The 60,000-nt window shown below is 46.1% G+C and overlaps 6 protein-coding genes across 7 annotated transcripts in view; 2 read left to right on the top strand and 4 right to left on the bottom strand.

The window, feature by feature from the left end:
• LOC310821358 (prostaglandin D2 receptor 2) overlaps positions 1 to 6,550 on the bottom strand; it is a 7,408-nt gene extending 858 nt beyond the window's left edge. The window contains exons 1-2 of one of the 2 annotated variants that reach the window (XM_083693373.1): positions 6,351 to 6,550; positions 1 to 1,373 (exon numbers count right to left, since the gene is read on the bottom strand). The exon at positions 1 to 1,373 is cut by the window's left edge and continues 858 nt beyond it. In XM_083693373.1, the coding sequence (XP_083549499.1) occupies positions 80 to 1,366 (1,287 nt within the window). In that variant the 5' untranslated portion in view covers positions 1,367 to 1,373; positions 6,351 to 6,550 and the 3' untranslated portion in view covers positions 1 to 79. Of the gene's footprint in view, positions 1,374 to 2,084; positions 2,838 to 6,350 lie in introns of those variants that run through there. The other variant, XM_083693374.1, reaches the window with a different exon arrangement.
• Positions 6,551 to 19,423: 12,873 nt separating this feature from the next.
• LOC310821274 (uncharacterized protein) lies at positions 19,424 to 24,658 on the bottom strand (the record flags this gene model as incomplete). The annotated part of the gene is made up of 4 exons (XM_083693248.1): positions 19,424 to 22,765; positions 23,305 to 23,404; positions 23,896 to 24,065; positions 24,382 to 24,658. The coding sequence occupies 4 exons, from the start codon at positions 24,656 to 24,658 to the stop codon at positions 20,481 to 20,483; spliced, it is 2,832 nt and encodes a 943-aa protein (XP_083549374.1). The 3' UTR covers positions 19,424 to 20,480.
• Positions 24,659 to 25,334: 676 nt separating this feature from the next.
• LOC310820938 (uncharacterized protein) lies at positions 25,335 to 33,104 on the top strand (the record flags this gene model as incomplete). Its single annotated transcript, XM_083692779.1, has 8 exons — positions 25,335 to 25,623; positions 26,282 to 26,418; positions 26,700 to 26,808; positions 26,966 to 28,129; positions 29,792 to 30,133; positions 30,646 to 30,782; positions 31,076 to 31,208; positions 31,350 to 33,104. The coding sequence occupies 8 exons, from the start codon at positions 25,335 to 25,337 to the stop codon at positions 32,507 to 32,509; spliced, it is 3,471 nt and encodes a 1,156-aa protein (XP_083548905.1). The 3' UTR covers positions 32,510 to 33,104.
• A 197-nt stretch (positions 33,105 to 33,301) lies between these two features.
• On the bottom strand, positions 33,302 to 35,578 carry LOC310821275 (uncharacterized protein). The gene is made up of 4 exons (XM_083693249.1): positions 35,496 to 35,578; positions 35,188 to 35,289; positions 34,815 to 35,090; positions 33,302 to 34,255 (listed from the first exon to the last, which is right to left on the bottom strand). The coding sequence occupies exons 1-4, from the start codon at positions 35,569 to 35,571 to the stop codon at positions 34,236 to 34,238; spliced, it is 474 nt and encodes a 157-aa protein (XP_083549375.1). The 5' UTR covers positions 35,572 to 35,578; the 3' UTR covers positions 33,302 to 34,235.
• An 889-nt stretch (positions 35,579 to 36,467) lies between these two features.
• LOC310820937 (uncharacterized protein) lies at positions 36,468 to 49,369 on the top strand (the record flags this gene model as incomplete). The annotated part of the gene is made up of 6 exons (XM_083692778.1): positions 36,468 to 36,494; positions 46,257 to 46,375; positions 46,545 to 46,593; positions 46,856 to 46,957; positions 47,246 to 47,398; positions 49,316 to 49,369. 6 exons carry the CDS (start codon positions 36,468 to 36,470, stop codon positions 49,367 to 49,369), a joined length of 504 nt encoding a protein of 167 aa, XP_083548904.1.
• Positions 49,370 to 53,515: 4,146 nt separating this feature from the next.
• LOC310820936 (uncharacterized protein) lies at positions 53,516 to 57,424 on the bottom strand (the record flags this gene model as incomplete). The annotated part of the gene is made up of 7 exons (XM_083692777.1): positions 57,249 to 57,424; positions 56,479 to 56,580; positions 56,020 to 56,202; positions 55,059 to 55,201; positions 54,771 to 54,871; positions 54,562 to 54,638; positions 53,516 to 53,595 (listed from the first exon to the last, which is right to left on the bottom strand). Exons 1-7 carry the CDS (start codon positions 57,394 to 57,396, stop codon positions 53,516 to 53,518), a joined length of 834 nt encoding a protein of 277 aa, XP_083548903.1. The 5' UTR covers positions 57,397 to 57,424.
• Between the last annotated feature and the right edge of the window lie 2,576 nt (positions 57,425 to 60,000).

Here is a 60,000-nt window from a genome sequence, read left to right as displayed (position 1 = left end):
GATGTGACGGTATCAAGTAATGCATTAGTTTTCATAGTGCGTAGCCAGGTGAGGCGGCTCAGCCAGGTCTCTCCTGGCCTCACCCCTCTGGAGGACAAGCCTTGAGGCTGCGGTCGGGGGAGGCCGCTGGTGACAGGGGGAGGCGTGGCGAGCTGGGGCAGTTCTGGGAGACCGGCGAGTTTACGACCGGCTGACTCCTCCTCCTCCCGGGGCCGAAGCTGAGCCCTCCTCCGCCCTCCTCCACCAGGCCCTCCATCAGCGCCCCCAGGCTCTGCCGTATCCTGACGAAGAAGTGGGGGCAGCTGAAGGCGTACAGCACCGGGTTCAGCACCGGGTTGAGGAAGGCGAAGGTGGTGGCGAACGGCAGGCCCACCTCCACCAGCGCCACGCCGCGCTGCCAGTACTGCGACGCCACCTCCAGGAGGCAGAACACGTGATACGGCGCCCAGCAGAGGGCGAACGCGGCGATCACCGATGCCACCATCCTGGTGAAGCCGCGGGAAAGGCCGGACTCGGCCCGTTTGGGGGCAGGGAGGAGGGACGTGGGGGTGGAGCTCTGAGGCTTGGCCTTGGCCTTCTCAGCCCCGCCCACGTTTGTCAGGATCAAAGCTCCCCTCGGCATGCGGCTGCTGCTCTCCTTCCTCCTCTTCCTCCTCTTCATCAGGCTGAAGCCGAAGAAGCCGTAGCTCCCCGCGATCACCCCTAGGGGGAGCAGGAAGGCCAGCAGGAACTTGGACACGGCCGTCGCCGCCTGTCTGACCTTACAGTCCCTCTCCAGCGCCCCCGCCGAGGAGTACAGCGCAAAATGGTGGTAGCACAGCTTCCTGCTGTCGTGCTTCACCGTCACCGCCCGGAACAGGAAGTAAGGGAAGGCGTTGGCCGCCGCCCAGAGCCACCCCAGCGCGCACACCTTCCACGCCGCCGCCACGGAGCGGTGGTTCTGGCTCCACACCGGCCTGGCCACCAGGAGGCAGCGGTCCAGGGAGATGGCCGCCAGGAGGAAGGCCGACACGAACATGTTCAGGAAGAAGACGGAGGACTGGGCGGAGCACAGGGGCGCGCCCAGCTCCCAGCTGTGGGCGGAGTGGAGGTAGTGGGTGAAGAGGGGGAGGGTCAGCGTGGCCAGGAAGTCAGACATGGCCAGGTTCAGGACCCAGACCGAGGCCACGGTTCGCCGCCGGAGCCGGAAACCCACCACCCACAGGATCAGGGCGTTCTCCACGATGCCCAGGCAGGAGACCAGGCCGTGCACCCACACCACCGCCAGGTTGGCCCGGGTGTTGTTGTTCAGGGAGTGGCCCAGCATGGTGTGGAGGAGAGGGCAGAAGAGCTCAGGGGAGGAGGAGGTGTTGGTGTGAGGTGACATCTTGGATCTGGAGGGAGGGAGGGAGGGAAGAGAGAGAAGAGAGAGGACCAGAGATGAGTGGGGGTACACTTGGACAGGATCAATGAATAATGTGGGAGGGAATCAAGTTGTAATCTTCTCCAGTGGATTATATAAATCCACTTTCATCTTTTAAATGGGGACATGACATCCACATAAATCTAATTAATCTAGTAATTGAGGGCTGACTAAGATAAACAGTTTCAACATGCCTATTACAGAAACACTGTGGAGACTGTACTCTTAAACACTGCGGTATTGTAGTCATCCGTGTGTGTGTGTGTGTGTGTGGGAAATAGTAGTGAGCAGTGTTGATGTCAGCATGGCTAACTGTCGGTAAATGAACCCATCATCACTGACTCAGTGTGTGTGTTAGAGAGAGAGAGAGAGGACCAGACTATGTTCATCCTGATGATAAGATATCTCTGGTCCGGGGTGAACGTGTGGCATGCTAATGTACAAATCTTGATTGGCTCACGTCGGCCAGTCTGTTTTAGATTAGATTACATTAGATTACATTAGATTAAAATTATTGTCATTGTCATTGTGCAGAGTACAAGTACAAAGACAACGAAATGCAGTTAGCGTCTAACCAGAAGTGCAAAAAAGCAGAAAAGTGCAGTGTGAACAATATATACAGGTAGGGCAGTATTTGGTTGTTTAGTGACGGGCTTCCATATACTGTATGTCTGTTACTCACCAAAGTTCTCCTCCTGTTCTCCTCCTGTTCTCCTCCAGCGCAGGGGAGTCGAAACAAACCCGAAATAAAAGACAACCTGAGCCCTTTTACCTCATTTTACTGAAATTATTTGAGTTAAGAAATATGTCAGGGGTCGTTTGGTGTCTGTGCCGACCCCGTAACGCCTCCCATCTCGTACGACGGTTGCGTTCAACTAAAGTGCCTAGATTGCCTTCGAAAGTGTTGCCAGTCACCAATCAATCAGTCTTGTTCCCAGACACCTCCCAAATGCGCGAAAGGTCTGGTGAACCAAAGCATCAACACTTGGCCGATCATTAAGCCAATAGAAAGACAGTCGAAAACGGACGCCGCACAGCCATTGGCTTTACTTGGCATCAGTCACCTCCCACAGCGTGGTACCGGCGGTGGCGGTGAGTGTACAGGTGGTACGGGTCACATCCTGTTTCTGAGATGTCTCTCTGACACGCATTGCCACTGAACGTACTCCCTACGCCGTCATGCATGAGTGTTCCACTTCCAACGAGTCGGTCGGGACGCCGTCATTGTCCTGCCCACAACTCCGGATGATTACATCGCAAAATGGAACACAACCACCTTTTGTTGAACCGACAGTATTAAAGAAAGCCTTGATTGAATGGTGGTTGATGACAACAAGAGGAGCATCAGCTAAAACACAAACAACGACAGACGCTGAAGTGATATTAAGTATTCGTATCATATTACGAGCTTACTTCAAGGAACATTTGTCTAACATGCTCAGTGCTCTCCCCCCCCCCCCCCGGCTATGACCTGTTACCTCATAACAGAGCAGCTCGGAGCAACTGTAATGTCCAATTCGTCATCAGCTTGGAGCCACTTGGTGTGAGAGGGAGTTGTGGAAGCTATGATGCTAATGCTACTCTTTATGTCTCCTTTTCTATACCCCTTCACTGTTTTCAAATAAAAATGTTTTAAATAAAAACATTATCTGTTATCAAAAACAAAAACGTATATCTCTTCTTTCTTTGGGGCTTCCGTAAATGTTTCGTTGCCCTTGGGGGGGACGGCCTGTCAGAACCTGTTCTTATGACCTAGCCGCATACCAGGTCTTAAGCAACTGCACACTTGTGAAATTCCCAGAGGGTGTGGAAGAAAGACACCGGCGTACCAAAGTCAGGGCGTGTGATGCAGCATTTAACTGCCATTACAATGACAGACTATGAATCTCCTTCATCATGCCTAGTTCATTGTAGGGGGGTTTCTCTGTCTTTACGGTTGGATACCACAGCCACACGGGCATATTCACATGGACCCATACGTAGATGGAGACACACACACCCAACCACCCACACACGCACGCATGCACCCACACACGCATGCAAACACACGCACATGTACACACACACCCACACTACCACCCACGCACACACACACGCACCCACACGCACACGTACCCACACCTCTACGCACACATACACATACACACACACACCCACACACACACACACACACACACACACACACACACACGTACACACTCAGTGCCCAGACTAAACAGAACAAAAACATTAGTTAGAAAGTGTCAAGCCTGTGCATGAACAGCCAGACTTCCCAGTTGTGTCAATACACCCACTCTGGCTCCCTGCATCACCACACGGGCCACTTCCCTCACCATCACCTGATTGCTCTGAAAACTGATGAAGGGATGAAGAGATAAACACTGTTTTCTATGAAGGGCCTGGGTGCAGAAACCGTCCAAAGTACTGGTTTCGAAAGAGGCCAAGAGATGTACCTGGTTCTGTTTGATGAGAGTGGGGCGCAATGGAAGATAACCTGTATGTAATCTGCTGCTGTCATTTATATGACAGGTCTTAAGGTGAACCCTTTTAACTTTGAGCCTGTTTCTTATGCTGAGGACTTTAAAAGACAGCTTGTATTATTGATGAGCCTGTGGCTCACATGTTTAAAATAAGTCTATTAACCAACTCCAGACCGAACATTTGGAAATCAGCATGTGTCCTCCCTCTACTAAAGTGGAGACCCTTCAGATGTGAATAACTATTGCCCTATTTCCAAGCTCCCTGTCCTGGCTAAAGTCTGTGAATCCCTAGTGAACTACCAGCTAAGGAAATTCCTACTTGAAAACAACATCCTGAGTGAGGTTCAGTCTGGCTTTAGGTCAGGGTACACCACCAACACTGCAGATATGGCGGTGGCAAATGACATCATAAAAGCACTTGATAAAAAAACAACATTCTTCTGCATTATTTATTGATTGATCAAAGGCGTTTGATTCAGTTCACCACAAGCTGTTGCTAGCCAGACTTAGCATTGGGCTCAGTGAAGGGCCTGTCAATCGGTTTAGAAGATATCTTGTCGACACAACACAATGTTTCTAGGCTGAGAAGTCTAGCTTCCTTGAGATGCTGAAGAGCTCCAGACTGGCTTTCAGTCTCTACAGACCTCCCTGTGTGGTCTCAAACTAGTCTCTACAGACCTCCCTGTCTGGTCTCAAACTAGTCTCTACAGACCACCTTGTCTGGCCTCAAACTAGTCTCTACAGACCTCCCTGTCTGGTCTCAAACTAGTCTCTACAGACCTCCCTGTCTGGTCTCAAACTAGTCTCTACAGACCTCCCTGTCTGGCCTCAAACGAGTCTCTACAGACCTCCCTGTCTGGAATCAAACTAGTCTTGAATGGAACTTAAACTTAAATTGGGTTTTTATTTTCTTAACAAGGCTTGCTTTCCGTTTGAGGCCAGAAAGAAGCTTGTCCAAGCCAAGCAACTGATGATGGTGACTTATTGTACATGCATCCATGCAGCCTCTTCAGAGATTGGACTCAGTTTACCATGCATCCATGCAGCCTCTTCAGAGATTGGACTCAGTTTACCATGCATCCATGCAGCCTCTTCAGAGATTGGACTCAGTTTACCATGCATCCATGCAGCCTCTTCTGTGTTACAGAGATTGGACTCTCTTTATCATGCATCCTTGCTACAAATGTACTTGTTACAAATGCCACGTCACCCACCCACCATTACACCTCATGCAACGGTGGGGGAGCGTGCCGGACCTCGCATTACAGGCCTCGACAGCTACATTGGTATGTGTATATAAACATACCATATATGTAAACATATGTATACAAAGGCCTTCTGGGTAAACTCCCCTGATACTGTATATCTGTAGCCTACTCTTCTTCACCACCAGCAGTGACCAGATGCAGTCAACTCGACGATTGCTACTTGAAGTCCCCGGGGCCGTAACCGAATTAGGCAAGACTGCCTTTTCATGTTGTGCATCAGGGGCATGGAATAGTCTGCCAGGTGTGCTTAACCTTGATGTACTGGTGCCCCTCAATGAGTTTAAAACTCTGATGCAGGGGCGCTCAGTGGCGTAGCACACTAAGGCGCATACCATATCATCGCAAGGTCCCTGGTTCGATTCCGGCCATTGACATATCCTGCATGTCATCCCTCCTCTCTCTCACCCATCCTTCCTGTCAATCTCTACTATCTCTATCCCAATAAAGCAGAAATGCCCTAAAAACATGTATTTAAAAAAACTAAAAAAAAACTGATGCAAACTGTTCAGGAGGAGAGTAAATGTTCTCTGAGGGCCGGATCATGTTGTTGATGCTGATTGTATTGTATGTTTTACATGTTGTGAATACTGAGAAACACGACAACGGCAGCAGAAATCAGGCATTCTGTGGTTTGTGTTTTGTTTGGACAGAGAACAGGCTTCCACTGTTGAAAAGATCACTCATGTATCTTATCAACAGTGCAATGTGTTGTTCGAATTAAGCATGACATCAGTGGTGCCATTCAGACTGATAGTAGCTGCTGATGGCGATTAACATCCACTGCTACTGTTCTCTGGAAGCAGTTAAATAATTTAGTGCCGAGGGTGAATAAAGTCGCCCAAACTGTCACCATTCTAGAGTGCCAAGGGTGACTTTATTCACCAGAAATGCATAAATTATGATGCTTCATTTTGTAGCCAATCAAAGTGTTGTTGCTAGGTAAACTCCACATAGAACACTTGGCACTCTAGCAGGTGAGTGTTCCAGAATTCTTTGGCAGTTGGTGAGTTACAGTAATCCCTCATACAGTACATACCACCACTGTCGTCAAATATCCAGCTCATGTTACAGCTTTAATAACAACTGTCAAATAGTCATTACTACTACAATCACGGCAGTTCCGACCACTGCTGCTACTGGGACTCTTCTCTTTGACAACAGTTTAACTGCCGTCTATAAATCAGTTCTGGTCATACTCACCAAGTTGTGGTACTCTTATCCTTCTAGTCTTTGAGGCTGGATCAAATTCTTCCTCAGGGCGTGCTGATCCTGCTCCTTCTCTCACTCACTCATCCTTGCTGCTCTGTCGCTTTCTACTCCTGTCTTTCTCCTCATCCCCCTGCTACTTTCTCACACACATATGTTCAGACACACACACACACACACACACACACGCACACACACACGCACACACACTGCTCATCTCACAGCTCATCTCCATAGAGGGTGGAGCAAAAGAGGTAGGGAGAGCACAAAGAGGTGCTGTGTGGTGTGTGCATGTTTGTGCGTGCGTGCGTGCGTGCGTGCGTCCGAGCAAATGTATTTGTTGTAAGTCGCTTTGGATAAATGCCATAAATGTAAATGTTCAAAAAAATGTAATTTTCACTTAAAAGTTCAAGTTTGCAAATGCATGTGTGACAGACAGGTTCTCCTTATTGTCTCCTTAATGTCTTTGATGGAATGGGAGATACGGATGCGTGAAATGAGTGATTTGGTTGCTTTCCATGATGTCCGTTAAGCAGAACTGTGAAACGTCCCAAATCCTTTTGTTGTTGTGTGAACACTTCACCCTGGTCATGTGACTTGGTTGTGTTGTTTTTGGATGTGAAGCGTAAACACAACAACAGTGTAGTTTCCTGTGATTGAACCTTCTCCCTCTCAGTGGTAGTCTGGTCCACATCTACTAGTCTGGTCCTACATCTACTAGTCTGGTCCTACATCTACTAGTCTGGTCCACATCTACTAGTCTGGTCCACACCTACTAGTCTGGTCCTACATCTACTAGTCTGGTCCACATCTACTAGTCTGGTCCACATCTACTAGTCTGGCCCACATCTACTAGTCTGAGAAACAGGACAGAATATTAGAAGTGACAGTATTGTTATGGCAAAGACGAACCAACTCTCTGCCTCCATCTAGTGGTAAATACAGTGGTCTGCAGTCACTCAAGGGACAAGGCTGCTGATGACACTGTCCCACCGTCCTAAACCCGCTTGTGTTGTTTCCGTGACAACGGCACAGGCCCACCTCATCAAACGGCAAAACGGACATTCTGTTTGGACATTCTGCTGTGTCAAACAACCAGGTGTCTGCTCCGTCCCTTTTTTGAAGATTTGAAGTTCATTGGTGTTCAGAATTGATCAAAGGGCCAGTCTAAACTGACAGGGCTGGTGTCCTAGCTGTCAGAGGGATGGCCTAGATTGACAGGTGGGCCAGATAATAATAAGCCTGTCTTAAGGAGTTACTTGCAAGCAATGGTCAGCCCCCAAACCCCTGCACCATCACTCCGCTCTTCCACCTCGACTACCCGCCTGGCACCACCACCTCTACGTGGATGCAGCGGCCGCGCCACTCGGTCACGGCTTTTCACTGTCCTGGCGCCCCGCTGGTGGAACGAGCTTCCCACCACTGTCAGGACTGCAGAGTCACTACCGATCTTCCTCCGTAGATTGAAAACCTCTTCAGGCTACATCTTAACGGTCCCTCCTAAAGACCTCTTCACCCCCACTTCCCCCCTGTACAAGTTCTCTCCTGTTAAAAAAAAAGAAAAAAAAAGGCTTCTGGCATTACGACTGCCTATGGCCCCTGGTGTGAGCATTGATGATTACTTTGTCTTATGATGACTGTTGGATAGATGATTCACTTACTTAAACAAATGTATTTGTTGTAAGTCACTTTGGATAAAGGCGTCTGCTAAATGCCATAAATGTAAATGTAAAGGAGTTCAGGGACGGTGGATCATACCAAGGCCTAACCCTAACCTTAACAGATAATAATAAACCTGTCGTAATGAGTTGTGCCTGTCCTTTGAGTTCCCTTCCTGCCCAACTGCCACAATAAAACACTAAAAGTTGTTGCCCCGCAAATCACGAAAGACTGACCTGTGACCTTGTAAACACATACACACAGGTGAACACACACACACACACACACGTTCGCAAACACGTGTGACACACACACACGCACACAACCAAAAACTTGTAAACATGAGACATCACCATGGAAACTGGCGTCTGACCTGTCAGAGGGATGGACTGAATGGTCCGGGGAGAGAGGGAAGGGACGGTGGATCATACCAAGGCCAAGGGGAGAGGGGTCAGGGACGGTGGATCATACCAAGGCCAAGGAGAGGGGTCAAGAATGGTCCATGCTGGGTGGAGATTTGTGTAGTGTCCTGGCAAGAGAGAAAGAAGTCTAACCAATTGCACGCATGCACACACACCTGTCATTGAATGGTTGTGTTTGAAAGAGACAAGTGTTTTTTTGGTAGTCCAATGGGCATATGTGTGCACTGTAGGCTGTGGTGCTAGACCACTGGACCACCCCAGGCCATGAGACAAGTGTGTTTATATGTGCTTGAGTAAGTGTGTGTGTGTGTGTGTGTTTGGAGTGTGTGAATGTGAGTGGCAGGCAACTCTTGGTCTAAAGAGCTGGCTACAGTATTAAAGCTTACCTGATTCAGCAGGTGTGTTGGTGCAATGGCCTCTGGGTTGGTGACAATAGACCTGATCAAATACATCACCAGGGACAAAAGCAAATATTGATCCTGTTATGTAATAGTGATGTTGGAGCTTGCCATTGGCTCAGGGGCAAACTACAGTTGTCTTATAGATATATTTTTTTAATCATGTTTGAATCGTCCAAATGCCAACTGGCTTTTTGTAGACCTATTACCAGTAGTAGGCATTTTATTTACAACTACCACATGCACCTTTTATCACTGTTTGATACTGTTTTATCACATGTAATGTTGGATTATACGTTTCTTGTTTGTTATGTTTTAATATGTCCTGACATGAGCTGTTTGTTAATGACGTAAAAAGCTTATCGATGATCTTTTTTTGGGTCATCACGAGTGCAGCTGTTTTTACACCGCCAACGATCATCAACCGTTGACCGAGCAGTTTCCTGTCTCAATAGACTACCTATACGTTGTCGTTTTAAATGTAATATAATATAATAATAATATAAAATGTATTGATGGTTTACCAGTACCTTGTTATTGGCCTAGATGTAGATAAATGAATTCAAACACACAACTTTAGATGGAAAACCTAAACAATTGTCTGACTCACCTGTTACGCCTTCGGCGATTGTCGCAGTAATGAGACAGCAGGGCAGTGTTGACGCGCTTCAATGTGTTAGTCAGGAACGGACCGGCTCCCGCGGGCTGGAAAAACGCGAACAAATCAGACGCGCATTTTTGAAGATAACATTTTGTCAGTTGTGACACACCTAACCTAAGTAGATTGAAATTGTAGTAGGCCTATCATAAATCTCTGACGTTTCCCACCAGGGTTCCTCCGGCGAGGAACTTGTCCAGGCTTGCCTGCGTCCCAGGGCCACCGGTGAGGCGTCAGCAGCCAAATTCCGATGTGGGACGATATCTACGTTCAGAAAGGACGGTGGACCGGGACTTCCCCCCTCAACAGGTGTGCGAATGCAACTCAGAGCTAACACAGTAGGCCTCAGCCATAGTAAACCTATACAACCATATAGCAAATACTCGAAAGCATTTGATTTAGCCTGGCATAATTATGGAACCTAAAAGTGAAAACTCAAAGCTTATCGCACTTCTGTAGAATTGGTCCCACATTTATTCTGCTACTAGTCTGGTCCACATCTACTAGTCTGGTCCACATCTACTAGTCTGATCCTACATCTACTCGTCTGATCCTACATCTACTAGTCTGGTCCACATCTACTAGTCTGGTCCACATCTACTAGTCTGATCCTACATCTACTAGTCTGGTCCACATCTACTAGTCTGATCCTACATCTACTAGTCTGGTCCACATCTACTAGTCTGGTCCTACATCTACTAGTCTGGTCCTACATCTACTAGTCTGGTCCTACATCTACTAGTCTGGTCCACATCTACTAGTCTGGTCCTACATCTACTAGTCTGGTCCACATCTACTAGTCTGGTCCTACATCTACTAGTCTGGTCCACATCTACTAGTCTGGTCCTACATCTACTAGTCTGTTCCACATCTACTAGTCTGGTCAATGGATTCTGCCCCAATTCCATCTTGTCCACCATTTTGGCTCAGAAGAAGCTCACCTCAGGGTACATGGGGATTGTCTCACCTGCTAAGCCTAAAGGTAGGGTCTTACACTGTAGCGACCACACACACACACACACACACACACACACACACACACACACACACACACACTCACTCACTCACTCACTCACTCACTCACTCACTCACTCACTCACTCACTCACTCACTCACTCACTCACACTCACACTCTCTCACACACACACACACACATACACATAACAGGCATCCCTCTCCTCCCACACGGAAGTGCAGCCACGGTGGTTCGTCCGACCTGACTAGCTCTATGGCGCCTCGTGGGGGATCAACAAAGACGACCGTCGGCCTGACAACGTGGCCTTGCCGTCACCATGGCAACCACCGCCACCCTGCAGCTGCTGGAGGACATCCGGGGTGCCACCGGTGACGACAACTACCTACGGTAACGGCTACCTACTATGCCCCCTCTTACAACACCCTAGTCCCCTTCATGACTCCACAACACCATATTCCCCCTTCATGACCCCAATACACCCTAGTCCCCTTGATGACCCCATTCCACATACGTGTGTGTGTGTGTGTGTGTGTGTGTGTGTGTGTGTGTGTGTGTGTGTGTGTGTGTGTGTGTGTGTGTGTGTGTGGAGAGTTTGGACCACTGACGAGGTCGACAGACCCTCATGTTATGAAAGCAGAGATCTCGAAGCTCAAAGCTAAGGGGGGCGTAGACAAACCTGAGATGTGCCTATCAGGACTGCAGTTTCCTTTGTGATTGACATGGATATCTTCCAATCACGTTTTGGATAAAAGTATTTCCTTGCATCTTGAAGACATTATTTACTGCTACAAAGTCCAGATACTAGAAAAATAAGTTCTAGAAGAAACTTTGTGGGCTTGCAAGGTCTTAGTGTGGTAGTGGAAAAGGTTTAAAGATGTTTCGATAGATAGATAGATAGATAGATAGATAGATAGGATGGGCCAAGTGGGTAGAGAGTTGGTTGATTGAGTGGTAGAGAGGGGTAGAGTTGGTTGGTTAACTGGATGAGGGTTTTGGGAGTTACTAAAAGTGTAATAGTTTAAAAGGTTTAATAGGTATCAGAAAGCTTTTTATCAGGGTGGACTGTTCCAGCCGCTGCGGTCAGGCAAACGCCCCCGCTGTCATGCAGCAAGAACAGAGAGGCTGAGGCTGAGTTTCTTCCCCCACGCCATCAGAATCATCAACGATGACCCCACCAGTGCCCCCCTCAAGTCACTCACACACTCACTGACATCATAACCCATATGCACACACATAATCATCCATCTGCTGTTTATATTGTTTATACTGCTTATACTGTTCATATTGTTTATACTGTTTATACTGTTCATACTGTATATTTTTTCATACTTCTATTTTATTTTATTCTATTTTAAAACTTATTGTATTGTTGCACTACTCTGTGGCACTGTCACTTTTGCATTTCACTGTATACTTGTATGCATGTGACAAATAAAGAATCTTGAAGGGTTGATGAAGATTTTCTGGGTAGTTGAAACAAAGTGAGATAGGTTGGTTGACTGGATGGATGAATGGATAGATGAAAGAGAGGATGGATAGATGAAAGAGAGGATGGATAGATGAGAGAGAGGATGGATAGATGAGAGAGGATGGATAGATGAAAGAGAGGATGGATAGATGAGAGAGGATGGATAGATGAGAGAGGATGGATAGATGAAAGAGAGGATGGATAGATGAGAGAGAGGATGGATAGATGAGAGAGGATGGATAGATGAAAGAGAGGATGGATAGATGAAAGAGAGGATGGATAGATGAGAGAGGATGGATAGATGAAAGAGAGGATGGATAGATGAAAGAGAGGATGGATAGATGAGAGAGAGGATGGATAGATGAGAGAGAGGATGGATAGATGAGAGAGGATGGATAGATGAAAGAGAGGATGGATAGATGAAAGAGAGGATGGATAGATGAGAGAGAGGATGGATAGATGAGAGAGAGGATGGATAGATGAAAGAGAGGATGGATAGATGAGAGAGGATGGATAGATGAGAGAGGATGGATAGATGAAAGAGAGGATGGATAGATGAAAGAGAGGATGGATAGATGAGAGAGAGGATGGATAGATGAGAGAGAGGATGGATAGATGAAAGAGAGGATGGATAGATGAAAGAGAGGATGAATAGATGAAAGAGAGGATGGATAGATGAGAGAGGAGGTATAGAAAGATCAAAACAATTACGAGGTTAGTCCGCATGGGTTATACTGAGTGAAGCAGTCGTGACTGGTGAAAGGATGATGGGTAGGTAGTTGAAACGTTTGATAGATATATGGTTGGAATGATGGATAGGATGTTAGAAGGTCATAGATAGGATGTTAGATAGATAGATAGATGGATAGATAGATAGATAGATAGATAGATAGATAGATAGATGGATAGATAGATAGATACAGTAGGTAGATAGATAGATAGATAGATACATGGATAGATAGATAGATAGACGGATAGATAGATAAATAGATAGATAGACGGATAGATGATAGATGATAGATAGATAGACGGATAGATAGATAGATAGATAGATAGATAGATAGATAGATACATGGATAGGATGAGCCAGGGATAGCTCAATGGAGTGGGTAGAGAGTTGGTTGGTTGAGAGTGGTAGAGTTGGTTGGTCAACCGGATGGAGTTAAAAAAAATATATATATATTGTACTTTTGGTGAAGCAAGCCCACCTAATAAGTGGGGAATTTGTAAGCAGTCAATTAATCATTACTCTTGGTGTGCCTTGGGATTTTGGGTCTCCTTCAAGTGTGTTGGGAACCACTGATCACTGTACATACATGCATACATACATACATACATACATACATACATACATGTGTAGTCAACATTTCATCATCTATACAATCCATCACTTTCTTGGTAGGAAGGACATGAGATGGACTCCTCCCTCATTGATGACATTGCAATATTTCACTTTCAAGCCAAACAGTGATTGTATTGGTGATGAAATGTATACCACATGTAGGTTATGCATGGCTTGCATGTAGATAGCTGCAATCTGCAACTCTGCTATTTCCCCCAATTCACTTCTCTTAAGACTATTCGTTTCAGTATTGCAACAGTGTGTAAGATCGATATCAAACTAGACCGAATTACCCTTGGTCTGGAATGGGCTGAAGTGCTAACAAGCCAATCAAGTGGCTTGATGTTAATTAGGACATGATTGGCTTCAGGTGAGGGAGCCAGGATGTAGCCTTTATAAACCCCTCACAGGCTCAGGTAAGGTAACAGTTTTGAGCAACAGAAGTCTTGTCATGGATGTGGCAAGGGTATTGCTGAGCTTTGCACTGAATGTTTGGCTCCTCAAAGGTTTGTAAACTGAATTTTAGAATTAACATTTTCCATGCTGCAGTTGAGTGAAATGGGACTTGACTTGTTACTTAATCATTGACACATTTTCATGTCTATTATTTGATGAGTGTGTCTGGAATCAACTTCTGCTCATGCCAATTCCCCACAGTTTCTTGTTCCCCTGTCGGGATTTCATTCTCGATGAAAGAATTTCCTGTGGAGAGACAATTCGGAGGTAAGAAATGTCTTTATGGTCATCCTGTGTTGCTGTAGTTTAATTTTGAGTTCTTAAAGCCACCACCTGCAATTTGTGAAGCTGTTTTTGGTTGTGTATGTTTGTTATACCCATTGATGTGTGTGTATATATGGGTCAAGTGGTCTTGCCCCAGCATTCCAATCATGTATAGGACTTTTACTCACAATGCAACTGCAAACAACCGCAATGTGAACAAAAGCTCTATAGCTTCAAACAATATTAACTCCCATGTTCAACAGTCGGTCCAGGGCTGACATTTAGATTTTGTTAATGAGTTGTGGCTTTAATTGTTTACTAAATGGTCAAGAGATTTTGTGTTGCTTTTCAGGACTGCAAAATTTGATTGGTTTCAATGGTATTCAGTTAACTATCCTCATTATGTGGCCGTTAGATTGGTTGACGGCGTGTTGGTTGAGTGGCGTGTTTCAACTGTTGAGACCAATATTACAACCGACCTCCCCCTCATCTTCTAGCACTGCTCTCCAGTGACGACTCGTTGGAGAATAAGCTGAAGTTGCTTCAGTCCATGGGATCTATTGCTGAAACCCATGTCAAAGAAGGTGAACCCTGTTAACATGCTGTTTTAAATCTTGTCCCAGAGTTCTATTTTACAGAACTCATTTACACTTGTCTATTGCCATCGACCATTTTCTTGATTACTGCCGTTCTTCTCTGACTTAGACGTGTATTTGGAGACCAAAGTGAAATTCGGAGCCTCTTCACACTCCGATACTTCCTTGTCCCTCAAGGGACTGCGCCAAGACGGCTCCAGTACTCCACTGGGCCACAACCTCACAGCTGGTATCCCTCCCAGAGCCTACGGTGCCTTGGGTGCCTTGGGTGACCATGACTCCAGTACTCCACTGGGCCACAACCTGACAGCTGGAAGCCTTCCCAGAGCCTATCAAGACCACGACTCCAGTACTCCACTGGGCCACAACCTCACAGCTGGAAGCCTTCCCAGAGCCTATCAAGACCACGACTCCAGTACTCCACTGGGCCACAACCTCACAGCTGGAAGCCTTCCCAGAGCCTATCAAGACCACGACTCCAGTACTCCACTGGGCCACAACCTCACAGCTGGAAGCCTTCCCAGAGCCTATCAAGACCACGACTCCAGTACTCCACTGGGCCACAACCTCACAGCTGGAAGCCTTCCCAGAGCCTATCAAGACCACGACTCCAGTACTCCACTGGGCCACAACCTCACAGCTGGAAGCCTTCCCAGAGCCTATCAAGACCACGACTCCAGTACTCCACTGGGCCACAACCTCACAGCTGGAAGCCTTCCCAGAGCCTATCAAGACCACGACTCCAGTACTCCACTGGGCCACAACCTCACAGCTGGAAGCCTTCCCAGAGCCTATCAAGACCACGACTCCAGTACTCCACTGGGCCACAACCTGACAGCTGGAAGCCTTCCCAGAGCCTATCATGACTCCAGTACTCCACTGGGCCACAACCTCACAGCTGGAAGCCTTCCCAGAGCCTATCAAGACCACGACTCCAGTACTCCACTGGGCCACAACCTCACAGCTGGAAGCCTTCCCAGAGCCTATCAAGACCACGACTCCAGTACTCCACTGGGCCGCAACCTCACAGCTGGAAGCCTTCCCAGAGCCTATCAAGACCACGACTCCAGTACTCCACTGGGCCACAACCTCACAGCTGGAAGCCTTCCCAGAGCCTATCAAGACCACGACTCCAGTACTCCACTGGGCCACAACCTCACAGCTGGAAGCCTTCCCAGAGCCTATCAAGACCACGACTCCAGTACTCCACTGGGCCACAACCTCACAGCTGGAAGCCTTCCCAGAGCCTATCAAGACCACGACTCCAGTACTCCACTGGGCCACAACCTGACAGCTGGAAGCCTTCCCAGAGCCTATCAAGACCACGACTCCAGTACTCCACTGGGCCACAACCTCACAGCTGGAAGCCTTCCCAGAGCCTATCAAGACCACGACTCCAGTACTCCACTGGGCCACAACCTCACAGCTGGAAGCCTTCCCAGAGCCTATCAAGACCACGACTCCAGTACTCCACTGGGCCACAACCTCACAGCTGGAAGCCTTCCCAGAGCCTATCAAGACCACGACTCCAGTACTCCACTGGGCCACAACCTCACAGCTGGAAGCCTTCCCAGAGCCTATCAAGACCACGACTCCAGTACTCCACTGGGCCACAACCTCACAGCTGGAAGCCTTCCCAGAGCCTATCAAGACCACGACTCCAGTACTCCACTGGGCCACAACCTCACAGCTGGAAGCCTTCCCAGAGCCTATCAAGACCACGACTCCAGTACTCCACTGGGCCACAACCTCACAGCTGGAAGCCTTCCCAGAGCCTATCAAGACCACGACTCCAGTACTCCACTGGGCCACAACCTCACAGCTGGAAGCCTTCCCAGAGCCTATCAAGACCACGACTCCAGTACTCCACTGGGCCACAACCTCACAGCTGGAAGCCTTCCCAGAGCCTATCAAGACCACGACTCCAGTACTCCACTGGGCCACAACCTCACAGCTGGAAGCCTTCCCAGAGCCTATCAAGACCACGACTCCAGTACTCCACTGGGCCACAACCTCACAGCTGGTATCCCTCCCAGAGCTCCCGGTAATTAATAATAATAAGATTTCAAATGGACATTTTACAGAATTAATTTGAATTTGTCTTGGTTACTGACCACTGATATCTTTCTTTTTAGATTTGGGTGTTGCCAATTGGAATTGAGATCTCAAGTGTATCTGGTGTTTCACTGAGTGAATAAAATGTTTTTATTGAACTTGAGCTTTTGGATTTGTGCTTCCATCAGGCAATTTACCTTAGGAACTGTGGTGATGTGTTATCAGTGTCTGAACTTTATTCTTAAAGGCATAGTTCACTCAATTTAAAATTGATATTAAATACTTCCTTACCTTGGAAGTAGTCTAGGCCGATCATGGTTGCTTTTTAAATAGCCAGCAACTTTAGCCACAGAGTGGTAGGAGAACCAGTTCTTGTGGCCACTCTGGCTTGGTTGGAAGATTTGAGGTGATTTGGCCTCATATAAGCAACACGTTTTTATTCCACTTGCAAGTGGAGGGACACTCTAAACAGATCAGTGAAGTCTCTGAGGCTCAGCGACTTTCCTCCTAAAAGAACAAAGGTGAAGGAGGGATGTTGGGGTTTGGAACATATTGTCAATAACAGGTGCCACAAGGACTGTTTCCCACAATCTACTTCCGACCTTCAAACCCTGTGTTGTCCAGCAACAATACTTAGTAAATATCCACAACCTGCCTTACCATAAGGGGAGGCCTAGTGCATTGTTATAATCAATACAGCAGTGTTCTGTCAAACACTTCGATGAATAATATTTCTTTTTCCCTTATCACCATTGTTTTGTTGGCAGTGGCTAAAGTTGGCTGAATTGAGTAGTGGCTAGTGAAACAACGGGTCACAGATCCACTGTCTTCAACACAGAAACTCACCCTAAGGGAGATGGTGGAGTGCGCGGAGATGAGGATGGATTGCACTCAAGCTCAAGTTTGGAGCTTTGGATAGTTGCGAAACCAGATAGCCCAGAGATGATGGGGTTATTGGGGTACTTTTACGTTTTGCCACTACCTGCTTGTGTGAGCTTGCGTTCTCCACACTCGCTCATGTGGAAAACAACAGGGAGCTCGACTTTCGGTGGAGCAGGATCGGGTGGAGCAGGATCGGGTGGAGCAGGATCGGGTGGGCCCTCTTCAATACCTCAAAAGAATCTGCTGCGTCACCAGGTCAGTTGTCCCACAAACCCGTTAAGTTAATCTTTTCAATGCAGGCTTTGTGGCGCAAATTTCGATTTACAATTGATTTAAAAATTGTGTGAAAAGCTAATGGCTAATTGCTTTTATTTTGAAATCTGCCTTTGACGATATTTTCATAATTAATGACATTGTTTTAGTGTTCTCAGTCCTTGCCTCCCTCTGTCTCTGTTCAGGGTGGAGATGGTGAAGCAGCTGCGGTGGATGGATGTTTTAGCGTTCCTCCGTCTCCGCAGGTTGCGTCTGGGTAACGCCCCTTGGGCCGTGTTCCATCTGAACCATGTCCATTATTTTCCAATATTGGCACCTCGTCGTTGATTAGACCTTACAATTATCATTATTGTGTTTTGCACTGAGCATGTTTTTATTTTTTTATTTGAGCAATTGCTTTATTTATATTAATTGCAAGTTCTGTGTCTGCACTGTATTAAAATAAATCTGTTTTGATATTTAATTGTCTGCCTGCCTGATTTGCAATAGGCCTACAGCAGGCATATGCCTTTTGCCTCCTTTTCCTGATTTAAAGTCTCACTTGGTCAGACTCTTTTTAAATGGAGAATCTGACGGCACACACAATGTAGTCTGGGAATGACAAGCGGTTGCATCTGGTGAATCTGGGCAACTGTCAATACCAGAAATTTGTAGCTGTATTACTCATGCGTCTCTCCCCCTCCCTCCCTCCCCCTCCCTCTCTTTCTCCAGATCACAGACTTCACCCGTCCCCAGTGCCAGGTGGTCAGTGTAACGGCTGACTGCATGTGGGGGTGAAGGGGAGAGAAGCGGGGTGCAACCACAGAACCTTCTGTCTCCTTCCGTCTCCCTGGAGTGGAGCTTGCTTCCTCCCCCTCAGGGATGTGCAGCTTTGTATTGGTACATGCATGGGCGAGGAGGAGCGGAAATGTTTCCTGTAGGCTGGATCATGTTGTTGATGCTGATTGTATTGTATGTTTTACATCGTTTCTTCTTCACAGTGGACGGGTCTTTGAGAAACCTGACTGCTTACATCACTGCTCTCCTCCCTCCCTCCCTCTCTCTCCCTCCCTCCCTCCAGGTGACTATTCTGCAGGCTGTGAGGAGTCCAGGAAAGGCAGATCGTTTCTTCTTCACAGTGGACGGGTCTTTGAGAAACCTGACTGCTTACATCACTGGAACCTCTCCCTCTTTCACACTCACCAGTCCTTCAGGTAACACCCCCCCTGAGTGAGGCATGGGACTGTATACCTGGGCAAGTAGAGCTAGGTGTGTGTGTGTGTGAAAGCTAGAAGTGCAAATGTGTCCGGTAGGCTGGATCCTGTTGTGGTGTTGTATTGACAGCTGCTCGCTATACAATACAAAATAAAATGGTGCTGTCTTTTTTTTATTTTATTGTTCAAGTTGAATGCATCATCACAACATGTTATTTTGTCTTGTGCGTTTCCTGTTTAATTATTTTGGCAAAATGTACGCTACCTGTTTGCTCTCTGCAATGAATAAAACTAGCTTCCCATTCACACAATGTGAATCATGTTATTTATGTATGCAATGTCCTTAATGTCGGTGTTGGAAGAAAAGTTTGTGTTCACAGTTCCCCTGAGTCGACAGAAGTGTGAGTACATTTTGCACACAATCACAAAGGAACAAACATATCAACTTTTAATGGTGACAGTTTTCTCAAACTGAGGTGAGATGAAAGAAGTAAAAACTGTATTTTTCACACATTACGGCGTAGTTGAAGAAGCTGGTATTACAGTATTACTGAACACATGAGGAGAAGGAAGCACAGACTAAACATATAGGACTGATCTTAACTTAACATCATGGAATCAGCTGCTCTTCTCTATGCTGCATCACTTTGGGGAAGCTCAAATCACCTGATCACTGAAACCCGGCAGGCATTTAAGGCCTGGTCCAGAGCTTAAAGACAGGGATGGGAAAGAGTAATGTTGATAAAACTCTCTTATATCTGTCCAATGCTTTCACATCTTCAAGTGGCAAGATGGCCGAGGGACGAGGGGTTGCTTTTAAACAGGCTTGTGCTAGCGGGTTAGAGAAAAATACAAAAATATACACTTTCAGATTTACAACATTCAGGCGGACTGAATAGGCTGAGCCTACAATAAACTTAAAAGCAACTTCCTAAAATCTCAAAAAACATTATTCTACCAATCAAGAAGGAAAACATAATTGAATCATATATAAAAACAGGAAGCATATAATAAATATCCTGTTCATTCAACATCACTGTTGTGCATGACAATGAAATTATGATTTGAAATGACATGAAATAACAATTTAGTCAACTTTGAGTCGTACATTTTATAAATTATAAATGTATTGCATCTAATTATGTTGATAAACGTTCATACAAAACCCATTCAACTGTCTCAATGAACACACACTCAACATTTCAATCATTTCAACATCAAAGATCAAAAGCTCCACAACATTCCTTAGGCTTGAGGGTAACAACGTATTCACAGCTGTGACCTGAATACATAAAAGAACAATTTCATCACAATCATTCTGAGAATTGATTTGAGATCCCCAAGTTACACACAACAAGGCTGGCTTTCAAACCGAGAGCTCAATATTTCCTTCCAAGTAGTGGACAGTATATGTGTGCCTCAGGCCAGAAAGTACTGCACTGCACCACATAGGAAGCCGGGCGTCATTTGAGATGCACCCCCTTATCTCACTTTGTGCACATTTTTCAAATGCTTCTTCAGATGACCCGACTGTGTGAAGTGTTTGGTGCACTGAGGGCAGGAGTGAGGTTTCTCCCCCGTGTGGATGAGTTTGTGCCTCTTCAGGTTGTTATAGTCCAGGAAGCCCTTCCCACAATGGGGACACCAGTGCCTCTTCTCCCCATTGTGCCAGCGCATGTGAATATTCAACTCCACCGGCCTCTTGAAACTCTTCACGCACAGGGAGCACTGGAACGGTTTCTCCCCGGTGTGCATCCTGTAGTGGGTCTCCAGGTCCCTCTTGGTGACAAACCTCTTGCTGCAGATCATGCAGGAGAAGGGCCTGATCCCGCTGTGCACCACCTGCAGGTGCTTGGTGAGGCCGAAGCGGTATACAAAGCTCTTGCCGCACTGGGTGCACTCGTGGCCCCTCTCTGTGCGGTGCACCCGGGCGTGCCGGTTGAGGCCCTTGTGGTCGGGGAAGGTCCTGGCACAGGCGGTGCAGGCGAAGGGTCTCTCCCCTGTGTGGAGGCTGACGTGGCTCTCCAGGGCCGTGGCGCTGCTGAGGATGCGTCCGCACTGGGCGCACTGGTTCTTCAGGAGACGTCTGCGTGATGTGAACGGAGGCGTGCTCGTCTGGAACGGGCTCTGGGGGGACATTTTGAAAGCCGTCGCAGAGCGAGGAGTGGCGGTGTGAGGGGTGGGCGTCGTCCGAGGGGTCTCTCCCCTGTGTGGAGGCAGACGTGGCGATCCAGGGCCTTGGTGCTGTTGAGGATCCGTCCGCATTGCGCGCACCGGGTCTTCGGGAGGGCTGGTCGTGCGAAGAGTGGCTTTGCGAGGGCTGGCCGTGGAAGGGCTGGCCGAGTGAGGTCTGGTCATGCGAGGGGAGGGGCTGCGAGGGCTGGCCGTGCGAGGGGTAGTTGTGCGAAGGGTCGTTGTGCGAGGGGTCATCGTGCGAAGGGTCGCCGTGCGAAGGCTGGTCCTGCGGGGAGTGGCCATGCGGGGAGTGCCCCTGCGCTGAGTGGACATGCGCGGAGTGGCTTTGCGAGTGCTGGCGAGGCGTCGCTGTGGGGTGGGAGAGGACACGGGCGGTGCGTGTGGCGTACCCCTCCCCCTGGTCGTTCCCCCAGTGCTCCGCTTGGGTGGGGCGGCCGCGACACTGGCCCCTTCCGGCGCTTTGCTAACGACAGGGGTATTCACAGATCGGTTTGGTCTGCCGCCATTCTGTCTGACCTTTGATTGACAGTTGACAGTCAGGACCTTAGCTACTCTGGGCTTCTTAGGACTGACAGGGGCGGGTTCTGGTTCCGTGGCCCTGGATTGTAGGCGGGGTCTCAGACGAAATCGGAGGCAGGAAAAGAACGACTCTTTGTCGTCGCCGCCGCTGCCACCCTCTTTCTTGTCGACGGAGACAGTCTCCGTGGCGACCGACCTGGTCTCGACAGTTTCCGTAAACGTGGTAGGGACGGAAGAGAGCCTCTCCGTCTGCTCAGAGTCCCCGTTTGTGGGCAACTGGCCCTGGGAACTTATCTCCCCACAGCCTGTTCCAGCCACGCACGCCGCCAGTGCTATTTGGGCAGGTGATAAAGGTTTGACTTCTAGCTGAGCCAGAAATTGATGTTTTGTCATTTGGCTCAGGGGGCCAGAGGGAAGCTCTTTGAAGGAAGACAGCTGCAGGGGGGCCAGAATAGACTTCTCTGCGTCTGCAGCTGGTGACGGCGCGACGGAAGGTTCCATGGGCTCCGTGGGCTGTGACCTCTGCGGGGTTACGGTCGTTTCCGTCGTCACGTGTGCCGACGGCGGTCGTGGGGCCGAATGGGCTAGCATCAGCATCGCCATGGTCACTTCGGACCGCTCTGAAAGGGTTGGCGATACCGCCAGCGACGCGGAGGCTGCACGTTGGCGTACAGGGGAAGACTCTGTTGGAAGCGTGGCTGGTAGTTGAGGGGCTGCAGCGGATGGCTGTATAGGTGACGACGCTGCAGGTTGAGGTAACGGAGGCATGGGTGGTTGTGTGTCCGGAACCTGTGCCGGTAAAGACTGAGCTGGGGCTGCTGACTGTGCTGCAGGTGCTGATGACTGTTCCCCTGCTCCAGGAGCCTCGTCTGGGACTGCACTGGCCTTGGTGGCACCTCTGGTCCTGGCTGGACTGAGGGTGTGGGGGGGCACCTGGGGGCCTGGATCCTTCTGGAAGGCAGCCATTGCTGCTGCTAAGGCGGGCTGGGTGGCATGAGGCCTTCCCTGGGTGCCACGGTTGACGAGGGCCCTTACAGCTCCTGGAAGTAGAGCTGAGGAGGGATGGTATAAGGAATGGTGGAGAGAGAAAGAGAGGGGAGGGGGGGGGGGGGGGGGGGTGAGACACAGAAAGAGAGGTCGATTAGGTGGATAGTAGAAACAACGGTGGGAAGACAAGAGGAAGAAAGGACAAGAACACCACACGTTATCGCACAACTTCTTCTGCCGTAGATTGAAGACCTACATCTCTTCAGGCTGCATCTTAACTGTCCCTCCTAAAGACCTCTTCATCCCCACTACCCCTCTCTCCTGTAAAAAAATTCTTCCTTCTTCTAGCATGACTGCCAATAGCCCCTGGTCCTAGCATAGATTACTTTTTCTTATGATGACTGATGGATAGATGATTCACTGACTTAAACAAATGTATTTGTTGTAAGTCGCTTTGGATAAAGTCGTCTGCTAAATGCCATGAATGTAAATTTGATTCTCACCCCAGAACCTGGAAACTATCAAACTTATGTTACTCGTAAAGTCAAACTGTAAAGTGTACTGAGATGTCCTCAGAGCAGGAAGTATGTCTTCCTTCCCCTACCTGGGATATCCCTGAGCGGCTGTCTCCTCACCAGAGCCGGCTCGCCCCCCTCCTGCTTCAGTAGGATGTAACCAGGAGCACAGTCCTCACAGTCAGGCTCCTGGGAGAGAAACACAGGGACACACAACTTCAGTACAGACCAGTGGACGCCTCCTTAAACAGGCAGACATCTTTAACTCACCAACTGCCAAAGCATTCCGGAACACTCACCACCCAGAGTGCCGAGTGTTCTGTGTGGTGTTTACCTAGCAACAGTACTTTGATTGGCTACAAAATGAAGCATCATCATTTATGCCGTTTTGGTGAATAAAGTCACCCTTGGCGCTCTAGAATGGTGACAGTTTGGGCGACTTTATTCACACTCACACTGAATTAGTTAACAACACAACAATGTTAGGCAGCAGGGCGTATGAAAGGTCAGCGGCTGAAAGGACACGATTATAGACAACTCGACACAGTGAGTGAAATAAGACCATCGTTGGGTGTGAAGAGACTGTAACACAGTTGGCGACGACCCCCAGAGTGAAAGTTTAAAGACTGCTTGTTTCTGAGAGGAGAGACCGTAGCAGGCGCCTGGCGACCCCAGCTGACCTCCTGTTTGATGAGTATGAAGGCCATCTGAGGGTTGCCGTCCTCGAAGGTAACAGACTGGAGCTCTGTCACCATGTCCTCCTCATGCTCCGCACCCCAGGTGGAGGGGCTGCCGTACTGGTAGGAGCCGAAGCAGCCGTCCGCCATGGCAGCTCTCACTGCTGGAAGAGCTGCAGGGCACACAGGATGCCACAGTTCAGTGCCTGCATGTTTTAGTAAACATTAACTGGAAATGTGTTGTTTTTTAGAACAGCGATTGGTATCAAACACTGTGGTTTTGCATGCCGAGCTGTTGATCCTGTCCACATCCGGTTTTACAGCATTTCACAAACTGAACGATATAAGTTGGGTAATCTTAGTCAGCATGATATCATCATAACTAGCAACGTGTGCACTTTTCAAAAGATTGTGTAACTGTTCATTACCATTTCGTTTCCAAACTGCTGTTTTTCAAATTTATGATTTGACACGTCTTTGTTTACTCACCACACTGGATGCCAATGTCACGTTGTTCAATGCGTGATCCCGTTGGACTCGGACCGGGCTCCTCGCTTTGGCTCTCACTCGAATTAATCGATTTCTTCTCGTTTTCGAGAGACAGGAGCTTCGTTTTGAGGTCATCATTCTCCTCCTTGATTCGGGATATTTCAGCACCCAGTTCCTCAATAGTAGTTTCGAAAAGTTTCGTCGTCTCTGCGACTGCTGTCTTCAGCACACTCTCCATGACGGAGGCGAACTGGGTTTGGAAGCAATCCGTAGACATGGTGACCGAGCCCGTCTGTGAATCTACCAATGGTATTATAGTGATTGTTATTTTACCGATTTGGGCCTACAGATGATCAGCGACATGGCTCCTTCCTCATGTATCTTACAGTAGGCGACTCGCTTGCTCTCAGTTTTTGTGTGACGCAGGACTGTGGGCGGGAATGGACTACACTTCCTGTGTTAGAAACACTGTAAAAGTCGGAGTCGCATTTGTATTCTGACGATTAGATACGAGCAAAGAGTGCCCCGTAGAAACACAATGAACGGCAGTGAACGTGAGAGAATGCCAGGGCCAAAGAATATCTCATAACGCTTTGTTCGTGCAACGTATTTTGATGACAGCATGGAACGTCCCAACGTAGATTGTCCGACTATCGCTTCCGTAGCTATGTTTCCGGAAGTCTGATTGTTTTCTTGGATGGATGATTTCTGTTGACGAGCTAGTCGTCGCCAGCTGAATCACAACGTATTTGCTGCAGCTAGCTGGTTCTAGTATTTGTCCATTTTGTAGCGAGTCTGGTGTGTCGTTTCTGATAAAGTGTCATTTCGCGATTTGCTAAGATATGTTATTTTCGAGCGGCGTTTGCTAATTAACTTAAGACGACGGCAAGAAAGCTAGCTAACCGCTAGCATCATTGTGTGCGCTGCGAGACGCGTAAACAGTTGAGTTGTCCATGATGTCCGAGGCCATCGTAACGTTCCAGTCCCAGCTGTCAGGCGTCATGGAGACGGTCTTCAAAGCAGCAATGTACGAGATCACCAGACTGGTGGAAGACAGTTTCCTGGAGGAGGTGTCCCGCAGCCGGGAGCAGGTCGAGTCGCTGAAGAAGCGGCTCCAGTGGTCGGAAAACAAACACAGGGAGAAGGACCGAGAGGGGGGACGGAGGGGGAGGTGTGTGGACTGCGGAAGAGTTGGAGTCACCGGCGAGGAAGCAGAAGACAAATCTCCAGGAGCACAAACCGGTGAGAAGAAAGAATAAGAAATACCCCGAGGCTGCTTTCTTTGCACCCCCTACCCCCCCCCCCCTCATTGTGAACAGACGCGTTGGGAGGCATTGAGGGTGGTAAAGATGAAGTGCGTCTCAATACTTTTAAGGGGGCTTCCTCTCCTCACCTCATTCCCTTCATATGTGATGGGTAAATACTTTATTTTAAAGGTTATTTTTTGAGTGGGGCAGTCCCACTCTTATATTTTTATTGGATAGAGACAGTAGGGCAAGGAGAAGAGGGCATGTCAGCAGGGCATGGGCCGGATTTGCACTGTAGGCCGTGGTGCTGGACCACCCCAGGCCACTTGATGGGTAAAGACTTGAAGGGTGAATGCACATTCCTAGAGGGTCAACACGACATGTTGACGTACCCACCATGTGACTTGAAATGAGTGAGAATGTAACACGAGGAAAGGAAGCCACAGAAGTGCACCCATGATTTCCACCGTGCCAAACAAACCATGTCACTAACCTCTCGGCTCCCTGCCGCCCCATGCCCCTGCCAGAAATGTGCATGCAGAAGTCGTTCACCGTGTGAAACAGAAAAATAAAACCCACCAACAATATACATGGCCTTGCACGAAACGAGAGCAGTAACGTGACCTGTGTTGTGTTTGTTTACCTGTGGCCAGGTATGGGGAGGGGGCGTGGCCTGAAGCAGGAGAGAGTTCCTGAGGAGGAGTGGAACAGCTGCGGGGGCGTGGCGGGGGACACGCCCTTCCATGAGCTGGACGAGGCCGGGACCACGAGTCCTATGAGGACACCTGAGGTAGGTGACCCAACACGTGTATTTACTCTCGGACGTGACCTTTACGTTAGCCTTAGTAGTCGTAGTGTTCTGAATTAATTGCCTGATATCGACTCACAGCGCTGGCTTGGACACTCAGTTTCACTGCTCCTATGATCACACGTTCATTTTATCCAATCTAAAGAAACACGGTTTTATTTGCCCATCAATCAATCAATCAATCAATCACTGTTTGGCTCGACCTAACGATTGCTGGCCGGCGTCAATAACAATCGTTGTTTATCTGTTTGTCTGTCCATCAGTCCACAGACGTTGGTAGTGAAAAGCTGGACACGCTGCTCAAGGAGGAGGCTCTCCACATCACGCCAGACGGTGCTGAGCTTCAGGAGAGATGGGGTGTGTGTCTGGACGGTCAGTTTACCACACCTTACCACATGGGAAAGAGAAGTTGCTGCTGTTGTTACATTATTACCGATTGAATTTAATATGATTTTTTTTTTTTTTTTTTTTTTTTTGGACTACAATTGCTATTGTTTCAACTGCTGTGTTCACCTCTTTACACTCTCAGGGGCCGAGGGTTCAGACGTTTCTGGAACCAGGAAGAGTTTCAGTGAGCAGGAGCTGCAGCAGTGCCGGGACGACTGGGGGTCCGGTCTGGGCCAGGGACCAGAACAGGGCCCAGAGGGAGACCCAACAGACCCTACTGAACCACTCTACCGGGCCCGTTACAGTATGGAGGAGCTAGCTGGGTTTGAGAAGACTAGCTTTGGAGGGGGACACCTGTTAGACATGGGAGGGCTGGACGGGCTCCCGGGCTCTCCCTCCCGCCTGGGCGGGCCGCTGGGTTACGGAGCCGTCGGTCATTTCCAGGCGGACCTGGGGGGGTCTGAGGGGGCCGACCATCGTGGCCGGCGGGGCGCCCACGGGGAGCGAGTGACCCCCCCCTCGGGATCCCCCCACGGCAACACGGAGGTCGGAGACCTGAACTGCCTCTTGATCAACGAGGAGGGGTACCTGCAGGACTCGAGCGCCTTGTACCCCGAACACAGGTTGACCGAGTCGGGCAGCAGAGCCAGCCACAGGGGGCCGACTGTCCACTCTGGAAACCCCCCCCAGGACAACACACAGGGCCTCTACGCTGCCGGAGGACCATTCAGCCACTCGCTCAACCTGGGAGATCGTTTACAGGAGCAGGGAAGCGGGAGAGCAGGGCGACGGCTCACCTGTAACCAGTGCTCCATGACCTTCCCCGACTCTGGCTCCCTCAAGGCCCACAGGCAGACGCACAGAGCAGGCCAGGGGCCTCCTTACTCCTGCAACCAGTGCGGTAAGACCTTCACCCAAGCCTGCAACCTCAAAGTCCACCAGCGCATCCACTCCGCAGAGGGCCTCCACCTCTGCAGCCACTGCGGGAAGGGCTTCGCCTCCTTCTCCGACCTGAAGAGGCACAAGTGCAGCCACACGGTGGACAAGCCCTACTGCTGCTCTCTCTGCGGGAACAAGTTCAGCCGCCTGTGGAACCTTAAGCTCCACCGTCGCATCCACACGCAGGAGAAACCGCACCGCTGCACCCTGTGTGACAAGAGCTTCACCCGCGCAGACATTCTCAAGGTCCACCTGCGCACCCACACCGGGGAGAGACCGTACTGCTGCGCCATCTGTGGCCTGAGCTTTAAGCGTCTGGACCATCTTAAATCTCACCAGCGCAAGCACCGGCCAGACCTCCAGAGCTGAGCAACGATGCAGAACGTATTCTGGGCGGGATGTTTAATCGTTGTCACGGAAATCAAAATGTGTTTAATCTGATGGTATGCCTTATGTTATGAGACATACGTGTTCTTTTTTTCTTTTTTTTGGTTGTTTTACATATCATGATCAGGCCAACCTTCGCTCACCGACTGCCAATGAGTTCCGGAACACTCACCACCGAGAGTTCCAAGTGTTCTATGTGGTGTTTACCTAGCAACAACACTTTGATTGGCTACAAAATGAAGCATTGTCATTTATGCATTTTTGGTGAGTAAAGTCACCTGTGGCGTCTCTAGAATAACTCTTGTCCATGGCACTAAATGAGTCAAACAAAATACATGCGTTGTGTTTTCATCAAGCTTCCTTTCAGTTTTTATTCCTACGCCTCCATGTTGTAACCATATATTTTCTTGTACATAATGGTTTTGAATTGTATGGAACAGAAGTCCTGTACCAGAATAGCAGTAATCTGAGAAGTCTTTTTAGTGCTTTTCTGTTCTTTTGTTTGTTTTATAAAAGGTATTACTCTCATACTGTCAACTGTCTAAATTGATTTCTTTCATTATTAAAGAAAGGAAGAACATGGAAATCGACATTTCATTTGACTGGGTCTTAATGAAAAAAAAAAAAAAAAACTGTTACATTGAGTAATTTATTAAAAAAGATTTTGTCAACAGATTTTGTGTCTAAACTCATATTCACCCTTAACCCTCCTTAGCGACTGATTTGTTACCACAACTACATTTTCACCTCAAATGTTCACCAAAACCATATCAAAGTGTATTTGTCATATACACAGAATACAGCTGTGGGCAATGCAATATAATGCATAGGACAAGCTATTTCCTCCGCTAACTGTCTTACTGTTGATGTTTAGAGAGGAAATTCCCTTGTAAACCATCACATCTGAACGCAGTCTGAGGGTTTTACCTGGTTTTAGTTGTACCAGAGATCGTGTGGTTGTACTGTACTAGCAACGCGTATTTAAACACGCCCTTTTTGACCATGCAGAGCCACTGTACAGACAGAGCAAGTGACGTAACGACTGAAAACATGTTTGCATTTCCTCTGTTGATCAACGACTAGCATCAATATCTATTTATACCCACAACATCTTGTTATTAGCTCGACACAACCACATGCACCACCAAGAATGTTTCAGTCGTGTGGTAATTTAGGTTAATACGCTATAAGATAACGTTGGCTGACCGCCATAGATCCACCTTTTAACCTATCGACTTGTATCACTTGTAGCTAGCTAGCTAGCTAGCTAGCGTTAGCTGAATAGAGGCTGTTTTTCTCAAACTGTCGTTGAACTGTATTGATAAGCAGTCCAGCCCAGCCAGGCTGCTGTCAGTGTCACCAGTTTGGAAGAGTGATGTTTGCGATGTGAGTGTTCTATTGGATGTCAATTGCAGACTTTCCTGTGTTGACAAAAGACCTAAAGTGACATTGACTGACTCGTTGCTGTCTGAACAGTGACTCAGCCGGGTACGCTGGACACACAGAGAGAGAGAGACCGGTAAATGTCAGTGATGGACAGACACTGCACAGCCAGTGGTGTATTTTCCTCTTCATGTATGCACTGAATCTGGCATCAGTCAGAAGGGAGTGATTTTAGGACCATAAACACATCACACACATAATATCACTGGGAATTTATCCAAGGAAATAGAGAGAAACGCACACACACACACACACACAATGGCGGAGACCCTCATCCTCACATTCCAGGCCCAGCTCTCCAGCGTCATGGAGACGGTCTTGAAGACCGCCATGTATGAGGTCACCCGATTGGTGGAGGACGGCTTTTTGGAGGAAGTAAGACACAGTAAACAGGAAGTGGAGTCGTTGAGGACGCGTCTGGAGTGGGCGGAGGGTAAGCTGAAGGACGGGGGCAGCAGGGGGAGGTGTGTGGACTGTGGAAGAGCTGGGGAAGACCTCTCTGACCAGGAACCTGAAGAAATACCCTCAGGATTGCAGTACAGTAAGTGGGACTTAGAATATCATATATCATTCCCCATGGGGATTGTCTGGGTGGTGGAGCTGTCTGTGAAACGCGTTGCCTCTCTTCGTGGTAATGTTTTAGATAGACGCGTCTTTTAAGCGCTCGATGCTCTTTACCAGCCTAGCCGTGCCCTTCTGAGACTCTGCTTTGGACACAAACAAACAAACAATGTTTTATTTTCCAATCAATCGTATGGAATGTGGTATTTTCCGCATATCCCCCCCCCCCCCCGAGACAACACACGTGCACACCCCCCAGGGAGAACAGAGCTCAGAGCACAGGGTCAGCCATAGTCGGCAGTGAGGGCTCAAGTGCCTTGCTCAACGGCAGTGGTAGACACCCTTAGATATGATGCCAGCAACCCTCCAGTCACCAGCTCACATCCGGCTCCCTCCTGGGGCTGGGGGGATCGAACCAGCGACGTTGAGGCTACCTGCCGCCCCACTCATGCTGGATGTGTCACTTATGTTTGTCCCACTTTATTTCCACAGGTGCTCTGAGCAGGTGTGGTCTGAAGCAGGAGGGGGGTTTTGAGGAGGGGTGGGGAAGCTGTGGACAGGAAGAGGTGGAGTCGGAACAAGAAGCGGTCAAGCTCACTCCCACCCCCAGTCTCATCGAGGAATCAGGGGTTGGTATTTTACCAGTTTACTCGACTCTACAACGATATTCCAGGAGCCGTCCCTTCATTAGATGTCAGAATGCTCACATGTGTGATTCTGATCATAATGTTTTATTTGTTTTTTTGGGGGGATGTCTGAGGAAATGATACATATGATCATAATGTATTGCCTGTCTTGCGTAATGTAATGTTAACATGATCTCATCCTCATATGATCGGAGCATTCTTCATGTGTGAGAGCTCAAGGTTGGGGTTACCTAATAGGCCAGCATCACAGGTGGGATATTTCTGCCCCCTCCCAGTTTACAGAGGACGATGAGGAAGAGGAGGAGGAGGAGCTGAACGACACCCTGGGAGAGGTTTTTAAGGAGGAAGACGTCCCTAAGCCTCCCTGTGCTGTCGATCATCAGCGAGGATGGGCCCTGAGTCATGATGGTGAGTGGGAAGATCGCAAGCTCCAACCCCTGCCGTTGGGAGTGGCTAGTGTGGGATAGCTAGTGGACAACGTCCATTATCAGAAATGATTAATGCAAAGCATTGTACAAAAAACAAAACTGTTGTTTCTTGTTATCACAGGTGGAATAGGATTGGATTCCCTCAGCCTGAGTCTGAGTGAGTCGAGAGAGCGTCTGCAGCAGGACTGCGAGGAACTGTGGAACCCTGGCATGAAACAGGACACGCAGCCTTCCGGAACCCACACTTACGCCGAGGAGGCCCAACGGGACACACACCAGGCCGACACCTCAGGGTTCCACTCTGTAGACCCAGAACCGAAACGGAGCGCTCTGACCCATGCAGGGGCCACCCAGAACCACAACAGAGAGTCCAGCAACGACTATGACAGAACCAAAAGTAGAGCTTCACCACCGTGGATAACCTGCCAACTGTTAGACGCTCACGCGGATGTTCACAAAGCTCATTCAAACCCACTGCTGGGTAGAGATCCCCTGTGCCCCCCGGAATCTCAGGGGCCGAGACCACAAGGTAGCGATTTGGGGACCGTGGTCATCAAACAGGAGATCATTGTGGATTCTGACGTGGGTGAGGAAGAGGAGGGGGAGGAGGGGTTGAGGTCAGTGATGGGGCCGCATTCACAGTACAGGGTTAGACCAGGGACAGTCAGGCAAAACTGCATTACCCAGGGATCCCCAGGGCAGGAAGTGGCGAAACTGCTAGGGGCTCATCCTAAGGTGGACTGCCTGGCAATACACACCATTCCTCATCCTCATCAACCAATCAGAAAGCACCCCCGCATGCTTCCAGCCAATACCGGCACAGCAGCCACTGTCTCAGCTTCTCAGGTGGCGAACTCTCACTACAGGAGTCCCTCTACTTCCAAGCATGCCCCTCCCCACCCCTTACAGACGGTACACCCGGGTGACAAGCGGCCCGGGTCAGTTATGTTCAGTAGAACCAGCGCCCAGTGGGTCAACGTCAGAGCCCACCAGGGCTCTCACCCGGGGCGGCTGCTCCTCCGCTGCAACCAGTGTGGGAAGAGCTTCCCCCACCCCAGCAACCTGAAGGCCCACCAGCAGACCCACACGGGGGAGAGGCCGTTCTGCTGCTCCCTGTGCGGCCGGAGCTTCACCAAGCTGAGCAATCTCAAGGCACACCGGCGGGTGCACACGGGGGAGAGGCCCTACAGCTGCACGGACTGCGGGAAACGCTTCACCCAGAAATGCAATCTGAAGAGGCACCAGAGGATCCACACGGAGAACGATGTCACCGCGTTTTAGAGCGCAAAAAGTAGAGCTTTGTTGTAGGCAGCCCCCAGTGGAATGACGTCATGGTTTTGGTCCATTTTCCTTTGTCGGTTAGAGACAGCTCTTCACATGAGGCGCAGGACGTGTGTGGAACTTGGATGTGTGCACAAATCCTCCATTGATTTACGAATACGTTACACTCAAAAGCTTGATTGTGCACTGTGCACAGGTTTGAGTTCCACAGGCACTGTATCACAAGGAAGAAGTTGCTTCGAAATGTTTTATACCTCCTCAACAACGCCGTGCATATACAGTTGGTTTTTGGTGATTTACTGTATATACATGTGGATCAACAACTTTTAGTGATTTACATTTTGACCACATTTTTGCATTCCGGTAGCCCTTGTCATGGAGCATTGGATGATTGTGAGACCACTGTGAATTAAAATGAGTGGATGGTTTTTTTAATATTTTATTTTCTCTATTTGTGCACCCGATGGACCCGTTGTTAATAGCATCCAAAATGATGGTGTGCAATATCCACTGTTTGTGTGTAGCATACAAGACATGGGTGTACATATTTTATTTCTAAATAAATAAGTTTATCTTAAATATTATACTTTTTACTTCTTCTTGAAACAGCACAGCTCAAACCCTTATTTCTACGGTCTATTCACAAGCCTGTACTTCTTGCACCTCTGTCAGTAGGTGGCAGCAAAAGGCAGCATAGGTTTATAGTTTTTATTCATTTCATGAAGGCATACAAAGAGCGATTTTACCATATTAACAATCAACATATGGGAATTTATGAATCTCAGTATGTAAATGTAATAGCAACAAAGATTGTGTTGATACATGTAGTGGAATTACACAGCATAATATCCTTTACAACAGGGGTGCCCACTCTTTTTCGGCTTGCGAGCTACTTTCAAAATGACCAGGTCAAAATGTTCTACCTACATTTAAAAATGCAATATATATATGACACGTGACCCGTAGAAGAGAAGCGATCTCAGACTGGCCGCATTGTACGTCAATCAAGTGGCGCACTCACACTGGCTCAATTGCCTCGTACCGCTGAAGCACAAATGTCCGTCGTAAAAAAATAAAATGTTTTAATGTCACGCGATCGACCCGCACTACTCTCGCGATCGACCGGTCGTATTGGGCACCCCTGCTTGAGAGAGTGTGTGTGTGTGTGTGTGTGAGTGTGAGAGTGTGTGAGAGAGAGTGTAAGTGTGTGAGAGAGAGAGAGTGTGTGTGTGAGTGTGTGTGTGTGTGTGTGTGTGTGTGTGTGTGTGTGTGTGTGTGAGAGAGAGAGTGTGTATGTGAGAGAGTGTGTGTGTGTGTGTGTGTGTGTGTGTGTGTGTGTGTGAGAGAGTGTGTGTGTGAGAGTGTGTGTGCGTGTGTGTGTGTGAGAGAGAGAGAGTGTGTGTGTGTGTGTGTGTGTGAGAGAGAGAGAGTGTGTGTGCGTGTGTGTGTGTGTGTGAGAGTGTGTGTGTGTGAGAGAGAGTGTGTGTGTGTGTGAGAGAGAGTGTGTGTGTGTGTGTGAGAGAGAGAGAATAGAGAAAATACAACACAGGAAGAGTACAGTGACACTAGGAAGCGTGTGTCGTTGTCTGAGGGTTAGGGTTAGTCAGTAGTCCAACTGTATGGAGTCATTTCAGTTGAAGGAATCAGTCACCAGTCAGCCTCTTTCTCACAGATCCAGTCATCACATGGAAAATCATTCCGAGCCTGAAGCATGCTGCCACCGCCCTCAGTTGGAAGCACCGGCATCTAGAGACACATCACGTAAGCTGCTATCAGAGATTAAGCAAATCCATAAACCAGATGCAGATACTCCAGGTGACATCTTCCCCTTTACTTGGCTCAGAGGGCGATCGGACCCTTCATGTTTCTCTAACAACCGATCTCTCTCTAATATAGTCGTCTGACGGTTAAACCCAACCTCCAGCTTTTACTTGATGGTATTTGTGTACATATTGGTTTCACCATCCAGAAAATACACCACTTTTTATGCATGGTCCCCCTATTTCAGGATACCCAAAAGTAATGGGACAGATTTATCAAATGTCCAAATTAAGCACTCATGTTTTGTATTTAGCAGACAATCCTTTGCATGCAATAACTGCCTGAAGCCTGCACCCCATTGACCCCACCAGACACCGGGAATCTTCTCTGGTCACTGTCCCATTACTTATATATATAGGATTCAATCATGCTCATCACACACACACACACACACACACACACACACACACACACACACACACACACACACACACACACACACACACACACACACACACACTAAGAGTGAGACTTTATGACTCACTCGAAGTTTGCAGCTTGTCTCTCTCCCTCTGAAGCTGGTCTCTCTCGTCAGCCAGGGTGTTGTAGCTGGTCTGAAGCTGGTCTCTCTCGTCAGTCAGGTTGTTGTATCTGGTCTGAAGCTGGTCTCTCTCCTCAGCCAGGGTGTTGTAGCTGGTCTGTAGCTGGTCTCTCTCCTCAGTCAGGTTGTTGTAGCTGGTCTGAAGCTGGTCTCTCTCTGCAGAGGTGTTGGTTTTATAAACTGCAAGAGTCTCTTCAAAACCGTCAATGTTGATGCAGTCTGCAAAAAAACCAAACGGCCGTTGCTAACGGATGCAGATGATACCAGTAACGCTAAACCACTGGTGAAACGCAGGCACTTAATGTGACACACTCACGATAGGCCACCAGGCCTCCGATCCCAGCCAACTGGAGAACACACAGCAGGCCCAGACACACCGCAACAGCTCTGAAGGATCTTTTCTCTGAACTCCCAGAACCTGACCAGAAAAGGAGCTTCTGTTTGGCTGTGGCAAGAAGAGATATTCTTCTCTTCTGAGAAGGACAGGGTTGTGTGTGTGTGTGTGTGTGTGTGTGTGTGTGTGTGTGTGTGTGTGTGTGTGTGTGTGTGTGTGTTTGTGTGTGTACATGGGTGTGTGTGTGTGTACATTTGTGTGTATTCATGTTGTGTGTGTATGTGTCTTACCAATGTGTATAGGATCACAGGAACTCCTTGAGGTGAAGTCCGTGTTGGCATAGACCGGATCAGACATCATCTCCATCTATCGCTGCTCTGCTGGTTTTACATGAAGGGAAACTTCTTTCATACTCTGGAAATGTCCCTGTACTTCCCTGTTTCTCGAACTGCCAAGCCAGTGAGATTTACATTTATGTAAACAAATGAATGCCTCCTCTGTCTAAATATCCTCTCCAAAAATATCCTCTCCAAGTCTAATCTTCTAATCTGTGCCTTTAGGTTCATGGGTTTGAGGAGCGTCAGCTGATGCGTTGAGCTTGGCAGGCATACAAGTATTCCTGACTTTTTGTGTACAAACAGAGTTGTGACGTATACATAATCTGATGATGTAGGAATTTAACAAGACGTAAAATGTCTCTTCCTTGGTGCTTAACTTTCACATCTAAGTCATTGTTTTGTGAAGGGGTAAAGACATTCAGTAGTGGAGATGATGATTATTATTCATTATTTGTGGTCCTCTGTGGCTCAGTTGGTAGAGCGTGGCGCTAACAACGCTTAGGTTGTGGGTTTGATTCCCGCAGGGACCATATATACTGAAATGTATGCACTCACTGCAATGTAAGTTGCTTTGGATAAAAGTGTCAGCTAAATGGTATGTATTATCATTTAATCACAATCGGCTATTCAGGGCTACAGTGAGGCTATTGTTGTTCTTATCAACCCTTTGATTGACATAGAGAGGCGTTACCCTGTCCATGAGGAGCAGGTGTGACCTTTTGGAGATCTGGAGCCATAATGAATGTGTTTGTTCAATCATCTACATCCACAGGGTTTGCAAAGGCAGGTGTGTAATTACCCATGGGAATCATCATTTGGGAATCGTCATTTTGATGAAACAATTTGTTTTATTAGGGAAGAAAGAAAATGTAAGAAAAATGTCTGTCTCTAGCAAAGGGAGAAAGGCAATGTGGACTATACCTCATGGAAAAACAACAAGACCTCCTTTCGGTAAGTTCTGCTCTTAATGTTTGTGTTGTCAACGGAAAAATAGTTTGCTTCAACATTTCTTTCACCTTGATTTAGCCGGGTAAGTCATTGAGTATTGTATATATATTGTATACAATATGAATTCATGTTGATAAAAAAAAAACTAGCAATACAAATGCAAGAATTACTTTAAGTTGTGAATTGTGGGAAAAAAATGGCACTGTTGAGATTTCTCAGAGAAACACCTCAGACTTTTTGTGATGACAAAGCATTGACTATTGGATAACCTGTGATACTGTTATTACTCCAATAGACCACTGGATATCACAAAAGATGGCCAAATGACCAAAAGATGACAAACTATTAATGTTATTAGTTGATGTTAGTAAAAACCCTCACATAGGCATGTCTGAACCGGTGAAGACTGGTGGAAGTCCCTTGTAATGGTGTCTTTGTCACCAAACATACAGATACTCAGAATAATTATCACAATCAGAATTTGTTATAAACATTATCCACACACACATTTCATACAGGGAGGTGCAGTCCAATGCACTCTACAATGAACAACATAGTGTAATTAGTAAGAAGTAAAAACACTGGCAGTAAATTAAACATGAACAGCAATAAAGAATGTAAAAATGAAAGCCAGCCCAAAGGTGCGAGGAAGAGGAGAGGGAGGATGATGAGGGGAGGGGGAGGAGGAGGAGGAGGAGGAGGAAGAGGAGGAGAGATAATCATGACCAGACTATGATGGATATATATATATACTATGATGGACGTGTGGTGGTGGTGGTGGTGGTGGTGGTGGTGGAGGAGGGGGGGGGGTACTGCATAACACATCCTGTGGAAGCTTAGAAGTCTGAATTTCCACCGAACATACTCTATTCCATTGTGTGTGTGTGTGTGTGTGTGTGTGTGTGTGTGTGTGTGTGTGTGTGTGTGTGTGTGTGTGTGTGTGTGCTGCGTTGAGGAGGAGTGGAGTAGAACAAAAAGAAAAATGGAAACCGTTTCAGTTGGTCAGGCACATCATTACGAGGCTCTGAACACTCCCTTTAGTGCTTCACCCAGGCTACTTGGTGCGACGTTCACATCCCCCCCACTTTCCTTTTTTTTTGTCCGAGCCTTGTAAGCCCGATGGTTGTGGCACAGTGTTTGTCCAAGACATCCACCATGGTGACATACCGCTGGTCAGACCTTGCACCGATGTTCCGGTAAGCTACCTTAGGCAGCACGGCTTCTCTACCTTGCGATAGCAGCCACAGGGTCTCGCACATGTTCCAGAGCCATGACCGGGTCTCGAACCTCTAACCCCGTGATGATGGGGGCAAGGTACTAACCGCACAGCCACGACTCCTTCACACTTCACATACTTCGTTTCTTTTATTTGACTTGAAGGTTTGAGGAAACATATTCAAAAGCATGTTCCAAACATAGCTCAAGCACCATCACTGGGGCTTGAACCTCTAACCCCATGATGATGGGGGCAAGGTACTAACTGCACAGCCACAACTCCTTCACACTTTACATACTTCGTTTCTTATATTTGACTTGACGGTTTGAGGAAACATATTCAAAAGCATGTTCCAAACATAGCTCAAGCACCATCACTGGGGCTTGAACCACTAACTCTGTGATGATGGGGCAAGGTACTAACCACACAGCCATAACTCCTTCACACTTTACATACTTCGTTTCTTATATTTAACTTGAAGGTTTGAGGAAATATATTCAAAAGCGAGTTCCAAACCAAGCCTTGAACCAGTGACCTCTTACTGATGAGGTAGCATTCTTTGCACAGAGCCACCACCACTTCCAGACTTGGTGTGCTTCTTTTTGTAACATATTCCAAATGACATTAAGGTTTGCTGAAACATGTTCAAAAGCAAGTTCCAAACCTAGCCTTGAACCAGTGACCTCTTATTGATGAGGAAGCCTTCTTTGCAGAGAGCCACCACCGCTTTCAGACTTCGTGTGCTTCTTTTTGTAACTGTCTGTCTGTATTAACCAATAGCCAATGAGGTGAGAGCGTGTCTGTCTGTATTAACCAATAGCCAATGAGGTGTCAGCATGTGTCTGTTGATCGTTCAACGTTCACCACATGCCAGATCTCACACAGCCTAGATAGGTGTCAGCTGTCCGCATCATATGATCTTGCAGTCTGCAGCGCTGTTGCACATGCCCGTCTGAATCCTGGTTGTGTGTGTCGGTCCTCAGGTTGCCTTTGTGTTGAATGAAGTGGCACGTTGTCATTCTGGAAGGTGTCCTGTCCAGGACTGTAACCGCTTGACCTCTGACCTGGAGGCAGTTCTGGAGCCAGGATGTCCCTGACCTTCGCCTGACCCTGACCAAGAGCCGCGTCCAAATAGGGTAGATGTGTGGTCCGCTCTCAGCTCCATCTAGTGGACAAACCTGTCTCACCTTTGTCTCACCTTTGCCTCACCTTTACTCAATCTCTTCTTCTCCCTGGGGGAGACTAGCTCCCTGACACGGAGTGAGAAACATTCTTCTCGGAGAATGTAAAAAGTTATCAGAAACAGCACAAAGGAAATCAAGCGTCACGCGTGAGACAAAGGTGAGACAGGTTTGTCCACTAGATGGAGCTGAGAGCAGACCACACATCTACCCTATTAGTTTTATTCTGTTTATTCCAAAAGATAAACAAAGACAAAGGGGCTATAAACAAGACAAATTGATATTCCTTGACTAACTTTTCAACTCTTATCCTGATTTTTGTATTGATAGCTATACGCCTAAAAAAAAGGCTTGCAGCAAGTACAGACGATGGGCTTGGATGGTTGAGCTCTCCCCCGTCTAAGGCGCCCCAGCGTTCCACTTGAAAGGCCTTAATAATAATGGCACATCTTACAAAGTAGTAGTTAAAAACAGCCACTGTCTCATTCTGGCCTGTTTGCCTTCAAGTCTATGATGGATTCCAACCCACAGGGATCATTTGAGTTCTTACAACCTTCTCACATTCACATGAATACAGCAGAGATTCTATATGAGCCTGAGTCCCTATTTCTCTATTGTAAACTGTACTGTCTAACTATTTACTGATCAGGACATTCACATGTTGCCATTGCCACTGACTGAATCACATTACTTCTGTTTGATCATCCATTCAGTGCCCTCTTGTTGTCATCAACACACTTGCTGTCCATTAAACCTCCTATATTAAAAGCCTTGCCTTGTGTGCGCCACTCTCTTTGAGGGATTGTGTGGGGCAAGCTGGTGGCTGTTTTTAACAACTCTCTGGTAAGATGTGTTCTAAGAAAAGTTTTTCAAATTGAACCTTTGAGTGCTTTGGAAATATTTTTGGGATTTGTGAGATGGAGACCCTTGCAGTCAAAGAGCATCTGCCCTACCTCTCTCTCATTCGAAGCCAAGTAACACACCACCCACCAACTCTTCTTGGGATGGTTGAGATGTTTTTTCAAGTAGAATAGTCTCTAGAACCTCCCTCTGGAAACCCAAACAACTTGTTTTCTTCTGTGACTGCCGGTGGCACTTATTCTCATGGAAGGTTTTACTTGCAGTGACTGAATTATAGTTGATTCACTTGTATAATGTACACAAATGTAGTTACTGTAAGTAGCTTTGGATAAAAGCCTCTGCTAAATGTAGTGATGAGGAATCAAAGCTTTCTGATGCATTGAAGCTTTCCTGCCAATTGTGTCAAAAATAGGTTCATTACTACGAGGCTCACAACAAACACACACATCTTCCTAAATTTGACATCTACATCTGTAGACACACATTTTAAAGTACAACAAGATTAGAAGTGTGGAGATTTAAACCAGCTATCTTCTGCTCATAGGGTTTGTCCCATACAATTACACCACCAAGCTGCTCACAACCAATGCACATTTCATCATTTTGACATCTGTCTGCAAATGCACTTGACAAGCACAACCGCCAGAGCCACCAACTCTGCTCCTCAGAGACATGCAACACTTAACGTTGCAGAAGCAAGAGAGGAAGTGAGTTTCTCAATTGCTTAAACTATTTGTTTGAAACAACATACCCATAGTAATAACATGGAGTCCCAACCGGCCCAGTCCCAACATGAAACCAATAACCCCTAACTGGCCCAGTCCCAACATGAAACCAATAACCCCGAGCCGGCCCAGTCCCAACATGAAACCGCTAACCGGCCCAGTCCCAACATGAAACCAATAACCCCTAACCGGCCCAGTCCCAACATGAAACAAATAACCCCGAGCCGGCCCAGTCCCAACATGAAACCGCTAACCGGCCCAGTCCCAACATAAAACCGCTAACCGGCCCAGTCCCAACATGAAACCAATAACCCCTAGCCGGCCCAGTCCCAACATGAAACCAATAACCCTGAGGCGGTCCAGTCCCAACATGAAACCGCTAACCGGCCCAGTCCCAACATGAAACCAATAACCCCTAACCGGCCCAGTCCCAACATGAAACCAATAACCCCTTCGGAAATGATGTAATTGTATTCCTGCCATATTCATGGAACAAAACTTGTCACCCTATTATTCTATCCAGATTGTTTGGGAAGTCTAATCTCACCCTTGTAGCTACAGTATCGGTGTACCCAGGTGGCAGGTTGCGCGTTATGAAGCTGTCCACATGAGGGCGCTGATGATCCCACTGCTTTTCCATTAAGTAGTGGAATGTCACTGTGTTGCGGGTCAGCTGATTAAATTCATCAACACACGAACATTTCGTCATACATTTTTCACAAATCCCAAAAAATGGAAATGAACTGCTGCACCTTGATTTTAAGACTTTTATTGCGTTTGAAGTTCTCTGATAGAAGATGAAACAACAGTAAAAGCAGCCAAATGGCTAAACAGCTGGCCAAACTAAAACTTCTGGCCAAACTAAAACTTCTGCCCAAACTTAACATTTAGGTCTTCCCTGTTTGTCAGATCATTTTCATACAAATTTCTCAGTCAGTCTTAAACTGCATTGAAGAAGCATTTGCGTGCGTGTGTGTGTGTCTGTTCTGTTTGGTCGGGAGGCAGATAGAGAAGACAAACAGCATGCAGTAATACATGGACGCAGCAGCCGCGCTACTCGGTCACGGCTTTTCACCGCGCTGCTCGGTCACGGCTTTTCACCGCGCTGCTCGGTCACGGCTTTTCACCGCGCTGCTCGGTCACGGCTTTTCACCGCGCTACTCGGTCACGGCTTTTCACTGCGCTGCTCGGTCACGGCTGTCCTGGCGCCCCGATGGTGGAACGAGCTTCCACTGCTGTCATGACTGCAGAGTCACTACCGATCTTCCTCCGTAGATTGAAGACCTCCATCTCTTCAGGCTACATCTCAACTGTCCCTCCTAAAGACCTTTTCACCCCGCTACCCCCACGTACAGTTCATAAATACATTTAAAAATAAATGAATCCTTCCTTCTACTAGCATTGTGACTGCCAATGGCCCCTTTTCTTATGATGACTGATGTATAGATGATTCACTTACTTTTGACAAATGTACTTTTTGTAAGGCGCTAAATGTCAAAAATGTGTATGGTCAGTTTTGACAGTTCGGTTCCCCATAGACTCAATGTTAGAGCTAGATCTGCTAACTGTTCGTATCTCGGTGATTGTTGCAGTAGATCGGATTCATCTGGATTGGTCTTAAACAACAAGATGGCGGACTACCCACAATGCCATTCTCCAATCAAGGAATATAAAGTCAGGTGTGTTGGTTCCGAATGAACTGATCGACGTCATGGAGAATGGCATTGTGGGTAGTCCGCCATCTTGTTGTTTAAGACCAATCCAGATGAATCCGATCTACTGCAACAATCACCGAGATACGAACAGTTAGCAGATCTAGCTCTAACATTGAGTCTATGGGGAACCGAACTGTCAAAACTGAATTAAAAAAAACAATACTGAATAAATAATATCTATGAAATTCAACCGTTCTTCCTGTTCTGAAATGATGGTAATTGTATTCCTACTATATTCATGTCACAACATTTGTCACCCTATTATTCTATCCAGATTGTTGGGAGGTTTAATTTCTAATTATTATTATAATTTTTAATTAGCTACAGTATCAGTGTACCTCGGTGGCAGGTTGCAGGTCATGATTTTGTCCACATGATGGCGCTAACACTATTTTTCCATTAAGTAGTGGAATGTCACTGTGCTGCGGGTCAGCTGGTTAAATTCATCAACACACACGAATATTTCGTCATACATTTTTCACAAATCCCCAAAAATGGAAATGAACTGCTGCACATTGATTTAAAGACTTTTATTGCGTTTGAAGTTCTCTGATGTATTCCTAATAGAAGATGAAACAACAGTAAAAGCAGCCAAATGGCTAAATAGCTAAACAACAAGATGGCGGACTACCCACAATGCCATTCTCCATGACGTCGATCAGTTCATTCGGAACCAACACACCTGACTTTATATTCCTTGATTGGAGAATGGCATTGTGGGTAGTCCGCCATCTTGTTGTTTAAGACCAATCCAGATGAATCCGATCTACTGCAACAATCACCGAGATACGAACAGTTAGCAGATCTAGCTCTAACATTGAGTCTATGGGGAACCGAACTGTCAAAACTGAATTAAAAAAAACAATACTGAATAAAAAATATCTATGAAATTCAACCGTTCTTCCTGTTCTGAAATGACGGCAATTGTATTCCTGCTATATTCATGTCACAAAACCTATGTCACCCTATTATTCTATCCAGATTGTTGGGAGGTTTAATTTCTAATTATTATTATAATTTTTAGTTGGCGACAGTATCAGTGTACCTCGGTGGCAGGTTGCAGGTCATGATGTTGTCCACATGATGGCGCTAACACTATTTTTCCATTAAGTAGTGGAATGTCACTGTGCTGCGGGTCAGCTGGTTAAATTCATCAACACACACGAATATTTCGTCATACATTTTTCACAAATCCCAAAACTTTTATTGCGTTTGAAGTTCTCTGATGTATTCTTAATAGAAGATGAAACAACAGCAGTTCATTTCCATTTTTGGGGATTTGTGAAAAATGTATGACGAAATATTCGTGTGTTGATGAATTTAACCAGCTGACCCGCAGCACAGTGACATTCCACTACTTAATGGAAAAATAGTGTTAGCGCCATCATGTGGACAAAATCATGACCTGCAACCTGCCACCGAGGTACACTGATACTGTAGCTAACTAAAAATTATAATAATAATTAGAAATTAAACCTCCCAAACAATCTGGATAGAATAATAGGGTGACATAAGTTTTGTGACATGAATATAGCAGGAATACAATTGCCGTCATTTCAGAACAGGAAGAACGGTTGAATTTCATAGATATTATTTATTCAGTATTGTTTTTTTTAATTCAGTTTTGACAGTTCGGTTCCCCATAGACTCAATGTTAGAGCTAGATCTGCTAACTGTTCGTATCTCGGTGATTGTTGCAGTAGATCGGATTCATCTGGATTGGTCTTAAACAACAAGATGGCGGACTACCCACAATGCCATTCTCCAATCAAGGAAGCGTCGGAGAATGACAAACGGACATGACGTCATTCCGTTTATTTCGAACCAACACACCTGACTTTATATTCCTTGATTGGAGAATGGCATTGTGGGTAGTCCGCCATCTTGTTGTTTAAGACCAATCCAGATGAATCCGATCTACTGCAACAATCACCGAGATACGAACAGTTAGCAGATCTAGCTCTAACATTGAGTCTATGGGGAACCGAACTGTCAAAACTGAATTAAAAAAAACAATACTGAATAAATAATATCTATGAAATTCAACCGTTTTTCCTGTTCTGAAATGACGGCAATTGTATTCCTGCTATATTCATGTCACAAAACCTATGTCACCCTATTATTCTATCCAGACTGTTGGGAGGTTTAATTTCTAATTATTATTATAATTTTTAGTTAGCTACAGTATCAGTGTACCTCGGTGGCAGGTTGCAGGTCATGATGTTGTCCACATGATGGCGCTAACACTATTTTTCCATTAAGTAGTGGAATGTCACTGTGCTGCGGGCCAGCTGGTTAAATTCATCAACACACGAATATTTCGTCATACATTTTTCACAAATCCCAAAAAATGGAAATGAACTGCTGCACCTTGATTTGAAGACTTATTGCGTTTGAAGTTCTGTGATGTATTCCTAATAGAAGATGAAACAGTAAAATAAACTTTATTCATATGATGATATGTAGGGTGTTAGGGGATAATGTAGGGTGTTAGGGGATAGAGAGGTCTGAGGAGGAAGAGCCCAGGTGTACCTTGAATAGATGGGTCTTTAGTCTACAGCAGAAGACAGGTAGTGACACCAAGTACCATACAGCCAACACTTGTGGTTTACTGCCACCTGCTGTGCAAGTATATCCTTAAGGTGCACCAGTAGGGGGTGCTGTGTGCCTGGAAGACTTCATTCTACAGGTAAAACCATTTAAGGTGACCATGGGCCTTTTTCAATTGTTAGAAACTGAACCCCTCATGTCCTGTCCACCCTCCATTAGCTTCTTACTCAGAACACATTGGAGGAGAAGATCTAGGCTCCTCCCCTTAGATGTTCTCCTACATTGCTTTTTGACAAAGCCAGTGGACAAATCAAGTTTCTAATAATTGAGAGAGGGCCCATGTGCCGATCCCCTGCCAACCCATAACAAGTCCCACCCAAATGACTAAAATGAAGGCTACCAGTCATAAGGCCCCCCCACCCCCTAGCTTTTAACTGCAGTTCCGTTTCAACTTATTGGATATAAACTACAAACGCACATGGCAATTCAACCAAGGCCCCTGATAGCTCAGAGACTTTGGCCAACAGACTGAAACATGGGGGCTCAGCTAAACCCTTTGCTGGCAACTTGCAGATTTGTGCTTGTGAAATCCACAGAGAAAACACCCACAGAACAAAGGGCAGGAGGAGAAACATATTAGACTGGGTCGGGTTCAGGAGCTGGGTCGGGTTCAGGAGCTGGGTTGCCGTCAGCCGTGTGCTCGATCCACTGACCATTTATTAATAAGAGTTGGTATATGACTTGGGGTAAAAGGGTGGAATGACGGATGATTATCTAGAAAATAAACAAAGGATTAGTTGTAACATCAAATGCTAAATAAACTTGGAATAAACTTACACATGGCTGGAGGCTAGTCACTATTTACATACAAAATGTTAAGCTAATGATGAACCACATGGCAAGCAATAGCCAAAGAAGGAAAGTCCTCAAAACAGGTATGAATTAGACAAAGGGAAGGAAAAATACTTACATTTCTTTTGCTCATCTTGGAATTGAGAAAATGAACAGTACAGCCATTGGCACTATTAATAGTGATCTCACTCAAGAGATTCCCACTTCTTTAGAAGGAGTCTGACGCATGCTTAGGCTTTATATGGAATGGAAATCTAAAAAAAAAGGCAATCAGGTGTGTTGGTGACAATTAAACTCAGAATTATCAGGTGTGTTTGCCATCCTCCATTGCTCCAGACCTATCCAGATGAATTCGATCTACTGCAGCAATCAACAGGATAGAAACAGTTAGCAAATCTCAGAATCAGAATTCTTTTATTTGGCCATGTATATTTGCACATACAGGAAATTGACTTGGTGAGTGGACATAAAAAACAATAGCAAATATTGACAAAAAAAGTATTAACAAAAATAATAAATTTACAAAAAAGAGCAGCAGAACAATACATATTGTTGGCACAAGAGGCTGTGAAATGGTTGTGGAGCATGTACACTATAAATTAGAATAATTTTAAATAATTATAAATTACACTGTCACTGCCCCGCCCTCTCTCTCTGTCTTGTAGAAGCGGCTGCTGAGAGAGTTTCTGGTGCTGCAGGAGCAGGGAGGTGTTTCAGACAACATCTCCGTGGTGGACATGAGAGAGTGGCTTATCGCCAAGGGACGGAAATCTTTCAGGATGAGGTGAGTCTCACTTTTAAACCCCAATTTACTTCCAAATATAATCACAAGTGTTGAACCATATTGAAGTGTCCCAGTGACAGCTGGCCAGATAGATAGCTTCGAGTCAATAGTTTGAGCAGTAGGGAAGTAGAGAGATGTAATAATGATGTATGTTCTGTTGTGTGTGAAGGTTTCAGAAGGAGTTGATGGACGATAAGAACCTCTATCTGGCTGAACTGGTAAGGAAGATGGAAACTCATATCCTGAACTGTTATTGACATCCCTTCTAGTGTGAACATAGGCTGAGTTTGACTTGTTATATTGGTGCTGTAAGAGATGATCAAAATCCTTTTTATGTTATTTTAAAACAGATAACCTAGTTTCGCCAGGTCTCTCTTGAAATGTCCTCTCAATGAGAGTAACCTAGCTAAATGAAAACCTATATGATTGTGAGCCTTCCTCTGACATCACCATATGTTATTCTGCTCTTCTTCTCTCCAGTCGTGGGAGGTGAGGCGGCGTCTGAAGCTGGAGGAGCTAGAGAGGGAGGTGTGCAGGGAGAGGAGGCTGGAGCAGAGGATCCCCTGGGCTCTGGTTGGACAGGTAAGGAGACGCCACTCACAACTGGTACTGATCACCAGTTGGATCACACTACATCTCTATTGGTGTATGTTTACCTGTCCTTCTGTTCTTTCTCTCTCTGTTTCTACAGTGTTGCCTCTTCTCTCACTTCCTCTCTTTCATTCTCTCTCTCTTTTTCTGACTCTCACACACACACACTCTCTCTCTCTCTCTCTCTCTCTCTCTCTCTCTCTATCTCTCTACCTACCTTCCTCCCTCTCTCCCTCCCATTCTCATTCTGACTCTCTTCCCCTCCTCTCTCCCACACAGAGATCTCAGGACCCAGACTCTTCCTCCACCAGTGAACTGATCTCTGAGTTCCTCCGAAAACCCAGGATTCCTTCTGTCATGACCTACCTGCCAGGGACTGCTTCTTCTGCTGAGACTGTCAGCTCAGCCCCCTCTACCAGACATGCTTCTGTGGTAAGTCATTCTGTCATTAACATGATCCCAACTCTCACTCTCTTTGGAGAGAGACTTTTCCAGGTCTTTGGCTGTGTCTCTGCTGAGAAATAGGTGCCCAAAACTGCTTTGTTTCACTCCATAAGCCTATGGCTGATATTAGCGTTTCTGGAAGATATAAAATGTCTAGGAAATTGTATAAATACAAACAATATTTTAGCTGATTGTCTTGGAGAACACATTACCATCTGCCACAACTACCAAAAGCCAGTATTGTGGATATTATTGTGATCAAATGTGCATTCATCAATTGTAATTTAAGTGACATTTAGATATGAGTTGAATGTCCTATGTTGGGAGTTTGCATTTGTGTTGAATGATTGGGAAATGTATTGATCCATACAGGTATCTGTCACTGCAGTTGTAATGAATGTTGTTCATGTACAGTACTGGAGATGATGATTATCATTAATTATCTGTGGTCCTCTGTGGCTCAGTTGGTAGAGCATGGTGCTAACAACGCTTAGGTCGTGGGTTTGATTCCCGCAGGGACCATATATACTGAAATGTATGCACTCACTGTAATGTAAGTCGCTTTGGATAAAAGCGTCAGCTAAATGGTATGTATTATCATTTAATCACAATCGGCTATTCAGGGCTACAGTGAGGCTATTGTTGTTCTTATCAACCCTTTGATTGACTTAGAGAGGCGTTACCCTGTCCATGAGGAGCAGGTGTGACCTTTTGGAGATCTGGAGCCATAATGAATGTGTTCAATCATCTACATCCACAGGGTTTGCAAAGGCAGGTGTGTAATTACCCATGGGAATCGTCATCTGGGAATCGTCATTTGGGAATCGTCATTTGGGAATCGTCATTTTGATGAAACAATTTGTTTTATTGGGGAGGAAAGAAAATGTAAGAAAAATGTCTGTCTCTAGCAAAGGGAGAAAGGCAATGTGGACTATACCTCATGGAAAAACAACAAGACCTCCTTTCGGTAAGTTCTGCTCTTAATGTTTGTCTTGTCAACGGAAAAATAGTTTACTTCAACATTTCTTTCACCTTGATTTAGCCGGGTAAGTCATTGAGTATTGTATATATATTGTATACAATATGAATTCATGTTGATAAAAAAAAACTACCTGTGATACTGTTATTACTCCTGTTGACCACTGGATGTCACAAAAGATGGCCAAATGACCAAAAGATGACAAACTATTAATGTTATTAGTTGATGTCAGTAAAAACCCTCACATAGGCATGTCTGAACCAGTGAAGACTGGTGGAAGTCCCTTTTAATGGTGTCTTTGTCACCAAACATACAGATACTCAGAATAATTATCACAATCAGAATTTGTTATAAACATTATCCACACACACATTTCATACAGGGAGGTGCAGTCCAATGCACTCTACAATGAACAACATAGTGTAATTAGTAAGAAGTAAAAACACTGGCAGTAAATTAAACATGAACAGCAATAAAGAATGTAAAAATGAAAGCCAGCCCAAAGGTGCGAGGAAGAGGAGAGGGAGGATGATGAGGGGGAGGAGGAGGAGGAGGAAGAGGAGGAGAGATAATCATGACCAGACTATGATGGATATATATATATACTATGATGGACGTGTGGTGGTGGTGGTGGTGGTGGTGGTGGAGGAGGAGGAGGAGGAGGAGGAGGAGGGGGTACTGCATAACACATCCTGTGGAAGCTTAGAAGTCTGAATTTCCACCGAACATACTCTATTCCAGTGTGTGTGTGTGTGTGTGTGTGTGTGTGTGTGTGTGTGTGTGTGTGTGTGTGCTGCGTTGAGGAGGAGTGGAGTAGAACAAAAAGAAAAATGGAAACCGTTTCAGTTGGTCAGGCACATCATTATGAGGCTCTGAACACTCCCTTTAGTGCTTCCCCCAGGCGACTTGGTGCGGCGTTTGTGTAGGTCACAGCAGACGCACCCAGAGGTCACATGATACCAAAGTCTTCTGGATTTTGAGCCGTTTGTCTGTTGTTCTTTTTGGAGCCCTGGATGTGTGTTGTCTTACTCCCATCTTACTCGCCTTAATGTTGGAAAACAGTCGCATTTTTACTGTGTCAGACATGTTTGATTAGATAACCTTCCTCTTAGATCATCTGTCTCCTGCTGTTGCTGGTCTCTCTCTTCAGTCAGATTGTTGTACCTGGTCTCTAACCAATGAGTCTCTGGGTTGTCATTGGCTGAGAGAGACAGAGGCTGTGGTTGTCATTGGCTGAGAGAGACAGGCTGTGGTTGTCATGGGCTGAGAGAGACAGAGGCTGTGGTTGTCATTGGCTGAGAGAGACAGGCAGTGGTTGTCATTGGCTGAGAGAGACAGGCAGTGGTTGTCATTGGCTGAGAGAGACAGGCTGTGGTTTGTTACTTATTCTTACCGTAGGAGGAAGAAACCTCCCTTATCTTCTAAGAACAGAATTATACAGAATTAAGGCTTGCTAATCTTCCTCATGTAGCTCTCTAACTATATTTAAAATGAACCTTTTGATGAGTAACTTACGAAGGAAAAGACACAGAGAAATGTAGAGAGTGACTTGTAGAACACACAGTAGCCCAAAACACACAGCAGCCGCTGTGTAGAGTCCTGTCCCTGCTGTCCCCCCCCCCCCCCCCCCCCCCCCACACACACACACACTTACTCAAGTACATATAAACACACTTGTCTCATGGCCTGGGGTGGTCCAGCACCACAGCCTACAGTGCTCACATATTTCCATGTCGGCATGGGTTTGAATCCGGCCCATGCCCTGCTGACATACCCTTACTTCCTGTCTGTCTCTGTCCAATACCTACACACACACACACACACACACACACACACACACACACATACACACACACACACACACACACACGTGAATAATACTGACACCTGTATTAACCCTCGTATTGTCTTCACTTTTTGGACCCTTTGGAAGTCTTCGGGTCAAATTGACCCGGGACATTATTGGGGCTTTAAAAGCAATACAAAAATACAAATTTCCATTCAAAACTCTTTAACATATATTGTCTTTATCTCAATTCCAAACAATATAGATAACATGTATGATTAATATTTGCAATTAATCTCTGCTAGATCATATTTAACAGTGGAAGTGTAATTCGTTTTTTGTGATAAAGTTATAATTTATGTAAAAAATCTGCTATAATAAGGACTTGGGTGGAATGCTTATCTCTGAAAGGTTGAAATGAAACAATGTTTTCATTGATGTTTATTATTTTTGAGGAGATATTCTCATTTGATTTTCATCTTTATCTTATTATAATCAAAGCTGTGAAAAGCAAATACAGGTGATGAACGACAATAGAAACACAAGAACCAAACTTAGATCGATTTAGTCACTGGATATGAAATACATCTCTCAAAAATGTCTCAAAAATAATTTGAGATGATTTACAATAAATAGAAACACAAAACATGAACGAAATGTACACTGCTTTATTCACTGTCAATGAAATACAGTACACTGAAAAATACATCTTTCAAACAATTCTGAAATAATATTGGATACATACAATTTGAGAGTATGTGTCCTACAGATGTACTTTTAGCAGTTTCTGCATGTGGTTTGTGTCTTTGAGTCCTTTGAGGGTTCACACACCTCGCTGTGCTTCCTCTTGTTGCCACCAGCTGCAATCTAGAATAATGAAAATACTTTATTAGTTCAGGATTTTTTTCCCACCACATCTTCTAATAGTCAATTTCAATTTGACCCACATACATAAAGAGATACTCAGAAACATACACACACACACACACACACACACACACACACAGATACATGCACACATAAACAACAACAACAACAGGACACTTACTTCAGGCACTGGAGGTTGTGGTTGTGTGGGTCGTGCAGGTGGGACAGCAGGAGCCTCCTCCACCCTCCTCACTATGGCTAGAGAAGCTGGGTTCCTGGGCACATGTTGTCTCCTCTGTATGTGCGGTGTCACCAGTGCTCATAAGCATCACATTTTTGCCCTTTTTGGGTATGTAGGATACCAGGGCCATGTTGGCCGTAAACACAAAGTGGGAGGAATGGACTGGCCTGTTCGTTACAGTTAGAAGCTGAGGTGGGAGCTCTGTTTTATTTTTTCTGACTGTTCCACCCATTGTCAGCTTTCTTTTGAGAAGTTCCTGTCCCGGGCTGTACGATGTGAAACAATTATCCCAAGTGATGTTGTGGCCACTGAGGCCCTGTGACATATCCAGTACCACCCGTGTCCCCTGGTGTCTCTCAGGGGCTCCTCCCTCTGGCTTCCCAGAATGTTTTGTAACAACATTGTGCAGATTCTGTGTGTGTGTGTGTGTGTTTGTATGTGTGTGAGTGAGTGTGTGTGTGCATGTTTCTGTGAGTCTGTGTGTCTCTGTGTATATGCGGGTCAAATTGACCCGAAGACCTTGTGAAGGACATAAATGTGTAGGGGGGGTGTAGCATGTGCACTCAATGATTTTTTTTTCTTTGACATGTTCTTCACAGTAAATAAGCCAAGGCCATGGAGTTTCAGGTTGAAAAAATGTTTCCTTGTATATTTTTTCTTCAAGTAAAAATTTAAAAAGGGTCAATTTGACCCGAAGACCACACAAGGGTTAAATAAGTGTTTAATTACTATTAAATGAGCAGCTTGCATTTCAGGGAGTCAGAAAGTACCAGTGAATGTTCCCGACTTTCTCTCTCTGTCTCTCTGCCTGTTGGTGAGTACGACACCGGAGGTCAAAGGTGAACAACAGTACAAGGTGGTGATGCCAGTCAATGGCCCTGGTCACTGAGGGCAAAGGTTAGTGTGTGGCACTGGAGGGTGTCATTGACGATGTCTAAGAGGAGTGTCTGTTATTTTAACAAATAATGAAATGTGACAATGACAGCAGAAAATGCATTTCTAGAACATAGGCACCCTATGCAGGATTGCGCCCTCTTCTGACGGCAATGGGAATTGCAATGACAACTCAGAATAGTGTCTCATCCTCTCAACTTCCCCTTGCTCAATGCAAGCTACTTGTAATTGAAACAATGAATCTGCCATTTGTAAGTTTTTATCCAGTGAACTTGCCCCATTAAACCTGCCCCCTGAAACACTGTTCACATTGCAATGCTCAGACATCACCATGGTCTACCACTGTCTCGGCTGTGTACCGTCTCTGATCCTGCAGGTGCAGTGTGCTGTGTATCTGAGACTGACTACAGAGTTAACCAATGGACAGGAAACTCATAGCAGGAAAAGGAAGACTGGGTTATGGTGGTCACAGACACAAATGGTGCAGAAATCAGTTTCTATTTTTACGTTCTGACTTCAGAATGAGAGAGAGAGAGAGAGAGAGAGAGAGAGACACACATTCCTCTCTGTCCTGTCATCCTCTGTGTCAGTGACCAATCTCTGATGCCTTCACCCTCCTCTCTTATTTATCGATGATTCCAAGTGCTTCAGGATGAGTTGCTGCTGTTGGTCTTTTTCACAATGTGTGTTATTTCAATGTGAAAGCAAGACTGACATTATGATATTATTATTAATGACATTATCTTTTGTTAGTGAAGGTTGACAGATGGAGGCTCTGGTTTGAGACGTGTTCTTACCATGATAAAAACAAATGTTGTTTTTGTAATGGCTGTTGTACTTAGGCAGAGGACTCAATTGCACGACTCAGAGACTCAAACCTAAATCCAAAAGAATAGTCTTTACTTTCAAAAAAGGTTCGGTCCACGGGTACGCAGTCAATGGGTAAAACAGATAATAACCACACGGAGCGACCCTCGACTTTACAGGCGGCGGGGGTGACTAAGATGACACGGAATGGTCCCTCTCGTCTGGGCTGGTCCCACTTGCGCTTGTGGACCTTTACGTATATGAAGTGTCCTGGTCCTGCGTCTCTGGGCCTCAGCAGGGTTGGGTCTTGGGCAGTGGTGGTCTCTGGGCCTCAGCAGGGTTGGGTCTTGGGCAGTGGTGGTCTCTGGGCCTCAGCTGGGTTGGGTCTTGGGCAGTGGTGGTCTCTGGGCCTCAGCTGGGTTGGGTCTTGGGCAGTGGTGGTCTCTGGGCCTCAGCTGGGTTGGGTCTTGGGCAGTGGTGGTCTCTGGGCCTCAGCTGGGTTGGATCTTGGGCAGTGGTGGTCTCTGGGCCTCAGCAGGGGTGGGTCTCGGGCAGTGGTGGTCTCTTGGCCTCAGCTGGGTTGGGTCTCGGGCAGTGGTGGTCTCCTGCACCTGGGTAAACAAAGCTCGGTGTGGTATGTCTGTCATATGTTTCACATATTGATGTATTTCTGCCTCTAATTGTTGTAGTGGTGGTCCCTCATAGGGGCCTCTTTTAAATGGGCATGGCATGGGTCGACCCGTAAGCATTTCATGCGGTGTGAGGTGTGTGTGGTGTGTGTGTGAGGTGTGTGTGTGGTGTGTGTGGTGATGCGATGTGTTTGAGTGCGCATGCTCATGAGTGCAAGGGGTAACGCCTGGACCCATGATAATTTAGTGTCCTTACAGATTTTAGCCACCTTGCTCTTTAAGTTCCCGTTGGCCCTTTCAGCGATACCCTGTGACCGGGGGTGACACACACACACAGCCTAGTTTGTGTTTTATACTTTGGGCTTTTGTGAGACTCTCCACTATTTCATCGAAAAAATGGCTTCCATTGTCTGAGCTAATCAGATCAAAGCCAAAGCAAGAGATAACATATCAATGTGTCTTGTCTATTATTCTATTTATTGTTTTTCAATTTGCACCCTAACCCCCATTAGAGCCCAAGCTCCATTGAATTTAATTAACACGTACAGTGTATGTAGCTCTGTATTGTCAATAACAAAGCATAATTTAATATTAATAATATGACTGCATTTCACTTAATTAACACGTAGAGTGTATGTGGCTCTGTATTGTTAACTGACTCTATTTCACTTAATTAACACGTATGCAAATAATTGTTGAGTTTGGGTTGGCTTGAGCAAGAATAGTCAGGTGAGAATAAATCAAATGAGGCTTTAATAACGTTGTACACATCTGTTACAAGGCAAATACATCATAAAGAAATGTTACATCCTAGAGAGAGAGAGAGAGAGAGAGAGAGAGAGAGAGAGGTGTATGTTAACGTATGTTGCTACTGATTAATCCCTCTCTCACAAATCCAATTGTTAACTCTGTCACATGGAAAGTCATTCCATCTATTTGAAGTGTCACGGTACTCGATGTATATTTCAGCACAGTTCTCTTTTCCTCCAGCTCCACCATTGTCAGGCTGTGGCTCATACCAGTACCTACAGGGTTAACAACACAGAGAACCACCCAGTCAGACACGGTGGGAACAACATGCTCCAAATGATACCTGGAAGTTTCATGTTTTTAGAGATTAGAGACTAATTATTATTACAAATTATAATTATAATTACTTTGTGGTCAGTGGTGTTTCATCCACCCATTTCCAGGTCCCTTCTTCAACACTGTCAGTCAGACCAATCCAGACACGCTTGTTGAATTTGAAGAGAAATTCCTGTTATTAGGAAACATGTTTTGATGAGAATAGAGTACAGGTATTTATTTTACCTGATTCATTTTATGCATCAGTGTGCATTCCCCCTCTTCCCAATCCAAACACACTTCTTCAAATGAGTAAGAAATTCCTTGGAAAAGAAGATAAGGTGGTTAATTTTCTCTCTGTGTCTTTCTCTGTCTCTCACCTGTTCCTCTCTGCTGTTGATGATCACCAGGTCTGCCCCCCTGTCTCTGCAGTCCTGTCTGCTCTCCTCCCAGCGTTTCTTCTCAGTGGAGAGGAAGTAGCAGCTGGACTGAAACTTTGTGCATCTTTCACAACAGGTTCTCTCTGTTTGACAAAAAAGTACATTTACAGTAATGTGTTGATACATTTTTGACTCTTAGTTGATTAACTTACCGATTAATCTGATGTGGAAATGTGAAACATTTATAGTTTTACCTTGCAATTTAAATGGTCAGCCATTATTATTATTTTTTTTTTTAAACCAAACTGGGGCCTAAACAATGAGCAAGTTAACATTGAAATGATGGCCTCCACATCAAAGGTTGCCATTCATAGATTAAGACAAAAGCTTTCTTATTGCGTATACTAAGCCTTACTTGGCTTTGCTTGGCTACATGTCCCTCACTCTAACTTTAACTTCTTGTGGAGGTGGTGTAACGGTATGGGCAATGTTTTCTTGGCACACATTGGGCCCGTTAATACCAATCAATCACAGTACAGTGTTCCTAATAAAGGGAGGCCCTACCCAGTATTAGTATAGTGTTCTAATAAAGGGAGGCCCTACCCAGTATTAGTATAGTGTTCCTAATAAAGTGTTCGGTGAGTGCACATCTGTGGTTGTTGTGTCAGAGGTCTCAGGTTTGAGCCCAGCTGGTGGTTACACTTACAAACGTTACACTGCACTACAGCCCTGGCAAAGCAGTTGCTGCTGTACTCAAAACAATCGCCAGAGGGAAAATCTAACTGCCCCGTCAGGGCGTATCAGAAACGTATTTCAAGGTGCAGATTCTTGTAAGAGGATTGCCAATGTTCCTGGTGCTTAATGTGACAGGACACTGCAACGACAGACATTCATTGAGATGAAAACTGAAATGGAATTCATGTGTTAGAAAGCAGAAGGTGAGGAAAGGAAGGTCACTGACCAAGCTTCCTCTTCAGCCTGTCTCTCTCTTCAGTCAGATTCTTGTTGCTGGTTTGTAACCTGTCTCTCTCTCCAGTCAGATTCTTGTTGCTGGTTTGTAACCTGTCTCTCTCTCCAGTCAGATTCTTGTTGCTGGTTTGTAACCTGTCTCTCTCTCCTCTCCAGTCGTGTTGTTCTTCCATGACTGGATAAATGACATATGAATAATAAGCAATGGGCAACTATAATAATAATATTATATATTCCATTTAGCTGACGCTTTTATCCAAAGCGACTTACATTGCAGTGAGTGCATACATTTCAGTATATATGGTCCCAGCGGGAATCAAACCCACAACCTAAGTGTTGTTAGGGCCAGTGCCATGCTCTACCAACTGAGACACAGAGGACCACTAAACCAGTCTAAACCAGTCTAAACCACTGTGACAGAAATCACAGATGATGAACAAGAGATCCTCACAGTGGACCAACAGGCCTATGATCCCAGCCAGTAGCAGAACAGCCAGCAGGCCCAGACACACTGCAGCAGCTCTGTAGGGTCTCCTCTCTGATCTCTCAGTACCTAAAACAGAGAAGAAGTTTCTGGAACTGTGTGGAATTGAATATGTCACATCGTTGTGTGTGTGTGTGTGTGTGTGTGTGCGTGTGTGTGTGTTTGCCTGTGATCTTAATAAACAACATGAGAGTGCTGTTATGTCAGAACGTGTGTACAGCGTGTTTTGTCAGAACATGTGTGTACAGCGTGTGTTATGTCAGAACATGTGTACAGCGTGTGTTATGTCAGAACATGTGTACAGCGTGTGTTATGTCAGAACATGTGTACAGCGTGTGTTATGTCAGAACACATGTATACAGCGTGTGGATGGTGGTGTGTGTGTTCTTTCATAACCACCTAGTGGACAGGAAGCTGTCATCACAGAGGAAGATGAGTTTGTGGTTTACCGGTGTGCATGTGTCAGGTCTGCTTCCTCACAACAATAATGGTGGATGTACTTCTAGTTCAAAGACAGACAACAATGGCGCTGATATCACTGAAGCTTACTTTCCACTGGGTTGAGGAAGTTGTTTAATTATTTAATTCCCTGATCTACCATTTCACTCTATTAGCATAAACAAACAAACATACTGTAGGTGCTCTGACACTGCATCTACAGTACGTGTGTGTGTGTGTGTGTGTGTGTGTGTGTGTGTATGTGTGTGTGTGTGTGTACGCACACACGTGTGTATTACCAGACAGCTGGTCACGTGCTCGGCTCTTTGGGGTGGAGTCCTCTGTCGTAGGGCTGGGGCAATGACCTCTGAGGGCATCTGCACTGACGTAGATTTCCACAATCTTCTCCTTGAACTCGCAGCGGTCACCCTTGACCTGTTCAGCCATGTCTGGCTCGTCATAGATGGCTTCAGACATCTGTTTCCTGACTGTATCTCAACACTGGTCCCTCGTCCTACTTGCCGCCTTGGCTGCCTCAGACTGAAGGGTCTCTGTTGGTGTCCGTTGCAGACTCAGTGTTAAGAGGAAGAGGAAGATAGTAGTTAGAGGCGAAATAGTTGTGGTTGGGGAATTTATTTCTCTTCACTTTTTTTTAAGGTAGCTGGTCGCCTGTGCCAGGCTTGATTTATATTGTTCTTGAATGGAAATGATGTCTTCCAGACACACAATACTGTACAGGACATCATTTGAATCATTATGCCGTACCTCATTCAACAATAAACCCCTTAGTATGATTGCGTACATTTCTTAGCTTTTGCTCGTGGGCATGGAGACTCATCTCTCTCTCTCTCTCTCTCTCTCTCTCTCTTTCTCTTTCTCTCTCTCTCTGTCTCTCTCTGTCCCGTAAGGTCTCTCTGTCTCGGTCACCAGGGTGGCCCGCGTCTGCAAGGTGAGATCCTCTGTTTCTTAATCAATGTCTGTCTGTTTCTGTCTCTCTCTTTCCCCCTCCCTCTCTTCTCTCTCTCTCTCTCTCTCTCTCTCTCTCTCTTTCTCTAACTTGTTCCTCTCTGCTGTTTCTCTGCTGTTTCTGCGGTTTGTTTCTCTCTCTCTCTTTCCCATCTCTCTTTCTCTCTCTCTCTCTGTCTTTCCAAAAAGAATGCAATATTATATCATGGATTATAGCACAACACAGTTGGGTGGTTTGAGAAACTGAACTTGGACCGTCAACAAAGTATCCTCTTAGTGTTGTCTCTCTCTCCCTCTCTCTCTCTCTGTCTCTCTCTCTCTCTCTGTCTCTCTGTCTCTCTGTCTCTCTCTGTCTCTCTGTCTCTGTCTCTCTCTCTCTCTTGTTGTACCCGGACTGTTTCTCTCTTCAGTCACATTGTTTTTATAAAGTGAAAATAGAAAATAAAGTGATAAATGATTAAAATCCTCCTCAGAATATTTGTTGGCTCTGCTATCTGCTAAAACATACAGTAACTGGCTAACACCAGTAACTGTACTGTAACTCATGCTGCCTTCACGCGCTCTTGAAATTATGGTAGATTCAACATGTAAACTTGTAATTACGATGCGTTCACATGCTTCCACAAGTCTCAAATGACTGCAACAATGGAGGCTGTCAGAAAGCTTCTGATGCTTACCTCTGGTCGTTGTTTTACCACCAAGGAGATAAAGTTGGATAAAGGAGCAGAGACCGGTGTGTCAGGCCTGCTTTCTCATGACAATAATGTTTTTAATTAAAATGCATTCATTCTGAAGTGAGAACTAAAAGAAACTGTCATCTGCACCATTGTATTTTGCTCCTGTATGAATATAGGCGTAGTCCTGTACTCTAGTCTACACCATCATATACTCTGGTATTACTTTATTACTTATTTCTAGTTATTATATTGTTTTGTTGATTTATTGATTGTTATTGTATGAGGAACTAGATTCGAGTTTAGATTGAGTTGAATTGAATCATGTCTGTGTTTGAGAAGACCACAGGCTTGTGTTTTTTGGGGGGTGTTTTGTTTCTGCTAAACTGTCATCTCAATTATTAAATGAATTGAATGAAATTATTATAAGTATAATTACCAAACAACCCGTTGACCCGCTGAGAGGACGTGTAATTGATGTTGTAAAAAGATGAGCAGAGAAAAGAAGGAGGTCTCCTGAGCTCTGAAGGTTGTCTCTCTCTTCAGTCATGCTAGTTTTATAACCTGAAAAACTCTGTGATTATCTTTTTATTTTTTAAAAACCTAAACAATGAGTTAACATTGAAATGACGGCCTCCACATCAAAGGTTGCCATTTATAGATTAAGACAAAAGCTTTCTTATTGCGTATACTTGGCTTTGCTTGGCTACATGTCCCTCACTCTAACTTTAACTTCTTGTCCTTGGTCTGAAATCTGATACAAAATTAGTTGTCAATAAAGCATTAATTAATGAATTAATGTATTATCGTTACAGATGTGTTCTGGTCAGTCAGTTGACCTGAGACACAAATCCACCTCACAACATCTCATGCTGTGTTTATCATCATTTTGGGTTTATTAATAATAACATCAATAATTTCACTATATTATGAGTATGTATGTTGGTATGTTGTGTAGTTTTATAACCTGTAAAACTCTGTGACGAGTGATTGTCTGCGAAGGATCAAAACGTAGTTGGTAGCTAATACACTTGGCAGTAGTTACTATTGCCACATGATCAGGAATAAAGATTTCAAGATGTTTCTCCTCAATGAGTGATGAATAAGAGATCCTCACAGTGGACCCCCAGGCCTATGATCGTCACAGTAGACCCCCAGGCCTATGATCCTCACAGTAGACCCCCAGGCCTATGATCCTCACAGTAGACCCCCAGGCCTATGATCGTCACAGTAGACCCCCAGGCCTATGATCCTCACAGTAGACCCCCAGGCCTATGATCGTCACAGTAGACCCCCAGGCCTATGATCCTCACAGTAGACCCCCAGGCCTATGATCGTCACAGTAGACCCCCAGGCCTATGATCCTCACAGTAGACCCCCAGGCCTATGATCGTCACAGTAGACCCCCAGG

This window comes from Argentina silus (genome assembly GCF_951799395.1).
Source record: "Argentina silus genome assembly, chromosome: 21".
NCBI classification, from domain to species: domain Eukaryota; kingdom Metazoa; phylum Chordata; class Actinopteri; order Argentiniformes; family Argentinidae; genus Argentina; species Argentina silus.
The sequence above is the reverse complement of the archived record's forward strand: the minus strand, read 5'-3'. Positions and strand labels throughout refer to the sequence as shown.

What these genes read in the sequence shown, in the direction of transcription:
- LOC310821275 (XM_083693249.1), bottom strand. Translation starts at nt 35,571, where the DNA reads ATGGAGATGATGTCTGATCCGGTCTATGCCAACACGGACTTCACCTCA. An exon ending in CTGTGATCCTATACACATTG is followed by an intron (nt 35,290 to 35,495) that starts GTAAGACACATA and finishes TTTTCTGGTCAG; the next exon opens with GTTCTGGGAGTTCAGAGAAA. An exon ending in CGGAGGCCTGGTGGCCTATC is followed by an intron (nt 35,091 to 35,187) that starts GTGAGTGTGTCA and finishes GTTTTTTTGCAG; the next exon opens with ACTGCATCAACATTGACGGT.